This window comes from Anastrepha obliqua, chromosome 6, assembly GCF_027943255.1.
Source record: "Anastrepha obliqua isolate idAnaObli1 chromosome 6, idAnaObli1_1.0, whole genome shotgun sequence".
Taxonomy (NCBI): domain Eukaryota; kingdom Metazoa; phylum Arthropoda; class Insecta; order Diptera; family Tephritidae; genus Anastrepha; species Anastrepha obliqua.
Window position 1 is genome coordinate 24242174 of NC_072897.1, and position 72089 is coordinate 24314262.

Here is a 72089-nt window from a genome sequence, read left to right on the forward strand (position 1 = left end):
ACAAAGCATTGAAAGCCGAAAAGTGTGGGACTACCCTTTCGACTCACCTACTAAAACCCACCCTAGCTCCGTTTCCCTCTCACCGCGGGACAACCCATCAAAGACAACCATGTCTTCGCGGGAGGGGGAGTGGCCTGCGGTCTATTGCCTCTTCATGAAGATCTGTACTGTTGTTCAGCGCGACGCAGTTTGGAGATTACTATTTTTGCTATATTACATACAGCGGACCAATGTTTTTCTGCCTTTTCGAGCCGAAATTGGTTTCCCCACCCTAGTGCTTAATTCCTCCCTTTCGATCACAAATCGCGGACAGACAAACAAAATATGTTCTGCGTCTTCTACAGCTGGTGCACAATGAGAACAGTACGGGTCGTCTTCGTGCTTAAACCTATATAGATAGTATTTAAAACACCCATGTCCCGTCAGTATTTGGGTCAGATAATAATCTAACTGTCCATGTTTACGGTTAACCCATGTGGCTATTAAGGGAATCAGACGGTACGTCCAGCGTCCGTTCAGGGACGAACTCCAATTTCCCTGCCATGAACGCAAGCTACACACTCTTGCTTCCTTGCGTATTGTCTGCCGTTCTGAAGTAGCTTTAATTTGGTAAACTTAAGCGTACTCTTTTGCCATTAAATTTATTGGGAGTAGTCCTGCAATAACCATAATGGCTTCTTCGGATACCGCTAGTGAGCACTGCCTCCATCTTGCGCAGCCATTCTTTTACCATGCCGACAGCCTGGTTGCAGGCTTATTCCGATAACCTCAGCCTCCATTGAGTCGACCCTGTATCTCGCGTCGTATGTATTTGGCAGCTTTGGCTCGCCGTGTTTCTTTATTTCGCAAATTATCGCGAGAGGGTCACTCCGGGTATAATGCTGGCTAACGAACAATTTCGTGGAGTGAACAAGGCTGGGACTCACGAAGGTAAGGTCTATTATCGATCCCTTTCCCGCCTTTTGAAATGTCTGCTGGTTCCCTGTGTTCATAAGAACTATGTCTAACATGGCGAAAGTTTCCAGAAGGGCTTGACCTCTTTTACTTGTTCGTGGGCATCCCCAGTTCACAGCCCATGCATTAAAATCGCCACCTACGACCACAGGTCTATGGTCTTTAATATCTTAGGTGAAATTCTCTAGGATGCTGGTAGCTTCAGGCAGAGTTAAACAAGGTGGTAGGTGGCAGCTATAGACGTATGTATCACCAATTGCCGCTCGTACAAATCCGCGAACTGCCTTCACACTCATAAGTCGGGAGCTATTTCTCCCATAGTTCCAAATTGACGACTTGCCAGTAATATCAGAGGCCCAGCCATTGCCTTCTTGGTATTTATAGGGTTCATGGGTTTTGTGCTCCCGTATAGACTGCACGAGTAGGTCTTGAGCGCTTTCACAGTGATTAAGGTTTAATTGCAAGATCTTCATTTCTGTCGTATTTCTTTCACAGCTGTATTCTGGGCACTTGCTGCTGGTCATCGCATGTCTTGTGTAGCTTACATTTTTTTCCTGCATATTATGCAGTTTGCCGCTTGTGCACAGTTTTTGGCCTTATGTTCTTTGTTGCCGCATTTAAAGCAGACGCTAGTGTAGTCAGCTGGGCTTTTGCAACTTCCTGCTACATGGCCATATTCTATACATTTGTAGCATCTTTTTTGTTTTATTTTTTTTCTTAGCGGTCTCCGGCGTTACTCTTAGCGTCGCTGTTTTCGTTCCTCCGTAGGCTTCTCGAAGACCCAGAATCACTGAGACAGGTACGTCAAGTTCCTTGAACTATTTTGCTATCACCTCGTGTATTTCTTCTTTAGTGGTGATTTCATCAAGGTCTCGAATGTCAACTTGACGCAGCTCCGTTAGATCCCTGGCTTCTACCGCTTCTCCCAAAGTCGCCTTAATAGCTTCATGTATTTTCAGGGTTTTGCCAGCACCAACAGTAACTCTCCTTTGGCAGTTTTTTCGACTCCTTGTATGTCGTTGTTCAGTTCCTTTAGGTTTGGTTCTGACTTAACCCGCTTCAGAATTTCAGCATATGATATGCTGCCAACGCTTTTTATAACAATCGCGTCCTTTCGCCGTGGCCTCTGCTGTATTCGATTTCCTCTTCCTTCTCATTCCGGGTTTTCTTAGATTTAACCGTCTCCTATTTTTCGGCTGCTACATGCTCTGTCATTTTAACCGCCGTATTTCTTAAGACTTCGACGCGGTTACTCTTATTTTTTTAACAGGACTTTTCCTTGTAGCGGTGTTGACGATTGCCCTTTTTGGCGTAGATTCTATACGCTTAATAAGAGGTGAAGTTTGGGTACATCCGTCTTTGACAGTAGATGGTGCTCCATGCGCCCCTCTTAACGCCAGGTTCTTCGGAGTAAGAATAGATCTCTCCAGTTTTTTGTGTAGATCCGTTATATTCGTGACCAAGTTCCGCATTGGCTGGTTTATGTTTCTCTTCGGAAGCACCATCATTTCAGCCAGTTCTTTGAACTTATCGCCGATGGCTTGGTATATTTCTTCGGCCGTCATCGCCTTCGTGAAGCCGAAGTGCCAACCTTGAGCTCCTTTGGAACGTGTTTTTGAGTAATTCACCGCTGCCGTTATTGCCATCTGCAACAGTTGTTGGTGAAATTACTTCGTGCACCTGTGGTGCTATTTTTGTTGTAACTTCGATCTCTTCCGTGGTTTGTTTTTTATTTTAATTTCTATTCATTTCTGGTTTGTGGGCCCCAACTCATAAGTCGTTATCCATATCCTGGTGCGTAGTCACTAGTAAATGATTCCATGGTTATCTTTGCAAGCAGGGAGGTCATGCAAGGGTTGACAAAAGCTCCTTATGAGAGCTAAAGTTCAGAGCTGAATCAGTTTTAATTAGGAATGTTACATCTAGACCTACGCCGACACTAAATGGCGACAGTGTATGGAGCGTTCTTAGAGACTTGCCATCATTTTAACGGGACGGGGGCAACTGGATTATTAGCCTGAATGCCGTTTCAGCTAGATATCACTCCGCTTACTAAGGAAACAGAATAATACAGTCGTCAGCTCATGGCATGTCCTAACGTATTCCAGTATTCCATAATTAAGACCTTACTGGGCTCGGTCTTGGTTAACAGCCGCCCCTAACATTAAGGACATACGCTGACCAGAAAGCCACCCAATATGAGTCAGTCGCTTTTGGATTTTTGTACTTTAACTATGCCTTTGCATGATGAGGGGGAGACTTATTTTATTAAAGAGGGTGTCGATTCGCCTTTGTGACAGAAACCTCTTCGGATTAGCTAGCTTTTAGACCGCTTCCTCCGTTCCTGCCACTCATTGTCGGGGGCTGCTTATTTGTTACAACTTATTCGCAACTAACTTGCTACTACAGGCCGTCCGCAACCTGCCGACCCCCACGGTAGCTTAGAGCCCAGCTTAGTCGCCCGATCCCAGGGTAGCGCGACCTGCGTGATGGTGTGTTTTTTTTTTTTTTTTTTGTTCTATCCGAAGGGGGAATCTTACATAGATACCGTCAAAACAGACGGCATGCACGATTCATACTGATCGCTAAGGGTGCACCTCATTCGGGACCACTCACAGTCAGTATTACTACTAAACTGGACTTGCGAAACAGTACACCTACGTACTAAACCCTAACTCCGACCTCTGTAGCTTTAGTTTGCCCTGCGGTACCGCCGTTTAAGCATTGCATCGCAGGGCCAAGCTAGCCATTATGGCTCTTCATTTGTATTTCTCTCTCCATCTACCCTTCATTACTTCTTTGTCTTCTTTCCTTACTGCGTTCCCATTCCTTTTCCCGCAGTTCCTGTAACGCATTTGCGGACCATTCTTTCATCTTGGCCCACACCAATTTCGACTGCAGCATGTGATCTACAATGTTGCCCGGGGTTATTTTTTCTTTTATGATTTCTTTAATGCATATTCTTTCAGATGCGTATCTCGGGCAGGAGAAGAAGACATGTTCCACGTTCTCACTACCGTTGCCGCAGAACGAGCAGTCAGCTGCGTCCTCGTGGCCGAGTCTTTGGAGATACTCTCTATAGCATCCATGTCCCGTCAGGAACTGTGTGAGATAGTAATCTGTTTCACCATGTCCTCTCTCAACCCAAGCCTGTACGCTTCTGATAAGTTTATGCGTCCATCTCCCTTTTGTCGCTAGGTCCCAGCGATTTTGCCGCTCACTTATGCTCCCCCGTCTTTCTTCTATACGCTCTTCCGCCGTTAATCGCCTGTTTAGGCTTTTGGCTTTGTCGTACACTCTACCCAGTTCAGAGGCCATTATATCTGGTGGCATGATACCCGATATGACACATACTGCTTCAAACGACACTGTCCTGAAAGCACAGGCAACTCTGAGGGAAATAAGTCTAAAAACTATTTCCGCCTTCTTCGCGTATGTTTTCTGTATCAGGGCTTTTTCCCCATATGGGTGCTGCATACATGAGTGTAGACTGGGTAACTTTAGCCAGGAGCGCTCTTCTACTCTGAGTAGGACCACCGATGTTGGCCATAATCCTTGACAGTGCCGCCGTCACCATGGCTGCCTTTCCGCATGCTTTTTTAATGTGCTCCTTGAAGCTTAGTCGAGCATCGATCATAACACCCAAATATCGTAGTGCCGCCTGTGTTGTGACGTTGAACCCATTAATGTCTAGTGTGGTCGTTTCTAACTTTTTTCTACTCGTAATGAGAACTGCTTCTGTTTTTTGCCCTGCTAGCTGTAGTTTAACCGCCGTTAGCCATTGTTTGACCTTCGTTGTGGCCTCGCTGCAGATACTCTGAATCTGAGGGATTGTTTTGGCGACTATGGTCAATGCAATGTCGTTTGCGTATCCTATTATTTGCACTTCCCTCGGCATTGGGAGTTGCAGTACCCCATCATATAATACATTCCATAGGATCGGGCCCAGTACAGAACCCTGCGGTACTCCGCCCGTCACTGCATATCTCTTTGGACCTTCTTCTGTATTATACAGAAGTACTCTTTCCGACAGATAACTGTTTATAGCCCGTACTAAGTATGCTGGCGTTTTTTTCTCTTCAAGAGCCTTTATAATATGAAGTATGCCGAGTTGAAGGCGTTCTTGACATCCATAGAGACAACTGCACAGTATTCTTTATCACCATGCATCCACCTGTCACCCTCAATAGCCTTACTTGCAATGTTTGTCACCCTCCTGCCGGCATCGATGGTTGAACGACCTTTTCGGAAACCAAACTGATGTTCGGATAGTTCAGCCGGAACTTTCTCCAGGTGCTGTTCCAGGCGTGTGCAGATTAGTTTCTCCAAGATTTTACCCATAGTATCTATCATGCAGAGTGGCCGATAAGAACTTGGGACACCCGCTGGCTTATTTGGTTTCTGAAGTAGGACTAGTTGTTGTTTCTTCCATACTTTCGGAAACATGCCTTCATTTATACACTTGGTGAAGTGTTCTGCAAATGGCTTTGCGTTGCGCCTGATAGCGATCTTCAGCGCCTTGTTCGGAATGCCGTCAGGTCCTGGAGCCTTAGCATTGCCGAAACTTTCCGTTGCCAAAATCACCTCTGCTTCACTGATTGTGGCACTATTTCCTGCTGCGTGGAACTGGGTCTTTCTTGGTTGCATGTCTTGCCTTGGAAAGGGTGTCTGTACAATCTTTTCTAAAAGAATGGGACAAGTTGGCGCCTGTCCTCTACCTCCTTTGACCTTGGCCATAACGAGTTTGTAGCCATCACCCCACGGGTTTTCGTCCACATTCTGGCACAGTTCTTTAAAGCTGGCTGCCTTGCTGCTTTTAATGGCTTTCTTTAATCGTTTCCGCTTCTTTTTATAGTTCTCACGGAGCCTGTAGTGTTCTGCCAGCCCATAACTCCTTTGGGAAAGGCGCCTTGCTTTTTTGCATTCGCTTCTTAGGGTGCCTATCTCCTCATTCCACCAGTATACAGGCTTTCTGGGAACGCTCTGTCTTTTCCTACACATAGCGGCATCGCAAGCTCTGCTAACATATTTTACTAGCAGCTCCGCCTGTAGTTCCACATCGTTGGTGCTAGTTGGGTTCTTTTATAGCATGATTTGGCACATTTCTTCATCAAGCGTCTCCACCCTCCAATCTTTATTCTGTTTTCTCTGTACGGTTTCTTTTCCATGCGAAAAGTCCACCTTAATGGCAAGGTGGTCACTGCCTGTGTAAAAGTCACTCACCTGCCAGCTTGCTCATCGTACTAGGGCCCTGCTGGCGTAAGTGATGTCGATTATTGATGCACGACCATTCACTTCGAAGGTGTTTTTCCCCCCAGTGTTTAGCAGAACCACATCAAGCAGTGAGAATGCCTTAATCAAGGCATCTCCCCTTTTATTGGTATATCTGCTACCCCATTCCAATGCCCACGCATTGAAATCATCCGCAATCACGTTTGGTGTGGTGCCACGGGCGTTTTGCACAAGTTCATCCAGTAGGTTTTCGAATTCTGCTTGCGTCAGTTTCGGTTTCGCGTAGCAACTGTAGAAATAGATGCCACATATTTTTGCTCGGGTATAGTAATCACTGTCGGTGTGCGGTTTGTCCTGCAGGGTATAATGCCCACGCATTGAAATCATCCGCAATCACGTTTGGTGTGGTGCCACGGGCGTTTTGCACAAGTTCATCCAGTAGGTTTTCGAATTCTGCTTGCGTCAGTTTCGGTTTCGCGTAGCAACTGTAGAAATAGATGCCACATATTTTTGCTCGGGTATAGTAATCACTGTCGGTGTGCGGTTTGTCCTGCAGGGTATTTCCTCCACAGGCCCAAATAGCAGCTTTACTTTTCCTGTCCGAAACCCACGTTCCGACGTTTAGGTTTTTATGCTGGTCGCTGACTAGCACAACATCCACCTTATTTTCGTATACCCTTTGTTTAAGGAGCTCTTGTGCAGCCTCGCAATGGTTTAGATTTATCTGCTCAATCCTCATTTTTTCGTTTTAATATACGCCGCTTGATACAGGGGACATTTTCTGCTTCCAATCTGATGGCTTGTATCTTCTCTTCCATTTCTTTTACAAGCTCCACAGAAGGGCTTTTTCTCGCATACTTTCGCTTGGTAACCCTTTTCTCCACATTTGTGACAGTTCTGGCTTCTGTCGTCTTCGTTTGTACACGCCCTCGCTGTGTCCATACTCCAGGCGTCTGTAGCATCTCCTCAAGTCAGGTTTTTCTCTTATTCGGCATACCGCCCAGCCGATTTTTAGTTTTTGCTTCTCAAGCAGTCGCCTTGCGTCCAGTGCTGGTAGGCTTATCACCGCTGTTTGCGTGCCTGCATACGCCGTTCTAACGCTTTTTATTGCGTTTTCACTAAATAGGGTAAGCTCGTTAACTTGCGTTCGTATTGCCTCACCTATGTCCTCTTTGGTTGTGATTTCATCTAAATCACGGATCTCCACCAACATCTCGTGGGTTAGGACCTTGATTTGCGCCTGGTCACCTAGCACCTTGCCAATCTTCTTCTGGTATACTCCTGTATTGGCCATCTGCTCTTTTTTCAATTGAAGCAGGATTTCGCCTTTGGCCGTCTTTCTTATGCGCGTAACGTTATCGCCGAGTTCTTGCAGGGCATCATCTTTTTTAACCACCCTGAGAATGTCACTGTACGTCACTGTTCCGGCACGCGCAATGACAATCGCATCCGGCCTCGGGGGTGGTTTATTTGTCACTTTCTTCTTGGCTGGTTTGCGCTTGACACTTATCCAGCCATTTTCCACAACCCCGTGTGTCCTCTTGGCATTACTCTCTCCTTTGGCTTTTTTGTCTGCACTTGCTGACACTTTGTGTTCTTCTTCGTGTGTAGTCTTGCTTTTTTTGGGTGGCGTTTTTCTGCCTGGCTGATTATCGTCGCGTGCTCTTTTCGGTGTTCCTTCAGCCATTACACCTCCAAGAACGTTTCGCTTGGCTTCCTTGCTTTTCGCTTCTTCCTGAGCTCTCGAGTGTAGCTTAGTGATCTTTTCGAGGAGTTCCCTTATATGGTTGTTAATCGAGCGTTGCGGTAGACGCATTGCTTCTGTCGACTTCCCAATCGTCTCACCAAGAAGCGTTAAGGTATCATTACTCGATTGCGCTGCTTTCTCATTGCTTTCTTGCAGCGCAGGTGGCGACGATTTTGCTCTCTCAGGCCTTTTTACACTGATTGTCTTGATAGGACTTCGTCCCAGCTTTGGTGCACGCTTAAAGGGATCAGCCCCCGTTATTACACGGCGTTTGGGGGTCTTGTACTCCTCAGTTAGGTCCACTAGTAGATCTTTCGATCCACTTGCACCTGGTACCTTTCTGTTAGCCTCTTCCAGGCTTTCATTTCCGCTGCCCATAATGGCACCATAAATGTTACTGCTGTTGTTTGTTGTGTTTCTCGTATATTTTCCATTCTTTTTTTGTTTACCAGCGCATCGTGTGTAGGGGGGCGGGCCGAAATAAACAGGAACGGGTATACCCTTGGGGACGGTGTCCCTACCCCAGTTCCCTGGAGGTCTGTTCTTCGCTTTACCGGTCCCGGGAAACACGGACGGACCGGAGCTCATCCGGGGCAACGCATACTACTACCTCTGCGTCCAATACAGACTCCCTGACTAGGGTCCGAAGGGGCTGGTCACTGATACATCCCGCAGCTAACACCTCGGCAGAGCAAGCTCCACTCCCTTCACTTCAACAACAGAGATGGTTCTTGAAGTGATGAGAGTTAGCAGCCGCACCTAACATGGTGAACAGACGCTGACCAGCAAGCCGTCCACTATGGAAACCGCCGCGCCTGGTTTTTTTTTTTTTGCTCCCCATGGCCTTCGGGGCCTGACTTTGGGCCTCTGTCACCGGAAGCCTCATCGGAGGTGCTGTCATTTAGCCGCATCCTCCGTTTCTGACCGCTCATTGTCGGGGATTGCTTATTTGTTTAAACTTATTTCGCAACTAACCTGCTACTACAGGCCTTCCGGCTATCCGCAACCTGCCGACCCCCACGGTAGCTTAGAGACCAGCTTAGTCGTTCAGCCCGGTGGAATGAACAACGACCTGCGTGATGGTGTGTGTGTGGGTTTTGTCACTGTACGTAAAACGTCTGCTTTCGAATGGAAAAACAGAAGTGATTTTCGTCATGCCCTGTAATGTATGAGCAGCCTGGAAAATGAGCGTCGAGTGAAAGTTCTAAAGACTCTTTACTGGTTGTGGTGAAAGTACATTCACTTTTCCGTAGCAGTTCCCAATTTTGAGAACTTCTCGCTAAAATCTTACGAAGTCTGGAGGTCTCAGTTGCCCTCTCAACCTTTTCACAAAAGAATTTCCAAGATTGTCTTTGGGCATTCCTGATTTCCTTCCTATAGATTCTCAGAGCATCTTTATAGCCTTTCCAATTTTCTGCGAGACGTGTTTTCTTTGCCTCATTTAAAGCGCGTATGTTTGTTTTTTGAAGCTTGCTTAGTTCAACTGTGGTACCACAGATGAACATGTTCCTTGGGTAACCCCGATACAATCTGCACACTTTTCATAGTCTGTTTTCCTAATATTTCTACCAGGCCTAGGTTTCGGTAGATTTTTACTAAACTCATACGAGATATATATATGATGTTCTTCCAAAACTTTCCAATTCCTAATTCTATTAATAACGGAGTCAAAATCAAAAGTAGCGTCTAACACTCACTGTCCATTACTAATGACAAAAATAGGTTTATTACCTTTATTGCAAGTCTGTAGTTTAGTTCCTATCAGATAAACAAAGAGACACTCACATCTAGCGTTTATCAGTGTTGCCCCATATCTCGTGATGCGCATTTACATCCGCACCAATAATTAGCTTGTGCCAAGCTTCTGCACTTGCACTACCAGATCTTTGAATATTAATCTCGGTAGCTCCTCATGGTCATGTGCGGGGTAACAGGAAGATAGCCACATGCGTTCATTTCCCGACTCCATGCTAATGGTTAGTTGATCGGTGGCACTGTAATTAGAGAACATGAAAGCATATATCACTTTTCTTATTAGTACGCACGCTCTAGGATTACCTTTGTTGCGAGCATTCATCAGTTTCTATTTTTGAGTCCTTAGTCCGCACACAAGTCCATGTAATACCCCTGGTTTTTGAATCAGGACAATATGATGTCCACCTTTGACCGGACTGGCGGACGCAACCATTGAGTGGTGAAGGTTAATTTGAAGAAGCCGTAACATCATGGTTACTGCGCCTCCTCTCCACCACCGTTTTGTAAGGATCATCTGAATCTGACGCCAGTAGCTCTTCCTCATGAGTGAGAGTAGTATCAAGTACTCTATCTAACAAGGAAGAGATACTGCCGTCAGCAGATGCTTTTCGCAGCGCTGTAGCAGAGTTAGGACCGGAGCCAGATTCCGCCGTGGGGCCCATCTCAGCTCGAACCGGGGCGTTTAAATTAGACGTTTTATCCTTATTATAGACCCTCAGTGTAATGAACGAAAACCCCTAGCTTACTTCACCGTCAGATCGCGCCAATGCGTCCACAGAGTCCTTGCAGACTACGAAAGTAGCGCTTCGGTACTCGCTCTTGGGATCGTCCAGCTTTGTGACCTTCCAAGACGATGTAGGAAGCTCCGGACTACATACTCGAAGCATTTCAAGGATTCTTTGAGGGTCTGATGGCTGCGCGGGTAACCAGGCCCTAGCTCTTGGTAAACTGGGGATGTCATCCCTTAAAATTACTTCGAGTTTAGACCCAGGCTATACTGCGCCGATCCTTCAAAGGGCTATTTTGTAAAGATCAGTTAATCTCTAACCACAGAGGCGATAAGTTTCACGTGGCTCTGATGCCATCCACTATCGCGACAGAAAGGAGCTGGACCAGGATTCTCCTTCAGAATTTGGAAGAAAACGCTTGAGAGCCTGGCTTCCACTTTCTTCCAATTGTCAGGCGAAAAAGTGCCGTCAGGGTTGCTTTAATCAACCACTGCCCATAACTGTTGCCCTCTGACAGCTCCGCTGCATGTAGCTGGAGAAGTCTTGGTGTTTTGAGGCTTCTTCAACGTGCTGGGGCTGCCGGGTGAGTCGGTTCAGAACAACGAGGGGACTCCTCTGTTACCCTTGTCGCCTAGCTAAAAGAGTGCTTCTGTTTAACAGACCACTCCCCCTCTGGAATCGTTTTTAAGCGCTCCAGCCTGAAGCCAGCACAGGAAGATGGCATATGCAAATTTAAATATGTGAATCTATGTAGATATGCGCATATATACATATATGCTGTGTGTATGTATATGCACTTGCTACAACAAAAAATATTACAATAAAACTTCCCAAGAAATCCAGCGCACATTCATGGGCACAGCATTGTACATATGTACAGTAACCTTAAAATATTTACAGTAACCTGCAAATACTTCAAATACATAAAATAATTATTTCGAAATTTACTTCTTGTATTGAAATGTCCGACACAGAACGTTTTTATGAGCTACTTATGTAGTTTTCTGCAAGTTACTGTAGGCTCATGCGCTTGACGCACAGCAGCTGCGGTTGCATTTAGTAAGATTTAGAGAAAATTGGCGGCTCGTTTTATGAATGAAAGTACTTTGCTCGTCGAAATATGAGCTCGAACATATCAATGAATTTTTTGGTGATGAGTTTTTGTTGTACAGTACAATGTTGAAACTGTTTGGCTCCGCCGCGACTATTTCAGACTGTTCAGCATTATGGCAAATAGAATGATGGCCGCTACGGCTGCACCTATTAATGCATTTTGTTCTTGTAGTCACTAGGCATAGAATTTTAGCCTTGGGCGACATACGCATTTAGAGGAATAAAGTGAGTGCCCTGTGTCTACGGTTGCATGTACCTACATGCATATGTGTATATTAGTAAGCATTGTTTTGCTGGAAGTTCAGAACACAAATATGTACATAGGCTAGGACATTAAGCGTGCATACGCACTTACAAATATTTACATGCATATGCAAAAGAGAATTGTTTTAGCATTTGTTAGGCAGGAATTTGACCATTAGGACATTTACTCCCTAATTATAGCATGAAATATGATAAGGCGATGCTCGTGAGGTAGGTCATGGTTACTTAAGTGCATACATATGCGTGCAACATTATATTTATTAAAGATTTGTATTTATTATAAATTTGTTTGAAAATATAAATTCCATAAAATTTGGTTTATCAAAGGAACGTGGAAATGCACAAGCCAGTTCCTTGCAAAATGCCGTCGGCATTCGTCAATTTGATTTCATACAGAACCCAAAAACTGAGCAGATTCTATCTGTTTGTACATAATTCACTGTAATTAGCTCTGTTAAGAAGTTCCCCGCTGTCGAGTTGACGAGGTGAAAAAGTCTTGGCGGTTTCACTTCATATTTGGCAGTTCACAATATTCGTAGCTCGTGAGACTTCTCTACACATTAAAGCTCTGTGCTCAATTAACGAACGCAAATAATATGTTTAGCCGAAGTAACACTCGCATATATGCCAATACATACGCAAAAGACTTGTTTCTTCATTTAACTCAACCAAACGGTCTGTGAACAACCAGAGCAAAACAGAACAAAAAAAACGGCTGCTGGCCGAGCGCGAGCGAGTTCGGTAAAGAACCGTTGCAATCGATTCCTCTCTGATTTTTTTTCTCAAAGTTTGGTTAAAATACACTTATTTGCAGACAACGACAAACGGCCAACAGTTAGTTGTGACCTCTGCTCAATAGGTATGAGTTATCGGACCAATTCGGTGAAGAGATTCCGAACAACAATAGAAGAAGAGGGGAGAAAAGAGGTATGAAACCTAGCCCCAATACGCTTAATATATAATATTTACTGAAGGCTCGAAAATGATGGACGGAGTAGGTGCAGTGACTTATTGCGCAGAGTTAGACATCAAGCGGCCAGTTAAGCTCCCTGACCACTGCAGTATTTTTCAAGCGGAAGTCTTTGCGGCAGGAAAGGCTGCAGAAATAGCACTAGCCAGGACATTGAGTAACTCTAACATAAATATATAATTACGTTGACAGTCAAACGGAAATAAAGGCAATAAACTCATATGAAATTTGATCTAAAGACATTTTTAGGACCAGGGAAGCCATAGAGAGACTAGCCGCAGACTGACGGTGACACATCCATTGGGTACCCGGACATAAGGGCATTGCAGGAGACGAAATTGTAGATGAGATTGCAAAGAGCTCACATACAGATTCGTATTAGCCCTGTCTAGGAAGGATACCGGAACTACCGACACACGCATATAAGAAGGGAATTACAAACAATGATAGCCCCAGATTTTTTAATGCACTAGAAGAGAGGGAAACTCTAAAACAACTTCTATATTCTTGCCCTGCATTAGCTACCTGTAGAACCCGAATGAAATGTTTAGGAGCTCTACAATATCAGAAATTAGAATTTCTCTCGGGGTTAGAGCTTCAGAACTTACTCAGATTCGCAGGCTTATTACAAGAAGCCTACTACAACGAACTGTAAAAATCAAACTCCATCTGGTACCACCAAGGACCAATAAGTCTACATGGTTTGATTGAAAAGTAATGGGCCTTATTTTTTTTAAGTAGTTATATTATTTTGGCTTATAAAACTAATATTCTTCAGAATAGGACCCTTGAGCGTCAATACACCGCTGGTAGCGGTCCTTCGACTGCAGGAAACATTTTTTAAACTCATCCGCCGGAATCGCGTTTAATTCCGCAGTCGAAACGCCTCCTCTTCGGCTTTCTTTTCAGGCGCGGGAACAAGAAGAAGTCCGGAGGGGACAGGTCTGAGCTATAGGGAGGGTGGGGAAGCACCGGAACCCCCATATTGGTCAATGCAGAGATGCAGAAGAAGGCGGTGTGCGCCGGCGCATTGTCGTGATGAAGGGTCTAATTGTTGACGAGGTCGGGCCGAACTCGGGCGACGTGGTTTTTAAGCCGAAGGAGCACTTCTTTGCAAAATGCCGCGTTGATGTTTTTCCAAAGAATTTGACGTTTTTTTATTAGTTTCTTTAAAAGCTGTAAATATATATGAATCAGTACAAAAAAGAAGTCAATAAATAAAGAGGGCTATCTTTTGTTATTGAAATCGAATTTATTTTCAATGTTGAAACTCATTATTGACATACTGTACATGTGTATGTAAATATGTCACCTAAATCCGCAACAGAATGTCGGCAGTCGTAGCGAATGTTGAATGTTTTAGCTGTTGTGAGTCACGTGCCCAAAATCATACAATAATGACGCAAAAAAAAGCTGCCTTTAGATTGACACAAGGCTACGTGTTTGTCATTTTGTACTCTTAAAAATTTCAAATCCATATCCTTAATTAAGGTATATCTTCAGGTATACGTAAATGGATACATTGATTTAATTTTAATCTACTGTCAGAGAACAAAAAATAATGCCTTCAAAATGTTCTCTAGTATCGAAATGTCCGGGGCAGAACTTTTTTATAAGTTTTCTACATCTTACTGTACGCTCCTGCGCGCACTTGGCGCTTTTGACGTACAGTAGCTGAGGCTATTGGGCATTTAGAAGACATACATATTTACATTCATATATGGGTCCAAACATACATATATACGGAGCAGCGACCATTCGACATGACAAAAATTCACAATTCACCAAATACTGGGGAATATTTCGAAACCTCCAAAATGAGTGAAAGTAGCACAGTTCTCTATTTATGCAGTCGTTTGAGGCGTTTGACAAACAACTGTTTTGAACATTAGTACTGCGGCTAGTGAATACGGCTACGATGTAATCGATAACTCTTCCTACATTTTCTAAAATATTTGCATACCTCGAAATCATAACTGTCAACAGTGTCGTGGGTGCCGATACTCGAGTGCGCCGACTGTTTGTTTGATGACAGGAGGTACTTCGTTTTGTCCTCGTTCACCACCAGACCCATTCGCTTTGCCTCTTTGATAAAACAGCGTGTCTGCGAAAATTCGACGCCCCATTCTTTTTTGCGTGATTGCAAAGCATGTCCCCGAGTATCAGCAGTCATGGAACTCATTAAACAAACTTTGGCCGAAAATAAAGTTAAACACATATCATATCTGGTACATATTCAAGGACAAATGACTGGGGAGTCCTACGTCAATATGCTAAGCACATTCCTAGAGCCCTCGGCACGAAGAATGGGTCTTGGACACAATTTCATCTATCAACAAGACAACGACCCCAAAGATACCAGTCGCGTAGCAAAGGAATACTTTAGACAAAACTTAATAGAAAAAATCGGTCGATCAAGTTGCCGCTCAAAGAAAGCAGAATTTTTTCAGAAACTGCTAGAGACCTGGAATAAAATACTTGAAGAGCTTCTTAAGAGATCAGTTCACAGTATGCCACGCCGCCTTTTGGCTGTAATTAACGCAAAAGTATTGAGTAATTTGCATAACGTTATTACTTTTACTATTACTAGTAGGGTACAAGCAGAGAATGTTAATGCAATGAGAAGGTGCAAATGTTACTGTGAGCTTTTTTTAGTACAATTGAGATCTGAAAGATTTGTAATAAGGTCATTTAGCACACCGAGTTTATAGACACCTCACTGACTTTTGCCCACACAAAAATTAGAAACACCACACATCTTTCACCTCAACACACAACACATTTCTCACCTCGACATTAAACCAATTAAATTTGTACTATTTTCGTATTTTTGAAATAATAAGCGAATACGTAAAATTTATTACATAATTTTTTTTTTCAATTACATTAAAAAAAAAAACGATTTTAAAAAATAAAATTTATAAAAAAAAGTTTGCACCGGGAATTGAACTCGAGTCTAACATGTGGCGAGGAAAAATAGGCGGTGCATTTATTTCTTCGACTCCTTATTTTTTGACCATTTTGTTACTTTTGAAATGATAAGCGGATACATAAAATTTATTAAAAATTTTTTACGATTACATTAAAAAAAAACACATTTAAAAAAAAAAAAAAAAATTGGCGCCGAGAATTGATGCCGAGTCACATGGGGAGGATAAATACGCAGTGCGTTTATTTCTGCGCCTGCGTTGTGAACCAAGGTTTTGTGCATGCGCGCGACGCGAATTAATTTTAATAAAGTTCTGAAAGTAATTCATGAAGTTTTTCATTACATACATTCATAAATGAACGTATACTCTATATGTACATAAATGATAGTATATGACAATATACATACATAATATGTATGTACATGTCAATAGGAGGTATTTGCATTAAGAAAAAAAAAACGGTTTAAGATAAATCAACATTTATTTTATATTGTATGTCAATTTATAGTTTATGTATTCGACAGCATTTACATACATATGTAGGTATGTACATTTGTATATGAAAAACAATAATGCACAAGCGCAAGAACATCATCTTCCTTTCATACATATGTACATATGCATGTATGCCCAAATAACCTTGACTTATGTATGTACACAAGTCACAGCACATCACATTCTTACAAGACAAATACACATACGCACTAGCGAGTTTCTTCCTAACAAGTGCAAAAACAATTCTGCTCTATGTATGTATTATGTCCTAGCATATATACATACATATATACCTACTTGCCTTCTAAACTTCCTACAAAATAATTGTATTCATATGTTACTACATCCATGCACGTTCATACATTCATGCATATGTACATATATGCGCGAGCACAGCGCTCCCTTCTTGCTTCCGTGTACTTTTGTCTTTCACCAGTCGATATTCCTAATATTGTACTTACAAAAACACGATATGTACTTTGATAGACGCAAAAGCAACAGCAAGCGCAACGCCATGGCCGCTTTGCCACCGCACATTCTAAAATGTTCTAGAACACAACAAAAACACATACCTCACATGCGTATGTCGCCCAAAGCTAAAATCTAAGCCTAGCGACTACAAAAACAAAATACATTCGTAGACGCAGTCGCAGCGGCCATGATTCTATCAGCGACGGCGCTGAACAATTTAGAACAAAACAAAAAGTTCATTCATAAGTTAGAGCTCATATTTCAATTTCATTCATAAAACGAGCCGCCCATATGCCAATTTTCGAGACCATTCGAAAATAGTCAATATTGGAATATTTCGCGTGGAATTATTTGCCAATATTTGATAAATCTTAAATTTTTGTCATGTCGAGTGGCCGCGGCTCCGTATGTATGTATGCACCCTTATATGTATGTAAATATGTCTTCTAACTGTGCGACAGTCGCGAGTTAATGCGACTTCCAGCGAATCATAAATTGCTGTCCGCAAAGCCGCATTTATGTACCTTATGATCAGTACCGGGAATGTTTAAATTAAACAAAACAGAGTTAAATTTAAGGAAAATTTATATTATCTCCTTCAAAATATGACCCGTCTGAAGGAACACACATGTGCCAACGCTTAACCCAGTCCTCCAAACACTCCCGGCAGGCCGATTTGTATTCTCTTTGATCAGTGCGATGGCGCGTTATCACCATGCAAAATCTGAGAATTGTTTGCTCACATTTCCGGCGGTTTGCAACACACAGCATCTCTCTAAGGTTTCAAAACGATTAAATAATATTCTCTATTGACTGTCTGGCCCGATGGAAGGTACTCATTGTGGACTATGCCTTGGCAATCGAAGGAAACAGTCAACATCACCTTCCCGGTTCTTTTTGCTCATAGGGTATACATATCCCATCTTTTCACTGACGGACAAGAAGACGGTCGCAGTTGTTGTTTTTTATATGCATACATTTTGCGTTCGTTGAAGGTTTGCATATATTTGTATACATATGCGTGTATGCGCGTTTGGCTTTCTGGATGCATCCATGGATATTAGAATATTTTCTCATCAATATGTGTATGTAAGTAGTTCAGATTTGACTGAAGAGATTAAATATAGGAATGCATATTCATATGATTGACTTTATGGCTGTTTTACATATAAATCAATTCAAATGAATAATGTTATATAGAAAATAAATTTCTAAATAATTGGTATTAGAAAAACCTGAATACACTATTTTAAATCAATTTCAATTAAACCAAATATAAAAAATGAAATAAAAATATCGAACAAAAAACTGTGCATAGGATTTGAACCTGAGTCAAATATGAGACGATGTACTGCATATACAACACGTCTTTCACGATTGTGCTAATCTACAATTATTAATGATATTTTCTAAATCACTCATTTATTCGATTCGCAGTTTTATATGCACATATTCTACGTTAGTTGAAAGTTTGTATGCGTAATTATATGAATATGCATGTGTGCATGCGCGTTTGGCTTTCTGGACGGATATTAGAATGATATTTTCTCATCAATATAATTTGGATTTGATGAAATAGATTATAGATATATGTACATATTTTCTGTTTTGATTGATTTATATAAAAGTCAGGTCATATCCAGTATGAACTATTTTATACCGAAAAGAAATTTCCATTTATAAAATACAAAAAAAAAACAGTATTTTAAAGAAATTTTAATTAAAATAAACTCAAAAATTTTACCAAACTTTCCTGGTTTCAATTGTAAAAACAAAAAATGTGTAAGAAAAAAAAAATGTCTTCTGGACTCGAACCTGAATTATATACGTGCCAAAAAACAAAACGAATAATTCCGCCGACTTTAGCTTCTGCACCACAAACTAACTACCGCGCGGCCTTCTTAATCGCAAATTTATTCGCTTCGATTTCCTTAGTAGTGTGCCGAAAAATCTTATGAACGTCCTCAGTAGTATGGTAAACGCAGAAAATATCTGAATTCTTGGCCTAGCGTGGTAAGTAAATATAGAAACCCTCCACTCGCGTCACTCGCGTGGTAAATATCTGCAATTCCGACCTCTTCAGCAAAGTTGAATTTGAAATGACCTTATTATGAATCTATAAATTAGAACTCGAAAAAAGCTCTTTTAACATTTGCTCCTTCTCATTGCATTAACATTCTCTGGTACAAGGGTACGCAAATTTTGTCGCTACAAGTTTCTGGGCATTTATAAAAAAAAATATGAAAATAATATCTTGTTTTGGAATTGAAATATTTTGATTTGTGTTTTTATAATGTTATTATATTATAAATAAATTAAAAAGTTCATCGAAATTTGAATGATATAATAGAAAAATATATTTGTGTTGGAATTTTCCCTTAGGTAGGGTATGCATAGTTATGTCGGCCACTGTATATATGACTTTATGAAAGATCACGTCAAACTGCGAAAGTAAGCCTGAATTAATTATCTTGATTTTTTTAAACTAAGAACAAACAAAACAACAAACAAAACAAGCATTCTGAAATGTGAAGCCAATGTTTATAGTTAAGATCCTATGAGTACACCTACATTTCAGGGGACACCGTGCTACCTTTATCCAACGAGCATAGCACAACTGAATACAGCACACTACCCTACCTGCTTGCGGAAATTTTGTTGCGGACCATTCCATCCTTGATCAAAATGGGTATAGCTTGATATGACTGAATCTGTAATACAGAGGCACAATGTATTGTAGGTATATGGGCCACTTGAAACTCCTCCATAAAGACATATTTACTTATTTATGTATGTAAATATATATAGAAATAAATAATCCCAAACAAACACACATACGTAAGCAAGTTGCATCTCAATTTACTTACTAAATAATTCGTTCATATTGTTTTCTTACTAGAGATAACGAAACAAATAAAAACTAGTAAGAAATATTTAGGAAAATAAAGTTTCAGCATTGAGTAAGTAATGAAATATAGTCACAATCACTAAATTTTTGGCATACGGGCATATTGACGCGGTCGGTCGAGTGAAAAGAAGAGAAAGGGCGAGCCGTTGTAACAAGTTCTAGATTGACACCCAGTACATGCGAATAGGTCGATTTGTCTTTGCCTAAGCACTGAGTAAGCGTACTGTAAACGTATGCACATCTATATATTCATGCATACATTTGTATGTACGCACTAATGTATCATATTTGATGCCAGAAAAAATTTTGATTTGCCTGTATTTGAATTTTGTAGGATTTTTATACAAAATATTTTATTTAAATATTTATATCGCATGAAAGTAGATAATTGTACAATATACCTACCATACATTACCATTAAACGTTCCATGCTCCAACTAGGAGTTAGAGGATCTTATATTATATATCAAGCGATCAAAGATTTGACTTACATACGTATATACATACATGTGCATAAATATTTGAATTTATCTATGAAGGTTACAAAAAGTATGCCCATTATTTACTTATATTTTCTTAACCAAATTTACCGCCTCTCAGTCGATATTCCAAACATACCTAGGCGCAGAAGCAAACCTTCATAGGCGCAGAAGCAGTATTCTAAAATGTTCTTTAATACAACAAAAACTATTTCATTCAAAAACGCAAGCGTATATTTTTCAAAGCAAAACTCGATCATTCATAAAACGAGCCCACCACAGAATGGCGACAGTGTTGCGAATGGTGATTGTTTTAACTGTTCTGTGTCAAGTGCGCAGAGAAGCACTAATGATCACTAATGATGTAAACAAAAGCCGCCGTTAGCTTAAAACAAGTTTACGTCCAAATTTTGTGCTATTAAAAATTCTAAATGCATTCCTTTTTGTTCTCTTATAGAAGATAAATACTTAACAAAGAAATATTTTTATGTATGGGATTATCCAACTAACAAAAACTGTACGAAATTAGTAATATATCCCTGAAGTTAGAAATTTACTTCGAAACCAGATTGCTTTTTGTTTTTTCGCTGTAGTGTATGTATGTATGTTTACATACACATTTTGCTTATTATAACAAATTCGAGCACATTGGCTGTGTCACACATTTATTAAACACATAGGACTAACTCTAGGTTTGATGAACAAAAGAATTTATGCTAAAAAGCAATGAGCGAGGAAACAGTTATTAACGTCATAGTTATGAACAGTAATGCAGAGAGCGTTAATGTATAGAGAAGTCTCACGAGCTACGAATAGTGCGAATTGTCAAAAATTAAGTCTGACCGCGAAGACTTTTTCACCTCGTTCAACTTGACAGCGGGGAACTTCTTACCCGAGTTGATTACAGTGAATTATGTACAAGTACATTGGCTCTGCTCAGTTTTTGGTTTCTGTATGAAATCATATTGATGAATGCCGACCGCATTTTGCAAGGGATTAACTTGTGTATTTCTATGTTCCCTTGATAAACGAAAATTTATTCAATTTATATTTTCAAACAAATACAATGCAAATAAAGATTTGAAATTGTGCGCCAACATTTAAAATCAAAGTAACTTTAATGTTTGTTGATTCATTTTAAAAGAAGAATTGAAACAAAATACATTATAAAACGTCCTCACATTTTGTTGTGTGGGTTTTACTAAATTGAAAACTTTATACAAATTTGATGAAAATTTCTACTAATTTTTCGAGTATACATGTATTATGTTAGTTATGTTTGTGCAAAAGTTCAATTGCATTCTTATAGAGTTACAAATAAAAGAAAACTTCAGAGAAACGTATTTGCATATATGGGACAACTAAGTTTTATTGCATCTTTAATAAATATAGTGTTGCACGCATATATATGCACCGACGCAACATGACCTACCAATGTTTTGGTATATTATTGTAATATTTAGGTATATACATATAAAAATATTAGAAGTGTATTGCGGATGTATGTGTGATGGTGATAGAAAATAATATTGTGTAAATGCCGACGGCATTCATCCACATCCTACTGCAGGAGGTATACAAGCATGGTTTGCAGAGAACGTTAATGTATAGAGAAGTCTCACGAGCTACGAATAGTGTGAATTGTCAAAAATTAAGTCTGACCGCAAAGACTTTTTCACCTCGCTCAACTCGACAGCGGGGAACTTCTTAACAGAGTTGATTACAGTGAATTATGTACAAGTACATTGGCTCTGCTCAGTTTTTGGTTTCTGTATGAAATCAAATTGACGAATGCCGACCGCATTTTGCAAGGGATTTGCTTGTGTATTTCTATGTTCCCTTGATTAACGAAAATTTATTCAACTTATATTTTCAAACAAATACAATGCAAATAAAGATTTGAAATTGTGCGCCAACATTTAAAATCAAAGTAACTTTAATGTTTGTTGATTCATTTTAAAAGAAGAATTGAAACAAAATACATTATAAAACGACCTCACATTTTGTTGTGTGCGCTTTAGTAAATTTAAAATTTCATACAAATTTGATGAAAATTGTTACTAATTTTCCTAGTCGAAATTAGTTTTAGACAAGAACTCAAAGAGCATATTTGTATATTGATGAATATACATACATATATGTATATCAATATATATATATATATATATACATATATTATGTTAGTTATATTTGTGCAAAAGTTCAATTGCATCTTCAATTCTTATGGTGTTACATATGCATGCGCACACGCATTGCAGCAACAATGACCTATCTCACGACGCATCGCCTTATCATATTTATGTACATTTGAATATGCATTCATTTGTTCCTTTGCCAAACGATTTTTTTTCAATTTACATTTATTACAGGGAATAATATACATACATATGTATGCATTTTATAGATAGTATAAAACTTTGAAATTTAAAATAAATAAAATAAAACTTTAAAGAAACGTATTTGTATGGGACAACTAAGTTCTATTGCATCTTTAATAAATATAGTGTTGCACGCATATGTATGCACTGAAGCAACCATGACCTACCTCACGAGCATCGCATCATATATCGTGTAATAATTAGGGATATCCGATCGATATGCCTAACATATGCTAAAACAATTCTCTTCTGCATATGCATCTCTACATACATATTTGCATGTGCGTATATGCACATTTGATGAATTAGCCTATGTACGTACATATATGTGTTTTGACATATACATATATAATTGATCAAATCAAAAAAAATCTTTATAGAAAACGCTTCATTACCAGGCAAACAGGAAGATGGCATATGCAAATATAAATATGTGAATTGAATTCAAGCAAAACAATGCTTATTAACCCTTTGCACTCGAGGGCTCCGGAGCGGAGCCATTTAAAATTTGTCTTCAAAGTCGAGGGCTCCGCTACGGAGACGATGGAAATAATTTTCAGTTTTTAACATGAGAACAAAAACAAATCATAAAAATTAGTTATAGGATATTTCGCTGTTGGTGACAAATAACGGTGGTGTCTCAAAGGGAAAGAATGTGCAACGAGATGGCAGATCGAAAGAAATGAAGCCTTTCACCTCTTTTTTCCAATCCCCTTACATCGCCTTCACGTGGTGACACTGTTAACCTAGTGCAGAGATCAAGTAGCTATCTTTTTACAAGAAAGAACAAACCTTGGTGGATGCTCTAGGAACGGAAGACGTAAGGTGAGCACCCCCGAAAGGGGACTGGCCTTTAGGCTGACAACCTAATGTCAGTATAAAAAGAAACTTGTCTCGACACATCAACAACAGCCTCGGATAAGAAATGGGCATCAATACCGACCCCTGCAACGTTTAAAGGACTATGATTTGACACTTGGAACATGGAATGTATTGACTATGCTGCAACCTGGAAAAATGGCGGAAATTGCAGACGAACTAATGAAATATCGGACAAATATTTGTGCACTACAAGAAATAAGGTGGAAAGGTGATGGTGAAGTGAGAAAGAAAGCTTACTCGATTTTTTTTAGTGGTTCTGAAACTCAAGGCTTACGCGGAGCAGGATTCTATGTAGACAGTAAAACCAGAAAAAGCATATTGAATTTTTCTCCCGTGAACGATCGTATATGTTATTTAAGACTGCAAGGTAAATTTCAAAATATAACTATTGTAAGTATATATGCACCTACAAACGATAGCACTGATGCTATAAAAGATAAATTCTATGACGACCTTAGTGACGTAACTAACAATATTTGCAAACCCGACATTTTATTGATTGTAGGCGATTATAATGCAAAAGTAGGAAAGGAAGAAGGCATCATCGATAAAGTTGCGGGAAAATTCTCTATACACAACCACACAAATGACAATGGTATGCGAATGTGTAGCTTTGCGAGTGCCCACGGGTTAGTTGTCAGTAGTACAGCCTTCAAGCACAAACGAATTCATCTTCAAACTTGGAAAATGCCGGGCCGCAATATGGCTAATCAGATCGATCATATAATGGTCTATTAATTAGTTCGTGCGGTTTTACAACAGATGGCGTAACTTGATTATTATTCCATCGATCCACATTTCCAAACATTCATTGGAGAGCTACTGTCGTAAGGCGCAAACGTCAGTATAAGTTTTTTATTTGAAGCGTAAACAACAATATTTTTACCACACTTGAAAATGTCGAATTTCGTGCCAAATAATGTGTTTTTGCGGGGAATTCTTCTTCATTATTTTAATATGAAGAAAAAAGCAGCCGAAAGTCATCGTATCTTGGTGGAAGTTTATGGTGAGCATGCTCTAGCTGAGCGAACGTGCCAGAAGTGGTTTGCACGCTTTAAAAGTGGTGATTTTGGCTTGGAAGACGAAGAACGCGAGGGTGCGCCGCCAAAGTTCATGGATACCGAATTGGAGGAATTGCTCGATCAAGATCCGGCTCAAACGCAAGAAGAGGTTGCAAAAACTTTGGGAGTTGATCAATCAACCATTTCCAAACGTTTAAAAGCCATGGGAATGATCCGAAAGGTAGGCCATTGGGTGCCGTATGAATTGAAGCCAAGAGACGTTGAACGCCGTTTTATGGCATGCGAACAACTGCTTCAACGGCACAAAAGAAAGGGTTTTTTGCATCGAATTGTGACTGGCGATGAAAAGTGGGTCCATTACGACAATCCAAAACGTCGGGCAACGTATGGATACCCTGGCCATGCTTCAACATCGACGTCGGCGCAGATTATTCATGGCCTGAAGGTTATGCTGTGTATCTGGTGGGACCAGCTGGGTGTTGTGTATTATGAGCTACTGAAACCGAATGAAACGATTACGGGGGATGTCTACCGACGACAATTGATGCGTTTGAGCCGAGCACTGCGAGAAAAACGGCCGCAATACGCCGATAGACACGACAAAGTTATTTTGCAACATGACAATGCTCGGCCACATGTTGCACAAGTGGTCAAAACATACTTAGAAACGCTCAAATGGGATGTCCTACCCCACCCGCCGTATAGTCCAGACCTTGCGCCATCCGATTACTATCTCTTCCGATCGATGCAACATGGCCTGGCTGACCAGCACTTCCGTAATTACGATGAAGTCAAAAAATGGATCGATTCGTGGATTGCGGCAAAACCGACCGAATTTTTCACAAAGGGAATCCGTGAATTGCCAGAAAGATGGGAAAAAGTAGTAGTAAGCGATGGACAATACTTTGAATATTAAATTTGTAACCATTTTACGTCAATAAAGTTTCAAATTTCGAAAAAAAACCGCACGAACTTATTCATAGTCCTATTACTTGCTGACAAAAGACATGCTACATCAGTCATAGATGTGAGATCATATAGAGGCGCTTGCTGCGACACAGATCACTATCTCGTGGTAGCTAAGTTACGACAACGAATTCCAATAGTAAATGACAACAAAGGCTATAAAAAATTAAAGTGGAATACAGATGAACTTATAAATAATGAAGATATGAAAGCAAAGTACAAATATGCGATTGAAAACATTTTATTTAATGAAAATAGCACAAATAATGACTCAACTGAACTAGATATTGAAGATCAATGGAATAAACTGAAAGCTACAATCATAAAATCCGCAAAGAATACTATTGGAGAGAAGAGATCAGTAATGAACGAATGGTATGATGAGGAATGCAGAGCAGCTAATTATGCGAAAAAGGAAGCTAGAATAAAATATATGGAAAGAAACACACGTACAAATAGATTATATTATGTAAACAAAAGAAAAGAAGCTAAGAAAATAATGCGAAAAAAGAAAAAAACCTACATGAAGCGGCAAATTGAACAAATTGAAAGCGATTTTAGAAACAAAAATGTCAGAGCTATGTATCAGAACATCAAAAAACAGACTAAAACATTTCAACCTCGAACAAATATATGCAAAGCAAAGGATGGTTCCATAATCAGCGAAAAACAACAAGTAATAGATAGATGGAAAGAATATTTCAACGAACTACTTAACAAAGAAAACTACGATAATACAAGTAAGGAGGAACAAGTAGTACATACGGCCGAAATCTATGTTGAAGAACCTAGCTTTGACGAAGTACTATTGGCTATAAGAAAACTTAAAAACCATAAAAGCTGTGGTGAAGATGGAATACCCGCAGAACTTCTGAAATATGGTGGACATGAACTACATAAACAAATATTTACCTTAGTAAGCCAAATATGGCATTCAAATGAAATACCCACTGGATGGGCATCAAGCATAATAGTACCTATACACAAAAAAGGGCATAAAACTGAATGCCAAAATTACAGAGGCATATCTTTACTTAATACAGGTTATAAAGTATTTACAAACATTCTATTTGAAAGGCTGAATATTTATGCTGAGAACATCCTAGACGATTACCAATGTGGTTTTAGAAACAACCGCTCAACGATTGATCAAGGTTTTACTGTCCATCAGATATTCGAAAAGTTTTACGAATATAAAATTGATATATTTTGCCTCTTTGTTGACTTCAAACAGGCATTTGATAGTATAAATAGAAAACGGATAAAATACTGCTTTCAGAAAATTGGAATACCTCTGAAGTTAATTAATTTGATTCTCTGTACATTGTCGAACACAACAAGTAAAGTACTGGTGCAAGGAAGCCTGTCAGACCCATTCGAAATCATATCCGGAGTAAAACAAGGAGACGCATTGTCATGTTTAGTATTCAATTTAATGCTACACACGACTGTTAAAGAAATAAACACGAATGGAACATTATTTAATAATGATTTTCAGATATGTGCCTACGCAGATGATATTCTTATTATGGCTAAAGATAGAAACACTCTTATACGCGTCTTTAAATGTATTGATAAAGATGCAAAAGCTCTGGGACTACACGTAAATACCGAGAAAACCAAATACATGATTCGGTCAGTCAACAACACGACACGCGATGACCTAAGTATTAACAACTTTGCTTTCGAAAATATCACTGAATTTAAATACTTGGGTTTTAAACTATCAGCAGATAAAGATTCGGCGATAGCTATTAACGACAGAATCCAAGCTGCAAATAACGCCTACTACGTTAACATAAAACTATTTAAATCAAAAGATTTGTCCAGAGCACAGAAAATAAGAATGTACAAAGTACTGATACGACCCGTCCTTACATATGGTGCAGAAATATGGACGCTGAAAACAAATGACATTCATCAGCTGATGTGCTTCGAAAGACGTATCATAAGGAAAATATATAGTCCGGTTGCAACAATAGATGGCAGCTACCGCATTCGCTACAATAATGAAATCGAAGAAATCGTTCAAGGACAAAATATAATACGTTTTATCAAAGCCCAACGAATTAGATGGATTGGGCACGTACTGCGCATGCCGAAAGAGCGAAATGCTAGGAAAGCTTTTATTTTAACACCAATTGGAGGAAGAAAAAGAGGACGCCCACGAAAGCGATGGTTAGATGACGTCGAATCAGATCTTAAGCAAATGAACGTACACAACTGGAGAGATGTAGGCATGGATAGAATAAAGTGGAGAAAAATTGTTGATGAAGCTATGGTCCACCACGGACTGTGCGGCTAAGAAGAAGAAGAAGACAAATAACGGTCGCGGCTCGCAGATTGTTATGCTCTCGATAACAGCACATATCCATAAACAATTAAAAAAATAATAACATACAACGATGACTTTTCTTTCAATGCGTATATCATGAACTTACATGTGAATATGATCTTTTCACTCAAATGGCTTCGAGTTGCTGGTAATATGACTCAAAAAAAACTTCGAGTGCAAAGGGCACTAACTTTATTCCTTTAATTCCGAATGTCGTTCAAAGCTAAAATTCTATGCCTAGCGACTACAAGTACAAAATGCAGTCATAGGCGCAGGCGTAGCGGCCATCATGAGTTGCCATGGTGCTGAACACCATAGTCGCGGCGGCGCCAAACAGTTTCAACAAAACTCATCATCAAAAAATTCATTGATAAATTCGAGCTCATACTTCTACGAGCAAAGTACTTTCATTCATAAAACGAGCCGCCATATGCCAATTTTCTCGACAATTCGAAAGTAGTCAATATTGGATTATTTCGCGTAGAATTATTTGCCAATATTTGGTAAATCTTGAATTTTTGTCAAGTCGAGTGCCCGCGACTTCGTACATATGTATGAATCAATATATGTATGTTTGTTTTTCTAAATGTTCTACAACCGCAGCTGCTGTGCGTCAAGTGCGCGCATGAGCATACAGTAAGTTGCAGAAAGTTACATACATAAGTAGCTTATAAAAAAGTTCTGTGTCGGACATTTCAATACTAGAAGTAAATTTCGAAACAATTATTTTATGTTCTCTGATAGTAGGTAAATAGTTAATTAGTATATTACTTTACGTATGTAGTTCTGGAATTGATAAAAAGTGCACAAAGTTTTACCGTTTTATTTTGAGCTGTGGCTAGTGAGCATGCATGCACACAGCGTATATACATGCGCATATGTATATAAATTCACAAATTTACATTTGCATATGCCATCTTCCTGTGTGCCTGGTAATGAAGCGTTTTCTATAGAGGATTTTGATTCAGCTGAAGGGAATTCAACAAAGTTTTACAGACACCAGACAGACAGACATAACATATATATGTATATAATTTTGGATGGTTTGGAAAAAATTCAAATAACAGGTGGCGCTAAAGTAATCCTCCTATCTGAAAATGCTATAAATTTTGCGATTGGCCCCTAATGTCAGTTCTGTTTTGACATGTGTGTAGTAAACACATGCGAAACACACGTTAATAAACAATGTTACGCTACACTGCTCCAGAACACGGAATATTGCTGACTATTTATTTGACCAATAATCGGTCGGTGACTTTGGCACAGCGTGAATTTCGTGGCAGATTTCCTCGCCGTCCAACGCCTACTGGTGAAACACTGCGACGTTTAGCCGCTCGCCTCGAAGAGGCTGGCACAACACGAGATGCTGCCACGCGTGGGAGACCCCGGAGTAGCCGTTCTGCAGAGAATATTGCTGCTGTAGCCGAGGATGTCATGGAAGCGCCGTCGACATCGACCAGACGACGCGCCACGCAAATGGGTATCAGTCGACGGTCTTTACAGCAAATTTTGGTATAATATTTGAAGATGTTTCCGTACAAAGTCCAGACGGTGCATCAGCTGTTAGCTGCTGATCGCCAATCGCGTCTAACATACGCTCAAGCCATCCTTAATCACCACCAAGAGGAAGATGATTTTTCATCAAAAATAATCATGAGTGATGAGGCCCATTTCCATCTTAGCGGGTACGTAAATAAGCAAAATTTACGCTTCCGGGGCACTGAAAACCCACGAAGAGCCATTACACCCGCTCAAAGTCACTGTATGGTGTGCTGTTTTCGCTGGACGAGTCATCGGACCTTTTTTCTTCGAAGACGTCGCGGGCCAAACGGTTACTGTGAATGGTTACCGCTACAGAGCAATGATCGGCGAGTTCTTTTTGCCGCAACTTGATGAATAGGGATTGGAAAACATGTGGTTCCAACAGGACAGTGCAACGGCACACACTGCACGTGCCGCAACCGATATGCTGAAGGATGCATTTCCCGGGTGCCTAATCTCCCGTTTTGGCGATTTGCACTGGCCAGCAAGATCGCCTGATTTGACAGCTCTTAAAGACAATATCCGTCAAGAATGTGAGGACCTATCGCCGGAAGTTTTGGCCAAATTGATGGAAAATGCCATAAAAAGGGCTCAAATGGCAATCAACTGTGGCGGCGGCCATTTATATGACATCATATTCTCGACTTGATGTAAAAAAAAATTAAAAGACCAAATAAAAATAATCCACAAGAAGAATCAAAGTTTTCCATTTTTTTTTTAAATTACAGCCAAAAAACATCGCAAGGTTACTTTTGCGCCACCTTGTACATAGGTCATATTAAAAAGCTACCTTAACATTCTTCTTCCTAAAAATCCTAATACCTAACATTCTGTGCTTCTAATCACCAACAAATTCTTATCGACTGCTGCTAAATTGACATAATTCAGCCCCTTACTGTTAACTTTTGGTGAAAAATGTGTCTGTGGTGATTACGTTCCGGTCATTGAGACTTCTCTATACATTAGCGTTCTCTGTGGTTTGTATACAAGTTTTGATATTCAAAATAAATAAAAGAAAAATTTTAACAAACCCAAGATATCCTCTATATTCACGTAGGTCATAGAAAAAAGTTGAAACAAATTTAAATGGATAAAAAAAAAAATTGGTAAATGATATATGTGAATAGATGTAGAAAAATTAAATGTGAAAAATATCCCATTTTACCTATAATACATTAAGCGATCCTATATTTGTGTATATCAAATATCATAATTTTTTTTATTCATGAATTGGAAACATTTAATTTCATGTATTACGAAAAAAAATTAATTTTGTTTGAAAAAGCATAATAAAAAACAATCATTGATTAATCCCTGACCATCATAATTTTTGAATCAAATTTATAATAGTATTGATCCACAATATATAAGTTTCCAGTTGTTTCATAAACTTTTGTATTATGATACAAATATATAATATCATGATACATAATACAGCATGATATATTATAATACAGGTAAAATGGTGTGATTAATTTTACCTGCACCTATTCTCTTATGTATCTATTTTAATACATTGTGCAAACCGTCTCCACATATGCTATCCATGGGTATATGTTTCAACTTTTTTCTCTGACTATAAATACTAAAAAAAGGTACGACAAAATATTTATTTAGATTATCCTTAAGAAAATGAATGTACATGTATGTACAATATATTACAATACTATAAATAATAGGTATTTACATTTCCCGAAATGAAAAAAAAAAATATATAAAATTGTGAAAGCACGAATTACGAAATTGTTCTCATATTATAACAATTTCTCACACTGCTTCGATATTTTTTTTTTTTTTTTTTTTTTTTCCCCATTTATTTTATACATCTGTCCTTTGACATTAAGTATGTTGTTTAACAATTTGGTCAGGATTTATATACATCGCTTAATGGCCAGTGTCAAAAAGCGATAAAATTAAAATAAACGAAATAATAGCAATTAAATAATATACAATAATACAATACAAGTTTCACTTTACATGATTACATTTTACAACTATTTGTAATTATTATTTTTTTTTTTTTTTTTTTTTGTACATATTTATGGTTTTTCTAGCATTTATCATACTAGGTCGCTTGGTCGGGTTCTCTTTAAACGCCTTTTCCCGTTTCTTTCCCTTTCAAGAAGTTTGTTGATTTCTGCATTACTGTGTGTGTGTATTTTTTCAAAGTGCCTTGTTGTTATCTTTTTGATTTCTTCGTCTACTCTTGCTATATTAAAAGTCCTGTGGATGTCATCATTTTTCGTGTACCTGTCAGACATGGTCAAAATTCGAAGAATCTTTGATTGCTGTCGTTGGATTTTTTCTATATGAGTTTTTTTAGCCGTTCCCCACACCTGTAGTCCATATAGCCAGATTGGTTTAATCATGGCTTTGTACAATAATAGCTTGTTTTGTATAGTAAGTCTGGATTTTGTGCTGACTAACCAATGAAGTTGTCGAAGTTTTTCTTTTATTTGTTTAACCTTTTGCTTTATGTGGTGATTCCAATTTAGTTTCGAGTCCAAATGTATTCCGAGATATTTAGTAGTGGATTTAATTGAAATTGCTTTGCAATTCATTTTTATTGGAACTGCAGTAAATTTTGTTTTGGTAGTAAATATAACCTGCACGGTTTTGTCTTCATTTATTTTTAGGCACCAATTATCAAACCATTCCTTAACTGCGTTTGTATATCGCTGCAGTTTTTCAGTAGCGATAATTAAGCTTTTGTCTGATGCTAATAGTACTGTATCGTCTGCGAACGTAGCAATTGATGAATTAGTTTCGTCAGGAGGTGGTATGTCTGCGGTGAATAAAACATATAGTAGAGGGCCAAGAACGCTTCCTTGCGGAACTCCAGCAGTTATTTGATGAATATCTGAACATTGATTGTCATATTTAATATAGAAGCTTCGGTCGGTTAGATAGCTTTTTATGATGAGATAGTAGTCAAAAGGTAGCATTCTTTTTATTTTGTGGAGTAAGTCTTCATGCCACACTTTGTCAAACGCTTTAGCTACGTCCAAAAATACTGCGGCACAGTATCGATTGTTTTCAAGGTCTGATTGGATTGTACTTGTAATTCTATGGATCTGTTGAATAGTCGAATGTTTTTTTCTAAATCCAAATTGATGATCCGGTATTATACGTTTTTGGTCTAGAAGTTGGCTTATCCGATCATGCAGTAATTTTTCACCAATTTTAGATATTGTCGGTAATAAGCTTATTGGTCTATATGATGACACGGTAGTTGGATCTTTACCCGGTTTTGGCAGAGCAATAATCTCTGCCACTTTCCAGAGCTTCGGAAAGTATTGTAAGCGAAACATTGCATTGAAAACGTTTCGCAAGTATACATATGCCTTGGTTGGTAGCTCCGCTAATGCTTTTCCTGTTATCATGTCATATCCGGGAGCTTTTTTATGTTTTATTCCTTTTTTGATGCAAGCTATTATTTCGTGTGTATTCGTCCTTGTTATTTTTGTAAAATCATAGTGGAAGTTGTTTTGGTTGTTGATTTTCTTTTCTTCGTCATTTGATAGAACTTTTTCGAAGTAATTTGCCAATGTTTTCGCTTTTTCCTCTTTTGTAACAGCCCATGAATTGTCATCTTTTTTTAGTGGTGGTTGATGTTTTATTTGAGTTTTTAATTTTTTAGTACATTTCCATAAAGAGTAGTTTGTATCTTGATAGGGAGTCAGATTCTTCAAATAGTTTTCGATTTCTTTGTTATTTCTCTTATTTAAGGTATCCTTAAGAATTTTTGTAGCTAAGTTTAGTTTTCTCTTGTCGTCAGGTGATCTAGTTTTTTGCCATCTTTTTCTTAACTTTCTTTTTTCTATAATTTGCTTTTTAATAGTAATGTCAGTTGTTGGTGTATTTGTTCTATTTGCTTGCTTTGGTGCCGATCTGATCCCTGCTTCTAGTACTACGTCATTAAAATGGATAATGGCATGTTCAATGTCAAGTTGCGTTTTTAATATCACATTTGGTATAAGTTGATCGTCAATATGGTGGCGGAATTTTTCCCAGTTGGTTCTGTCATTAAGTATGCGAAAAGATGTATCTATAGATTTTATATGACTTACATATTCAAGTAATATCGGCGAGTGGTCAGAAGAAAGTTCATAGCACGACTGAATTGTCAATTGGTTATGGCTTATGTTTTTGGTTATGCAGAAATCGATCAAGTCTGGAATTTTCTTTACGTCAGTTGGCCAATAGGTAGGTTCTCCGGTACTTATAAATCTGCAATTGTTTTTGTTAATTGCGTTAATAAGAATACGCCCCTTTTTGTTGGTGAGTCTTGAGCCCCAATCAATGTGTTTTGCATTGAGATCTCCAGCTGCAATAAATCTATTGTTAAGCGTCTTTATGTATTTGTCATATTGATCCGAGTTTATTATGTGTCTAGGTGGACAGTATATGGAGGAGATAGATACTGGTCCATTTTTGTCATAGATTTGTACTGTCTTGCTAATAATTATAGCAGTCCCTCCGTGGGCTCTTCCATCGGGGTGGTTTGTCACATACACTTTGTATTTAGGAAATTTCAGAAGACTTTTATCAGTGAAGTGTGTTTCTGCAATCAATGCTATGTCAATATCTTTTTCAACTAAAAATTGTTTCAGTTCTAAATAGTGCTGTGTTAGTCCATTTGCATTCCAAATTAGAATTTTAATTTTTTCACTTTTGTCCATTCATATTCTTTAAAAGCATTGTAATTATATTCATCATATTCGCCATTTGGTTGACTAGGGATTTTACCATGTCTTTAAGCTCTTCAATATCGTTGTTTTTTTCAGATCTTTTAATCAGTTCCTGCTCTGCTTTATGTTCCCTTGAAGAAGATGCTACATCAGCATAGCTTACTCCGGGAATTATGTTTGTTACGGCTGTTGTTATTGGTGTATTATTTTTATTTGCATTTAATGTTGGTTCTTTATTACGTAGAGGTGGAAATCTTTGCACTTTAAGTGCTTTATAAATTTCGCATCCTTTGTAGTTGGCGGTATGCTTACCTCCACATAAAGCGCATTTAACTTCCTTTATTTGGTTTTTGCATTCCATTGTAAGATGTCTACCAGCGCATTTCACGCAAACTGGATCCCTTGTACAATAATTTTTTGTGTGCCCATATTTCTGGCATTTCGTGCACTGTGAAATGGTTCGCTTATGATGAGGTGCTTCAAAAATGACTATGCAGTTCATTAGCTTGTTTATATTGTAAATGTCTTTGTTGTTATCACTTACTTGTAGTTCGATGAAAAATAATGGTAGTGGTTTTTTTGTTGATCTTTGTATTATATTAGTAATGTTAAGTACTTTGTGGCCTTTTTCGTTTAGTTCTTTTTTAATTTCTTCTTGGTCTGTAGAGTGGTGCATATTTCGTAAGACTACTTTAAATCCTCTTTCACTTTTTGGCCTAAATGTATACAGCTTTGTACCTTTTTCTTTTAGCATGTGGTGTAATCTGTTATATATTTCTAAATTTTCTGCTTGAACGCGAACTTCATTATTTGCTAAAATTTTTAGAGTAAAGCTGTTATTTGCTATTTCATTTAAAGCACTCTTTAATGTTTTTATACATTCTACACCTTGGACATATATTGGCGGTGGCTTATTATTTTTTTCTTTTTCGTCTTTGTTTAAATTTTGTGACAGTGAATCTTTAAATTGCCCACTGTTTGCAGTTTGAGTAATTTCTTCTCCATCATACACATCTAAAGCTGCGAATTTGTTTGCAGAAGAAGTTCCACTCAGCCAGTAGTTTGGCAGTTTACTTTGATTGAGGGTTGATGTTGCTTTTATTTTTTTGTTACTAGCAGTCAATGTTGAGACCTTTGTGGGTGAGTTTCGTGCTCTTTTAACCACAGGTTGATTTTTTAGTGCAGCCGATTGTGTAGACGCTGACAATTGGGTCGCTAGCAGTAGTTGTGTTGATGCAGTTGTTGTTGTTGTAGAATTTAAGGAGACGATTGAACAAGTTGTAGATGTATTTGTAGTCGTAGTTGTAGGCATACCTGTTGTGCTCACGCACGATGCAGAGAATACGGGACTGTTGATATGAGAACTTATGCTCTCTGCGCTCCATGGCGATAATGTAGAGCGCATATTGTTGTTGCAGCTAATGGGAGCTGACTGTGTTGTCCCGTTTGCGTTTGATCCGCTCTGTGCTAAATTCGTGCGCGGCATTGAGAAGGAGTTTTTGGTATGTAGCGGCATTTTTTGCGGAGTAAGAGCTTTCGTCTCACTTTTGGATTCTGTTCTCTCCCAAGGGGGAGAACGTAACACACTCATATTTATTTTTATTTATCTTGCCAGCTGCTTTGCTTGGTTTTAGTTTTTTTTTTTTTTTTTTTTTTTTTTTAATTAAAATGTTTGTTTGCTTATCGAGTTTGATAATGCACTTTGCACTTTCTATGCAGTTTGCTATGAGTCCTATCTCTTGTTAGCAATAATGCACTTTGAGTTTGTTGAGAAAACTTTTATTAACACGGATCGACAGTAAAACACGTCCGATACGCACAGTATAAAAATCACGCTTCGATATTGACATCGATTAATTCATTGCGACTTACCTGATTTTTAAAACACTACTCTCAATCCATCATGATTAAGAAAAAATTGTAGTGCTTTAAAAATCTAGGCTCGGGTGCTACCTGAAAGAGAAGAAAAAATAAAAAAAGGAACCTTTGAAATAGACTAAAAAATAAAAAAACCTGAAATGGAAAATACCTGTGAAATATATACATATATAAAAAAAATCAATAAAAAAACTGGACAACCCTGAAATAAAATAATAGGTATCATCATATGCAAAAGATAGCTAATACGATTATTAATTACCTATGTGAACGGTGCACCTCTTTTCGTGTGGCCCTGGCTTACAACCTACTATAGTTTTTTTAATATATTTTGTTCTTTTCTCAATCCGACACTATTGACCTCATTTCGTAAGAGCCACTTTGTATTTTTGAACAGAAGGACAGTTAAAAGAAAATCTAATAGTTTTACGCGATGATCTCTATACTCGCCAGATCCTACAAACCAGTCGGGAAATATTTTTTGCGTTTTTTCTTTCAGTTCTGCTTTTGTTTTCGTCATGGCGTGGGTTTACTTTTCACATTTAAGCTGGCACAACACTTTTTGGTAAATACTGTAACCAGTGAAGTAACGCTGCACTTGTACCTCAGCTTCATCACTTTTTTCAGCAAAATTGACGTCTTCCACATAAATCTCTTCTAAAACGAGATCCTCATTTTGCTGGTCTCCTACTTCTGTCTCAAGATGCCGATCCTCGGGGCGTACATTCCAATCTAAATTTATATCGTCATCGTCTGTACAGTTTGAACCTTTTTTCTCAAATCTCTGGCGTAAAATTTTCATTGAGATTAATAAAAACAGGTTCCTTCCTGGTTGTTAAAAAAAAAAAAAAACACTTGCTGAGTTTACCATTGATAACTGATAATTTTATTTCTTAAACTTTCTTATTTATAATGAATATTTGATTATTTGACAGTATTTAATTTGATTTACAATTCTTGGAAAATTGCTTAATTTTGTTTACAACAAAATTATGATTATTTGACAATATTCAAATCGCTTAACAAAGTTAAGATTACTTTACAATATTCAATAGTTCATTGGTTCATTGGTAATTGTTTATAAAGCAGTAAAGTTAAAAAAAAGGAAGTTGAAAAAAATATGTATGTATGTATGTTTGTTCATATTCTTCTTCTTATGAACAAACATTTCTTAACAAAATTATGATTACTTTACAATATTCAATAGTTCATTGGTTTTAACACGTTGAGTGCCATGTGAGTCCAGGTTCGTCTCACAGTGCGAAGAGACTTTCAGGCCTCGTGGTGACACTTGGTCTCGCGGTATAATGTGTGAGATTTCGGTTTGTGCTGATGCAGCTGCTTCATAGAGGCTATTAGTAGTAATGTATTCACGCCATACTAGAGCCATTGCATTGTTTATGCTGCTTGGCCTATAGGTATGAGACCAATGTGGCATCATATGGCCTATTCAAAAATTCAAATATTCTATTGTATTATGTAAAAAAAAATCGTGGCCGGACGAACCCCATTTTTTTGTTGTATGGTGGCACTCAACGTGTTAATAATTGTTTATAAAGCAGTAAAGTTTAAATAAAGGAAATTGAAAAAAATACTTATGTAAGTTTGTTTGTTCATATTCTTATGAACAAACATTTTATATTTCGAATACAGTGGAGGCTATAACTCCCCCACCGCTAGATTGAGGCTCCGACGAAATTATGATTTTCTTTTTTGTTTTGATCGTGTATGTTATGATTATTATTACAATTAGTATTATGACAAGAATAATGCTAATATTTACATTTTTTGATGTGAAACATCTATAGGTTCACTTGTAAACCGAATCGTTGGCGTGGCGACGGGTCGCCACGCTATACTAAGGTATACATATATATATTTTATGTGTAGTAGTATGAGAAGTGCTAAGCCAATTTCAAAGGAACAACTCACAAATGATGTGGGTTAAAGTGTGTTAGTATGTGTGCCATATTAGAGAGACAAATGTAGAGTTGCTAAAAGTGGCACGTTGGATGCTCGTGAGTGCTTGGTAAACGTTGGTGCGTTATGTGTTTTTGAATGTGTTCGGTAATTTGCTATGTAGATAATAGGAATTCGATTACAGAGAATTCATGGGAAACTGGAAGGCTGGCTAGAGTGGGCACTTTTGAGGCGCGCTCTCTGTGCGAAGAAATGACGAAGGTCAGTGTTTGAGTTGAAAAATATCAAAAGGTCACAGAAAGCAGAGCCACAGCAGAAAGAAGTTTCATTACTCAATTATTTAAACCAAGTGGGACTATTTTGCAATGCCAAATTTATTGCTTTATTAATTCGAAATGAAAAGTGCAAACTTAATATATTTAATAGCAAATTCGAGATATGCCAGCTCGTAATGAGCAAAACTTGAAATTGAATAAATAGTTTAAGCCTATGGAGGAAGGCATATTTTAAAGACACATTTTGATTATCATACAAAGTGACACAAAATTAATCATGCTATCGGATTATTTATATTTTTTACAAATAGTGCAGTACGTCAATCATAATTGAAATTTGTGAAGTGTAGAGCTGCTGTATAAAAACAGACAAGCAATGGCGGGCGTAAAGGTCAAAAGTCATCAGTCAATACAATTTCTTCATTTATTATTTTGTTAATTTTATTTAATAATTTTCAAATTCAAATCTGGATGATTAATTTTGCGCCACCTGAAAATTAAAAAATTTCATCACTCAAAGTCATTTTTTATTTAATTTTTTTTTAATTTTATTTAATAATTTTCAAATTCAAACCTGGGTGATTAATTTTGCGCCACCTGAAAATTCAAAAAATTTCATCACTCAAAGTAATTCTTTTTATTTAATTTTTTTTTTATTTTTTTTTAATAATTTTCAAGTACAAAACTGGATGATTAATTTTGCGCCACCTGAAAGTTCAAAAAATTTCAGCACTCAAAGCACACTTCAAAAAGAATTTCAATTGCAAATCAACAACAATCCAAGAGAATCTACTACCAAATATGAACAACAATAGATGTTGTATTTGGAGATATCTCGGTCATATTTCATCCAATACTTTTCTAACGTACTTTAGTTATCATCGACCAATCGTCACAGTAATACTGGCAGAGGAAACATCGAATATAACTATTACTGAAGTCACAGATGAAAATATTTAAATTGTGGCTTGATATTAATATCGAATTTTGATATCACATGTAAATAAATGTTTATTAAATAAAGTTACCATAATCTGTAAGAAATTCGTAATACTTCATTTTTTCATTAGGCTATATTTAATTCCTGTAATAATATTATCTTTTATGCATGTTACACTAGTTTACACCAAAAATGGTCTTCGACCAAAAGGTCATTTATTAGAGGTCATTAGAGGTCACTAAAACCAAAAATGAATTTTATTTTGTTTTATTTTTTAAAGAACGGTTTCCGAGATATTCCCAAAAAACCTGTTTTTTGGGCAATGGTGCAGTTATTACCTGCAATGTCGAAAACAGTGCGCGCCATTTCTTTGAAGTGCATAAATTTCGAAAGGCAGACATACAACCTGCATGACAATATATAATTCGTGTCAATGGAAGCTACGCAAAACAGCTGTTGAAAGTAAAAAAAAAGCATTTTGGACGTTTTTTACTAAATTATCAAAGTTTATTAACCTTTTTCTGGAACAAAAAATTTTTTTATATCGACATAAGATAGGTTTTCTGAAAGACAATTTTTTCACCTACATTTTAAGCCTAAGTTTGTCTGAATCGACGAAAAATTATAGAAGTTATGAACCACAAAGTCAACACGTGTGATCTTGCAGCTTTTGACTTGGCTATGTTTGAGGTCGAAAATACGCTTTTACTCTCGCACTTCTTCTTTTATGTTGCACGGAATCTTCACGAAGTTGCATCCAGCAGTAGTCGCTCATCATTCCTTGATCCCAAAAGCCCTCATAACGCTTTTCAATCGTAGCAATATCTTGATGAAATCGCTCGCCTTGTTCATCACTTTACGCCCCAAATTCGGAGGAAAAAAATACAAATGACTGAGAAGTAGGTGCATTTTTAACGATATGCGAGCACCTGTTAACAAAAACAAAGTTAATTGTAAATTTTACAATAATTTTCCAATCAATTTACATAATATACGTGATAAATATATTTTGGAGTATGTACGTTTTACAATACTAACCAATAGTTTTAAAGTATTTCATCATTGTATGAATCAATTGACGGTCGTTGTTGCTCCTGTTGTTTCCCAAGAATCCATGAACAACTTTTTGGAAAGCTTTCCAAGTTTTAGCTTCGGAACTGTCAAGGCATTGTTGAAATTCTGTGTCCGTAAACAATTTCTTTATCTGTGGACCGACGAATATACCCGCTTTGATTTTCTCTGTTGACAATCTTGGGAACTTGGTTTTCAAGTATTTAAGGGCTGTGTTTTCCGGTTTTTTTGCCAAAGCTTTCACAAAATTCTTCATTAGCCCAAGTTTTATATGCAAAGGGGGGGAAAAAACTTTTTTTTCTCAACAAGTGCTTTTTTGGTAACGTTGTTTTTTCCCACGACATGCTCCACACGTTTCGCCCAAACTTGTTGAGTGAAATGTTTGTCATCCGCTCTGCTATCCCAAAGACACAAAACACAACTGTATTTGGTATAGCCACCCTGCAGACTAGTCAGTCACAGCATATTTTCCAGTTATACGAACTGTAGTCAATTAATGGAAGTAGATCTTTCATTGTCTCCTTCTGACTCGATGTGCTTGGGGAACTGCTGACATTCGAAATCGAATCTGTTATTCCTTGATAACTGAGGGACTCTGCTTTTGGTGTTGGTGGTTCACGTTTTGGATATTGGGTAGAATGCGGTGCGGTGTTTGTCACTGATGTTTCGTCGGGATACGTAGCTTTGCTATATTTTCCTCCTCGAAGTTTAGTCAGGCAAAAGCAACAATCACTCACATGATCAATAGGATTCCTCCACTCAAATTGCTTACCAAAAGATAAGTATGACCGTGAGCCTTTGGTAAATTCGTTCAAACGTGCAAAACATGTAGCGCAGACAGAGTTCGGAGTCCACGTTTTCTCCATATTTTTTTCTCGTAAACCAAAATATTGCTCGTAAGCTGCTAATATATGCGTGGTCAGCTTTTTTCGAGCACTTTCTTTGAAAATATATAAACCACAAATAAAACAGAACTTATCTGGTGCGTGCTTGCACATTTCAGTGTATTTTCTTATAACACAGATGGAAACAAAGAAAAACAAAGTAAGTTCTGCTCTAGTGTAAGGGGCAATCTCAACTGCCCGACCGCCTGACGGACTTACGAAAGGGAGCCTGTATAATTTCATCATCTCATTATTCTATTGCTTTCTTTCTTTCACTTATGTATTCCGCGCCTTACGACCAGACCTTACTCGGCAACAGAGTCCGTCTCTTTTCCTCTGTCGTCGTGCACAAATTTATACTTGCAGAAATATGGCGCCACCGAAAAATATGTATGTATATACAGACGTACAATGGTCATACCTACAAGGTCATACCTCTTATTTAGCTGGAATTGGTACAATGGGCAAATAAACCTATTATGCGACATATATATATATTATATATTTATAATATATCTATTTGTATGAAATAAATATTGTTTTTAATTATAGTCAGCCCAAGAACAGTTAATTTGCGTGACCCAATACGCAGGCTGGCATGATTTACTTTTGTTCGAAACCGTATTGTATACCCCTAGAACACACACCCGGGTACAAATGTATCCACTTCAACTTTGAAGTGTTGTAACTATTGAACCGCTATACCTCTATACCGCTGACTTCGGATCTAGGAAGATTATTTAGTTCTGAGTTCAAATTCATTTGAATTCAAATTTGAACCAGATCGGATCATTGGTTCAGGAGCTACAGCCTTCCAAACACATTATATACGTAAACACACACCCGGGATACGTTTGTACCCCAATAGTAAAAATCCTCATAATAATAAAAAAAAACATTTTTTATATTATTTTTTTATTTGAAAAATTAAAAGTATTCATTTCACACATTATATTATTGACTTTTATTATAAAAATTATAAAAATGCATCTTATATGTAAGGAAAATCATGGCAAATAGAGCAATTTGTTGATGTGACCGAATGTTCAAGACACATTGGCTTCTTACATTTGGCGCACAGCTTTCTGGTTTTTCTACGGCGTTTTTTCTCTTGTGCGTAACATAAATAGCAAGATCCGGACACAGGTTTTGACGTACACGCTGCGACAGATGTTGATGCTGCTGTTGACACCATTGATTCCAGCGGTCGGTTGAAATATGCTTCAATAGCAATTTTAGTCGAAAAATTTCGCGTCACTTGACGATTTATGGCTCTGGCTTCAATAATGGGCATACACAATGCTTCAACCAAGCTGCGCAGGATCTGCTTACGCTTGTTGTTTGTTCTCCAAGGCAACATAGTGTTATTCAAATCATAGACAATGTAGGCTGCAAGAGCTGTAATGTCCAACATGTTGAAGAACATCGCTAGTGGCCATCGTTTTATTTGTCTTTGTCTTGGATATTCCGCAAACATTTGGTCCATTCGATCAACACCACCTTTGGTACGATTATAATATTCAATTATTTCAGGTTTCCCACTGTCAGCTATTTCAGCATCATTATGCATGGTCGAAAGCAAAATTACTGCTTTATTTTTTTTGAGAACATAAGAGCACATTGTCACATTATTTTTGAAGCCAAATGTCGTTGAACCAATTGTCCTGTTTTTGTTCTGCTTCATTTCTTGAGGAATATATGATTTGTTTTTGCGCAAAGTTTCAACGATCGTGAGTTTCCAGGTGAGAAGCAGTTCTGCAACTGGCAAGGTCGTAAAAAAATTGTCCATTGTAATGTTTCGGTCACTTCCTTGGTATTTGGCAGCCAAATCCTTCAACACTCGTTCGCCTTGGTTCGTTTCCCTACCAGTTTCTGCTTGGCCAGTATATATTTGTCCATGCAGTGGATATGCATTTGTGGCATCGCAAATCCACCAAACCTTGACACCATATTTAGCAGGTTTTGACGGTGTGTACTGCGTAAACCGTGTGCGTCCATGGTAAGGAAATAATTGTTCATCAATCGTCAAGCATAAGCTGGGCTTGTAATGTGCAGCAAGATTATTGTTCATCATTGTCCACAACTCACTGATCGGTGCTGCTTTATCAGCTAGTAAGCGTGTTGCACGAGTGTTTTTATCGTCAAATCTTAGGAACCGCAATATCGAACAGAAACGGTTGACTCCCATTGTGGCGCGCTATTAAGGATAGTTTTTGACGCTCCATAAATCTCGAACATGTTCTCCATTGCTATGGTTCGCACCAGTCATAATAAGTATGCCAAAAAATACATACAGCTCTGTTATTGACACAGGCGTCCATGACTTAGGAGTTGTGTTTGGATGCGCATTGTTGTAAGCATTATAAGTTTCTTTTGCTAACTTATTTGTGGGGCGCATAATTATATCAGCCATTTCAACGTTCATGAAACATTTGAATGTTTGCTCTATTGACAACATTTCAGTGCATCTAGCTGGTCCAGAACGTCCTCTTATAATATTTTGTCAGGTATATTTGAGTACCTGGCGACTTACATTTCGTTCTTTCATCCACTCAGTACCATCACGTGCAACAAATTTTTCGCCACTAGCAGGTAATTCATTATTTTCTTCTTCTTCTTCATCGTCTTCTTCATCATCCTCATAGTCCGCATAATCAGGTAATACTTCTGCGGCACTTTGCGAAACTTCAGCATCGTCATCAGCAACTTCAATTTCAATGTCATTGAATTGAATTTCTTCTTCATCTTCTGAGTCAAAGTCATAGGGAGCGTCGTCGTCACAAATTTCATCAAATAAAGATTGTATATATGATTCTCGCTGTTCCTCAGTTAGCCTGCATAATAAAAAAAATTAGTATGTGTTTACATTGTTGCTTATTTTACATTTTTTACCTTCTATAAGCTGCACTTGATAAATATTCGTTTCTTCTTCAAGTCATTTCGTATCCAGTTATTTATAGTTTCAGTTATATTTATTTTCACTTATATTTTCACTTCTTACACTTTTGAGCACCAAAACAATAATGAAAATATCAACAGGCAGCATTTATAACAACACCTCGTGTGAAAACAACCCTTGCAGCTGCATATAAAATACAAAAACCAGTTATACCAGTGTATTTGCTACCTACGTACCCATACCTTGCGCGACCTTTTTGCACATATCTTTTGAACCAGGTAGAATATTTGAATGAAATAAAAACCAAAATGTGTATTCGTTGTTACTCTACAAGTATATTATTATAAATTATATTATTTTGTTTTGCATTTATCAGGACAACAACAAAAACAAAAATCCACTGTTGCATGTCCTGACTTTATTTGCCCATATCGCTGGAACCAGTAGGAATATTCGAATGAAACAAAAGACAAAATACTTGTTATATATTAAAATATACATTTAAAAAAAAATCATAGAAATCGGTTGAATAAGCATTAAAAAAACCGCAAAATAAGGTCCCGGGTACAAACGTATCCCGGGTGTGTTTACGTGGTATTTTCTGGGTGTGTGTTCTAGGGATACATCAAAAGTACGAGTATATACGACAGACGATGAAATTGTCTTCATTCACATAATATGTTATAACTTCTACAATTTTTCGTATATTCAGACAAACTTAGGCTTAAAATGTAGGTGAGAAAATTGTCTTTCAGAAAACTTATCTTATGTCGATATAAAAAAAAAATTTTGTTCCAGAAAAAAGTTAATAAACTTTGATAATTTAGTAAAAAACGTCAGAAATGCCTTTTTTTAAACTTTCAACAGCTGTTTTGCGTAGCTTCCATTGACACGAATTATATATTGTCATGTAGGTTGTATGTCTGCCTTTCGAAATTTATGCACTTCAAAGAAATGGCGCGCACTGTTATCGACATTGCAGGTAATAACTGCACCATTGCCAAAAAAAAAGGTTTTTTGGGAATATCTCGGAAACCGTTCTTTAAAAAAAAAAATAAAATTAATTTTTGGTTTTAGCGACCTCAAATTAGTTTAAAAAACGCTTTTTGGTCGAGGACCATTTTTGAAAGTGAAAAATTGTAAACTAGTGTTATTTGTACACACATGATGTTTCACATCTGGAAGGTGTCACATGACGGCTACCATTTTTGTTTTACTTGTTTCATACAGTACATTTTCAAAATTTTGTTCATTTTTAATTTGCTTCAAAAAAAGAGTTTCGAGTTTTATATCATTTAACGTTACATTTTCGTTTTCTTTAATTTTTGTTATGATGTTTGGTAACGTAATTTGATCATACACTTTTGTATTGACATTTGAATAATTTTTATCTAAAGTTTGAATAAAACAGTTCTCAAATTTTATCATAAAGTTTCGTATTTGTTTTATTTTAAATTTGTTACAATTGTGAGACACTTCTGCGTTGAAATTCTTAAATATTAGGATACCAGGTAAAATTTCTTTTACGATTGTTTGGTTTAATGGCATCATGTAGCAATATGCTTCTTTGAAATTGAATATATTTTGTTAGCATGCATTATTAATTTTTTTCCAAATTCTTTTCAAGGTTATCTTTGATATTAATATCAAAGATGTTGCTCTTCGTGTTCGTGGAAATCTACACTGACTTTAGTATTTGTGTAACTGTTAAAGTCGTTGTTTAGGTCTAATTCAATATGTGTAAGTAGTGGTCACGGGGTAATCTCTGTCTTCGTATTTTTTCTTTTGTTTAACGTGAGTTTTGTAATATTTTAGTCCGCTTTTTGTATTCTCTATATTGTCAATTTTCCTTGCATTTATTTTTCTATATTTTCTGTAATTTTTACCACCTCTTATTTCTTTTAGATAGTTTTTCCCGTTTTCTAACTCAATGTCTTTTCTGTCTTTGTTTAATGTTTGTATATATTTTTCCTTCTTTGCTATTAGCATATTATGGATGTCATTATATTTATCTGCATGTATTTTTCCGTTCAGAAAATCGATAGGCCTGTAGAACTATGTATTGTATTATTATAAAATCCTACTATCCTACTAATTTTTTCTTCTACTGTTTCGATCTTAGTTTGGTGTTAGGTGACCTTTCTCTATCTGCATTTGAAGTATGGTTACTATTAGATGTGTAGCGTATTTCGATATTTTCGTCTTTTAAGAATTGCTGCACGGGTATTGCTTTGAATCCAAGTTCAAGACTAACATTGGGTGTTTATATGTGTAGTCATGAATAGTAATTTTAGCGTCTTTCTTAAGACACTGTGTCATTGGCTTTGATAAACGGGAATAGTCTTGAATGAATTTTCAATAATATCCGGTTAATCCGAGGAATTGTTTGATTTGTTTCTGGGTATTAGGAATTGGGAAATTCAGAACACACTCAATTTTTAAAGGGTTTGGTTTTACACCTTCCTGGGTAACTATATGTCCTAAAAACTCAGTTTCTCTCCTTTGCAAAATTCAGACTTATCCAATTGTATTTTAAAGTTAGCATCTTGTAAGCATTTAAAAATGGTTTTAACTGACTGCACATGTTCCTGTAATGAAGTGGAAAGAATAATAATATCGTCGAGATATTGTATACTAGACAAATTTTCCCAACGTATTCTCTTAGTATATTGATCATTAGTCGTTGGAAGGTTGCAGGTCCAGTTTTCAATCCGAAAGGCATTCTTAGAAATTCGTAATGTCCTCCTCCGACTCAAATGCAGTTTTATGAATGTCTTCTTCACTGACTTATATTTGATAGAATCCTTTTGCAAGATCCAAAGTCGTGAAATACATACTTTTGACTAGTTTATCCAAAATTTCCTCTATATTCGGTATTGGATATCGATCATCTAGTGGTACTTCGTTTGTTTCTGTGTTTTATAGCATGTGTAAAAGTTAGATAAGAATTAGGCTGATAAAATATTATATATATTTATATTCTTTTACGATTTTATATATTTCCGTTTTTTCTTCTAAATTCGTATGAGAAGTCCGAATTTGTTCAATTGTACAGTCATTGTTGTGTTCTGTCATATTAATACAATTACTACGGTTTTCACCATAAAATACGGGAAATTTTCTATTATTTATTATATTATTAATGTATTATTTCTTAAATTTACAATAGCTATATATCGTATTTTTCGTGGGATTGACATTCTATTAAATGTATTTTATTTTTGGGGTCTCCTAATTCTTCAAATAATGGAACTTGATAAATTATATAATATTAGTGGAAACTGTATTTTGTAATGTTTTTAAAGTTAATATATTTGATTTAATTTTCCATTTTGGATTACATATTCCGGAGTTAACAAATGAATGCGTGGCACCTGTATCGATTATAAATCTAAGGTGATTTTTGACTATTATATATGGTAGTTCTCCGTAGAGGCTGGTAAAGGAAAATTTAGAGGATTGTTTGTTGAGGTATTTGGGAGATTATTATTATCGTGTATCATATTGACATCCATGGGTTCAGGCAAATTTCTATTTTGAGAGTTATTTTTGTTTGAGAAATTGTTACCATATGGTTGTGCTGATGGTTGTGTCTATTAGCAAAACTATTTCTATTTTGGAAATTGTTTATATTTTGGAAATTGTTTCCATTTTGGAGATTATTTCTGTTACGTGGGTGGTCTATATTTTAAAAGTTTAAGTTGTTTCTATTTTGGAAATTATTTCTGTTTTGTGAATAGTCTAAACCTTGAAAATATAAATTGTTTCTGTTTTAGAAGTTGTTTATATTTTGAAAGTTGTTTCTACTTAGAAAATTGTTCCTGTTTTAAGAATTGTGAAAATTGTTTCTTCCTCGGGGATTATTCTTGTTTTGAACATTGTTTAGGATCGGCTGAAGTTGGTATCTGCGCATTTTCACTCCCCATGTGGGCGTATCCTGCTTGGAACAATATGTCCATGGCTTCTTCAAGGTCTGTGGGATTTCTGCAGAACAAAATGGTTTCAGCCACACTAACAATTCTGGGTATATCTACTCCTGAGGTGATTTTCCGCCAGATCATATAGCAGGCTGATGCTAAAATTATAAGGACAATTCCGTCCGTTGCCCAAGAGAGGTGAAAATTCCAGGAAAGCTTCTTAAGTTGATTTATGTTGTCCAGACTAAGTCCATGAATGTAGGATAAGCTAACCTTTAAGCCATCATTTGTGACATTTGACAAAACAGATGGTAGTACTTGTGAAGTTCTAGCAATCGTGCTCGAAAATGTTTGATTGCCCATATGCACCGTCTCGTTATTAATGCGAATGAGGAAGGTGCCGTTTAGCGTTGCCGTTTGGTTTTTGCCCCACACTATTCCTTGAAAATTAGTCAAGAATATTGTATTTTCCTCGAGGAGTTCTATAGTAGTGCCCTTATCGGGCTCGAACTGGCAACGGGCATTGCCTCCTTTGATCAACCTTGGCAAACAACTATTCTCTGGTAGTTTTTCTATTGAACTTCTGTCACAGATGGTGGAATTGTTAATGGAGAAACAGTTTGTCGTCACGCCATAAGTTTCATCTCGGTTGATAAGGACTTTTCTGTACTCAAGAACTACGCGCCTGCCATCCAATGCTGTAGGTCTAGCTAACAGAAGCCGGTATTGTTCAGGTTTGACTTTTGGCACCGAAAGTACATAGAGAAGAAGGGTGCCGTTGGAGTAAAAGGATGGGCTTGCGTATTCTGCGGCTTCAACCAGGTTCTGATATGGTAAGGCATTCTCTTCGAAAAGTATTCTTTCTATTTCCTCTCTATCCAATAGGTTTGTATCAACAATTCCGGATTTCGCCATCTGAGCTGCACGTACGATTTCTGATACTTGCTCCTTTAGAAGTAGAACCTTATTGAATATAATTGCGCCCCAACCTTCTGCATTAATATTTCTGCCAAGGGCGTTCGTGTATTCTACCATGTCGTTTGTCATCTGGATTACTTCTTGCGTCGCATTAAATAACTTTTTGTTTATGACGTATTGGTTATTGTCATTCGTCATCAATTCGTTTTGGTTTTTAACGATATAATCCCAATCTGCGGCATCAGGGGATCCCGCAATCCATTTCCATGCGGATCCAATCCAATTGATGGATCGTGTTTTTCTAGTTTTTTCACCTGTCAATTCAATGAGGCGCAGACGTGTTTGGTTTAATTGGAAGTCGATGAGTGATTTGGTTGCTTCTTTTCCGATCCTCTTCTTGGACAGACTTGTTAATTCTGCCAACACGGTGTCGAAGTATTTTAGGTCAATAGCTTGGATTAATTTAAAATGGCCGCTGATGACATAGCCGCTACCGTGCTCCACCGTAACAATTGGGGATTCATATTGAAAAATGCTGAATCCGATTGAGGCGGGGATTAGCATTAACCTATCTTGCAATGAAATTTCAAGTTTAAAGATATTCTTATAATAATTTGTTCTAAAACTATTGTAGTGCATTAAACTTCTAGGCAATTTTAATATGTTCTATTTTTCTTTTAGATTTTAGTTTTACTTTCAAATTAACATTAACCTATCTTGCAATGAAATTTAAAGTTTAAAGATATTCTTAATAACTTCTTCTAAAACTATTGTAGTGTTTTAAACTTCTAGGCAATTTTAAAATGTTCTATTTTTCTTTTAAATTTTAGTTTTACTTTAAAATTTTGTGTATTAATTCTTATTTTAATATTCCAAAAAAAATTATAATTTTTTCTTCTTTAAAGTGCCATTCTTTTTCTTAAATGCTGTCTATAAATTTCATCATTCCCATGAGGAGTCGAACCCCGATATTCAAGGAATATCCACCAATTTTATGGGTTGAGAAAGTTATTTGTATTGCATTTATTTTTTACTTCAACGTGGCAAAAGATATTAGTAATTTTGTTTTTTTTGAGTGCCATTCTTTTTTTTTTTTAAGGCTTTCTATTCATTTCATCATTCCCATGAGGAGTCGAACCCCGATATTCAAAGAATATCCACCAATTTTATGGGTTGAGAGAGTTATTTTTATTGTATTTATTTTTTATTTCAACGTGGCAAAAAATATTTGTATTTTTTTTTTTTTTTTTTTTTTTTTTTTTTTAAAGTGCCATTCGTTTTCTTAAATGCTCTCTATTAATTTCATCGTTCCCATGAGGAGTCGAACCCCGATATTCGAAGAATATCCACCAATTTTATGGGTTGAGAGAGTTATTCTTATTGTATTTATTTTTTATTTCAACGTGCCAAAAAATATTTGTATTTTTAATTTTTATGTGCCTTTGAAAGTGCCATTTTTATATATTGTATATATATATGTATATATTTTTTTTTTTTTTTTTTTTTTTTTTTTATATATTTTTCACTCATTCACTCTTCCTCATGAGGAGTCGAACCCCGATATTCAAAGAATATCCACCAATTTTATGGATTGGAAGAGAGCTGTTTTTCTTTGTACTGTGCCTCCCCCCGTAAAAAGAATGAAGAATTCTTATCCTTTGGTCTTTAATTGGCATTTGTGAATCTTTCGCCCCTCGCTTGTTTGTATAGTAACTCTATTATCCTTACTCACGGTTGCTTTTTTATTCAAGGGTTTTTGTTTCCCTTTTATCTGTTTATCCCTTATGTACACCTTATCCCCTACTCCATATTTCTTGGGTGGTTTTCTGTTTCTGTTCAGTCTGAGATTTCGCTGCTCTTGGTTTTTCTTAATTTGTGCTCGTATCTCTCTGTGAATCCTTTTCCTAAAGTCAGTAAAGCCCTGATAATTAATTCTAGCAGACCGATTGAAGAATATGTCACTAGGTTTTCGCTTAGTGACAGAATGAATTGTGGTGTTATACCGATCTACTGCAATATACAGCAATTCCTTTGGGTTAACATTTTTTAATTCCTGTCGCAGACAGCGGTATATTTCGAGGATCGTTGAGTGCAGCTTTTCTACTTGCCCGTTTACTTCACTTCTCTGAATAGGCGTCTGGTAAACGGTTATACCTAGCCCCTTGATATAATTGGTCACCACCGGACTCATGAATCCTCTTTCGTTGTCGGTTACCACCATCCTTGGAGCTGTGAAGTAATGAAGTAATTTCGCAAATTTGGTACGAAGAGTGATAGCCGAACGGTCTTTGATATGGAAAAACTTAGCGAATTTACTGAATTTGTCTATGCATGAAAGGAATTTCTCGCCCTGTAACTCAAAGATATCTACGTGAATTATTTCGCAAGGAAACTTCGGCACTGGAGTCTCTTTTAACGGTGGGACTGGTGGATGCCTGTCGTATTTATTTAATGAGCAGATTTGACACCTAGTAACGTGTGCTCGTAGTAAGCTCGCCATTTTTGGGAAGTAATAATTTTCCAGGATTTGTTCCCTCATTTCCTTGGCATTCCTATGAGCTCTACTATGTTCCCCTTCTATGATGCTTACCACTCTATCGTCGTTTGCTACATCCTCAACTATTCTTTGTGTTAGCCTTATTTTGTAATATAAAAAATTTCGTAAGTATAGGTCTTGGAGCAATTGTATTCGAGACTCTGGAATTTTTATTCCATTGATTACCGATGGATTTAAGCGTTCTTTCAGCACTTCGGTGAGTGTATTGCTGTTCAAATTTGGAAGAGTTACGTAGTGCCTGGTATACCCTGGATAGGGATTTTCTGTGCATATCAAATCACCTCCTTCCCTGAGAATTATTTGATTCCTAAATACATTGATTGGAGCTTCTACATGAGGGATGAGGTCTGATGCATCCTGATCTGCACTATGGATGGTGCCTGCTTCGCTTGCTGTAACGGTGGAAGAATCGCCAACACTATCGATTCTAAGGCTATCATTTCCCTCGCTAGCAGTTTCAGTTGTAGAATCGTCCTGAGGGTAATTTGTAGCAGTCGTGTGGTTGATTTGTCCTCGTATTCTTGACAAGGCGTCAGCCACGTAATTTGATTTACCCGGAGTGTAAATCAATTCGTGGTTATATTCCTCTATGCGAGATTTCCACCGTTTTAGTTTCGCGTTATGGTTCCTATTCCCAAGAGCGAAGGTAAGGGGCTGATGGTCTGTAAAGATTCGAATCTTCATAGCCCCATACAGGTATGAGCGCAAGTTATCCAGCGCCCATACAATAGCCAACATTTCTTTTTCGTTGGTGGCGTAATTTTCCTCGCATTTATTAAGGGATCGGGAAATGTAGGCAATTGGCCTATCCTTGCCGTGTTCCCCTTGAGAGAGGACGGCTCCTATGGCATATTCTGACGCGTCTGTCGTTAAATTGAATGGTTTCTCGAAATCGGGAAATGCAAGAACTTCAGACGAGGTGAGGAGTTCCTTCAGACTATTAAAAGCTCTTAAAGCCGGATTATCTAGTGTTATTAAAACTTTGCTTGACTGATTCGCTTTTACCTGTGCATTTTCTCCACGGGTTAGGTTGGTAAGTGGCTTAGCTAGTTTGGCATAGTCTTTAATGAATTTGCGGTAATATGAAGTCATACCTAAGAAACTCTTTAATTCCTTCAAGGATTCTGGAGGTGGTAGGTCGATAATTGCTTTGACTTTGGATTGATCCGGGCGAATTCCCTCAGAAGTGATAATGTAACCTAGAAACTCGACCTCGGTTTTTACGAAATTCGTTTTTTCCAAATTTACTCGTAAATTAGATTCATTTAATCTCTCAAATACCTTGGCGACATTTTTGACATGCTCCTTAAGGTCTTTCCCAAATACGACGATGTCGTCAATATAAACGTAACATATCTTTCCAATAAATTCTTTTAGTACGTCGTCGATCATACGTTGAAAAATTGCTGGGGCATTTTTCAGCCCAAAGGGAAGTCGCAAAAACTCGTATTTCCCGTTCATGGTCGAGAAAGCTGTTTTTTGTATATCGGATTCCTTCATCAGGATTTGATGAAAACCCGATGTTAAATCAATTGTGGTGAAGAACTTCGCATTTCCTAAATTCGCCAATGTTGCGTTAATGTCCGGAATTGGATAGGCATCTGAGATTGTCACTGCATTTAGTCTCTTAAAGTCCACTACCATCCTATATTGCTTTTCACCATTGGGTTTTGGTTTTTTAGGGACAACCCATATTGGGGGATCATAGGGGCTTTTGGAAGGGCGGATAATGCCTTCCGCCAGTAATTCGGCTACTTGTTTTTCCACTTCACTTCTCATGTTGATAGGATAAGGGTAACTCTTTGTGTAAATGGGGTCATTAGTTGAGGTGTTTATCTCGGCCTTAACTGAAGTCTTTGCACTAATATTGTCGCTTAAGGGCTCAAATAGTTCAGAGTATTTTTCAAGCAAGGAGTTTACTAATTCGATTGCGTTTTCCGGTATGTCCGTTGTCCGCAATAGGTGGAGACTGTTTACTACCTTATTCCTAAGCGTTATTTTTATCCCCGGCCTAATAGTTAAAATATGATTTTTCCTGTCTATGACTGCGCCAAGTTGTTTTAGGGTATCGTCCCCAATAATGCCATCGAATGACTCGAGGCCTGGGAGTACATAGAAGGTCAGTATGTCCTCGTTTCCCACACACTTAAATAATTTCGCTCTTACTGCTTTATTTATTGTCAGTGGTCCTGCTACTGTTTGGACATTAAAAGGCGATTCGATTAGTTTGGTGTTGGTTTGCAGATTTTCTTTTATACAGTTCATGTTGGAGCCTGTGTCTATTAAGAAGTTAAGTTGCTTATTATTCGTGGCCACATACGTAAAATATGGCACACTTGACAGGATTTCCGTCTTCTCACCTATATGAAATAAGCAGGAAGACCCTCTGTTAAAAAATTTTCCTCGGTCTCATCGTGTTGTTCGAGTTTTTCCTCACATTGAGCCCCTTCAAGGCTTGCTTCTAAGTTGAAAAGCTTCTGTTGTTTGGGCAGTCCCCCGGCTGACGAAGATGGTCCCCTTTTATCAGCATTCCATTTCCTCGGGCGGTTCATATAATTGGCCTGTCGTGTCTGAACCGTGCCATCCACTTCCATTTTAACTACCGGATTTTCTGAGTTATTGACTCCGCCAGCTCTCCATTGCATGTTATTATTATTCACCTGGAAATGACCCGAGCCAAATGGTTTGTTTGCCCAATTGTTATAAAAACGTGTCCTGGGTGGAATTGGGGGTCGCTGATTTAAAGCGGACATGGTATTCCTTGGAACCACTACCTTATTAAAGGTGTTAGCGTGGATAAGGGTATTCCTCATTGTCAAATTTTGTATATCGAGGCAGGCTGAGTATGCCTCTGGCAACGATCGCGGCTTTTGTATAATTAGCATCTTCGAGAGTTCAGGATTCAGGCCACAAATAAATACGTCCAACGCCCGATTCCTATAAGTTCCTTTTAGGACATTTACTGTTTCCTCAGAGTACTCGTCCGTTTTAATTTTATTGACTATGAGTGACAACTGATGGTTAACAGTTGCATAAAACTCGTCAAGTTTCGAACCCTTTTGCGTCAATTGGTTTGATTGATGTTCGAGGGTTCGGATATCCCTCTTGTCAGCGTAATGAAGTGACAGCACTCTTTTTACCTCCAACCAATCGTTATTGAAAATATTGTGTGACACCAGGGCGGCATCGGCCCTACCCCTAATTTTTTGCCTTATATGCTGCACTATTGACCTATACAATGGTTTTCCTTTAATTGTCTCATAATCTCTAAGAATTGACTCTACATTGTTGAGCCAGGAAATGTATTGTGAGGGGTTCCCCTCAAAAACTTGAATTTCCTTTACACAGTCGGGGAGTCTGCCTATTTCTCTAAGCTCTTCCTACGTCATCGGAGCCCTAGCAATAACCGTGGGCCTTACTTCTTCGGCAGGACTCAATTGGGTAAAGTCAAATATCTTCTCTGCCAGTTTTTGCTCTATGAGCGAGATCGACCGCCCCAATTCGCCATTTGAGCCCTCCAATGCTCCTAATCGATTATGGAAATTTTTTAGTTGATCGAGGATAGCGTTAACCGCCCCATTTAATTCAGTAATTGACTTCTTCAGGTCCTCCATTTTTTAATTCTTTACCTAAACCTTAAGGCACAGTACAATAGAAAAAAGAATTATAAATTTGAGTGTTACCTTGTTTTTCTTTTTATTTTTTTCTGTTTTATCAGCACGGCACGGCACGGAATTGTTTTTTGCTTAATATCGACTTTGCTTCCTTACAGGATTTTTTCCATTCGGATTCTTTCGGTTCTTTCCTCCGTTTGGGTTTTCCCTTTGTTTTCTTCTCTCCTATAGATGAGAATAAACTATTTTTTTAATTGTTTAATATTCTTGTTAATGAATAAAATTTTTTTTTTTTTTTTTTTTTTTGTTTTTAATTTTTTTATTATTTTTTTTTTTTTTTAGGAAAGCAAAGTCTTATGTTTTGTTTTTTGTTTTTTTTTTTTTTTATTTTTTTATTATTAGGTCACGGAAGGGCTATGTTATCCTTTTTAGTCACCCGCAATCAGATTGCGGACAACCTACTAAGGCACAGCTTGCTTCACCCAGCTTGGCCCCATTGCAATCTCCAATGTGGAAGGTGTAGCATGACTACTATTGCGGGCACACAAGACTGTAACCGATCGACATTATAGTCGCAGGAGTCCGTCCTAGTAGGCGTAGGCATACGGCCTCCTGTGGCAATTCTAATGTCACCGAGTGCAGACGAAAAATCGCTGTGGCGCAGTAACAAGTAATACTTTATTTATTTTCTTTTAACCTCGTGAGTAAATTGCCAGGAGGGTCCCCCCGTGGGTGGTGAATCGCTGAGCAATATTACTCCGAGTTGTATATTTATTTATTTGTTTTATTTCATTGACAAATTTAGCAATTTTCCTTTCGTCCTCGTGAGTAAATTGCCAGGAGGGTCCCCCCGTAGGTGGTGAATCGCTGAGCAATATTACTCCGAGTTTTATATTTATTTATTTGTTTTATTTCATTGACAAATTTAGCAATTTTCCTTTCGTCCTCGTGAGTAAATTGCCAGGAGGGTCCCCCCGTAGGTGGTGAATCGCTGAGCAATATACTCCGAGTTTTACATTTATTTATCGCAGTAGTGCAGTTATAAGTAATATTTTCTTTTATTTAATTCACAAATTTTAGCAGTTTCCTTTCATCCTCGTAAGTAAATTGCTAGGAGGGTCCCCCCGTAGGTGGTGAATCGCTGAGCAATATACTTCGAGTTTTACATTTATTTTATAATTATTTTTTTTTTATTCGAAAGAGAAAGAAACCTACTTTCACCAAGCATTCACCCTTCACTGCACCTCACAAAATTATCGTCGCACTCCGCTCCACTTTGCCGGATATTCCCTTATTAAACAGGGAAATCCTTTGTGAAGCCCGCATTGCGGCTGTTATTTTGCACAAGTGCGGCTTCACATTGCGGAAGGGCATTTTCAAGTCTTCGTGATTTTTCGTTTTGCGCCGTGAATCGTCGAGAGTTTTTTTTATTTAACACTTAATTTGATTTAATTTGAATTTATTTCAAATTCAGTTTTAATTTCCATTTAGTTATCTTCTATTATTGTTTAATTCTCACTCGAGTTGTTTGCTTTTATTTTTACCATAGCTTTAATTTTAGTTATATTTACTTCATTTGTTTAATTCTATTCAATTCTAATTTTAAATTTATATTTACTTTTTATTTCATATCATTATATTTTATTTTAGTTTATTTTACTTTAATTTAATTTTTTAATTTATTTTAAATTTAATTTCATTTGAACTTAATTTATTTTGTGCTAATTTACATTAAAAAATTTACTTTAGCTAGGATCCCAATTTTAGTTTCCTGTCTAATTTCAATTTGGTTTTAATTATAATTTGATTTATTTTATTTTATAAGATTTAATTTTATTTTCCATTCATTTTATTTTATTTCATCACATTTTTTTATAACACGGCGCACTCACTTTTTCACTTTCACTTTTTGCCACTTCCTTTACACCACAAGGATTCCTTTGCGGATCCTTTACACTACAAGGATTCCTTTGCGGAGATCCTTGTTAGGTACCCCATCTTTTTGAAAAAAAGAGGGGTCCCTGCTCGGGCGCCAGTTAAGGTGCTCCCTTCAGGGAGCACCAAAAAATTGAAGTTGGGGGCCAACCACTTGGCCCCTTTTCCATACTTACTCCTGTTTTACAGCAAGTGAAAATACGTTGCGGTTTTCTTCAGTCCAGAACTAAGAGTGTCTTGACAATTTATTCTTATGCTTAAGCTAAGCTAATTCTTAATCTAACATATTGCTGACATAGCGGTTCACACGGTGCAGCGGCGGTTATATACTAACGCTGCTGCGCATGTGTCATCTGATACGCATTGCTAGCGAATCGCAGTCAGGTAGCTGCCTTAATTTGCTGACATAGCGGTTCACACGGTGCAGCGGCGGTTATATACTAACGCTGCTGCGCATGTGTCATCTGATACGCATTGCTAGCGTATTGCAGTCAGGTAGCTGCCTTAACTTGTATCTTCTGTTGTTGTTTCTTGTCTCAGCTGAACGATTTCTGGTTGCTGACGGCTTTGTAATTTGATGTTTTTGTCTTAATAGAACTTAGTTCTGTATCTTCTGTTGTTTATTCTCGCCAAAAACAGTCTCTTTATTATTAGTACTGTTTGCAGGATCTGTTTTGTTTATCTATCTTGTATGCAGGAGTTATTATTTTTTAGTCCTGTTTGCAGGATCTGCTTTTTTTATCAATCCTGTATGCAGGAGTTTTTAATTTTAGTGTTGTTTGCAGGATACGTTTTTTTATCTATCCTGTATGCGGGAGTTTTTAATTTTTAGTCCTGTTTGCAGGATCTGTTGTTTTTTTAATCGCTGCACTTCGCGATTAAACGTTAAAACGTATATAACTAACTATATTTTAGTTATATCGCGATCCTACCGACTGCGCCCAAAACAGGTTCCTTCCTGGTTGTTTAAAAAAAAAACACTTGCTGAGTTTACCATTGATAACTGATAACTGAGAATTTTATTTCTTAAACTTTCTTATTTATAATGAATATTTGATTACTTGACAGTATTTAATTTGATTTACAATACAATTCTTGAAAAATTGCTTAATTTTGTTTACAATAAATTTATTGTTATTTGACGATATTCAAATCGCTTAACACAATTATGATTACGTTACAATATTCAATAGTTCATTGGTTTTAATAATTGTTTATAAAGCAGTAAAGTTTAAATAAAGGAAGTTGAAAAAAATACTTATGTATGTATGTTTGTTCATATTCTGATGAACAAACATTTTATATTTCGAATACAGTGGAGGCTATAACTATTAATCGCGCATCTATAAATTGGACGTCGTGAGCTGGTGGATGGGTATTCATACTCTGACTAGCTCGTACGCGATAGAAAAAGTTTTAGTAGGAATACGCGGGACAATGCGTTCGGTCCTTATCTCAATTGCATCTGCGTACTCTCATACATGACACCCCTTAACACCCAGAGGTGGAGTAGACTTTTGGGACCTGGCGGTCGCCTTCGATCTGCGCGGTTTTCCGGTGTTGGCGATGATGAGGCGACAGACTGTAGATTCGTTGATGGCCCTTGCGATTAAGTATTCACGACGTGACCAGAAGCACTTGAATCAACTGTATCAGATGATTGGATTATACTGTCTTCGACGTCTTCGGTTGACAGTATTTCGCAGTCAGAATCTTCTGATACCACCCGACTACGAAGTTGGTCCTGATGTCGTTTGATGACCCTAGAGTCATTCAACCGAACCTCATAAGATATAGGACCAGTCTGATTTTCTACCAGGCCCAGTCGAATGCGGTTCGTTGTTAAGTGCGGGGTGTTGTGTTAGTTGAACAAGTATCTAGCCAGGCTGAGATCGAAGTTTATGTCAGGCTCTGCATTCTTCAAATAATTTTTAGTACTTTGAACCATTCGCTCCACCTTCCCGTTGGTAGAAGGATGGAACGACGCAGAACGGATGCATCGAAATAGATTGTTCTCCATAAAGCTCTTGAACTCCTCAGATGTGGATGCTGTTCCGTTGTCCGACGGCCACTTCAAGCCACTTAGAGTAGGAGTCGATGAGTATGCAGAATAATTTGCCTCGAAAAGGACCTGCGAAATCCACGTGCAGGCGGGACCATGGACGTTTTGCAGATTCCCAGAGGTGCGTTGTTGTTTGAACTCCACTTTTTCACAACGAGTTCGACTTCCGCATCGATGTTCGGCCACCAAACACAACTTCGAATGTCGATGCCAGGATGGGGTGCAAGAAGAGTTTGCAAAATAGACTCTCGAAGAGTAGACGGGATTACAGCGCGGTTTCCCCAAATTAGATCTCCTCTATTTGCACTGTGTTCAGTTCGACGGCAAAAGTATTGATACAGCTTATCGGAGCGGTTGATTTTGCTGGGCAACCCCCTTAACACAAATTTGACCACTTTGGAGAGCTCCGGATCGTTAAAAGTTTGAGAGGCAATCAGCTGTGTGCTGAAAACTGGTTTTGTCGATATTTATGCCATGAGAATGGTAGGCTCAGCTTCAGACTGCACTGGACAATGGCTCAAAAACTCTGCATTGCCCATTCTAAGACAAGCGCGGTGCACCATATTGAAGTTGTACGTGCTGAGAAATATTGGCCGACAAAGTATTGTGTTCGAAATAATGTTGGGGATCAGTTTTGTTGTGGTGAAAATTCCCAAGAGTGGACGGTGATCGGTCTCATCTCATGCTTTCATTGGCGGCCTTTTTAAGTGGCGGGTCCCAAACCCAGCGCACAACCAGCTATCCTGGAATGCTTCGCCTTCTCACGTTAGCTCACTCCCGAACGGGTGTTCTGAAGCTACCCAGAGGATACTTGGGCTAGTCCCGGGAGTTCTGAGTCGCTTGAACCATATGCAGAAGAATCGTCCTGACCACTCCCAAAAGAATGGTGCTCAGTAACTTTCCCCATTTGCGTGGACTTCTACATATGGAACCATTCTCCTATGACGCAGAAGCGTGGACGATGACAACATCCGATGAACCGACGCTTTGATTTTTGAGAGAAATATTCTGCGGAAGATTTTTGGAACGATGAGCTGTATGAACTTTACGACGACATAGACATAGCGGCAAAACTCACGTAAGCGGTTATCGCGCCAATTAAGAAATAGAAGTACGGGGATCGGTGAAAAGCGTAAAATATTTGGCATATAAGTAGTTGTCGAATTTCTTCACTCCAGAGACGAGGGCGACTGCTTCTCCATCTATCTGTGCGTAATTTCGTTCTGCCTTCGACAATGTCCTTGAGTAGAATGCAATGGTTTTCTCCGACCCGTCTGCTAACTTGTAGCTGAGGACTGCTCCGAGTCCGTACGGCGATGCGTCACAAGTGAGGACTGTAATGGATTAGCACATTCTCTTATGCGATCAATCTTTTAAGCCTATTGAAAGCGGTTTCGTGTTGCTCTTTTCAAATCCATCGTGCGCTTTTGTCGAGCAAGCGTAGAAGCGGCTCAGCGTTTGTTGCTTTGTTGGTTAAAAAGGCGTGATAAAAGTTGAGTAAGCCCAGAAACACTTGGAGTTGATTCTTGTCCTTTGGCGATGGTGCTTCATGAGCACACACTAAATTGGCACTTGTCCTTGCCCAAACGTAGTCCGGCCTTGTCGAAGCGTACAAATATTTGTTCCAATCTGTTTGCGAGCTCATCTTCCGACTTACCCATGACGTCGATGCCATCAAAGTACGGCAAGAAGCCAGGAATGATTTGCAAAACATTTTCGATGCAGCTTTCGAATTTACCGGGCGCTGATGAGATGCCGAACTGCAGCCTGGTTGCCTTGAGTGTGGCTGATGCGTTGACACGGTCTGCAGGAGTGGTGAACGCTCTTCAACCACAAGCTGCTGGTATGTCTGTGCCAAATCAATTTTTGCATAGATCGATCCACCTTGAATCGAAGCAAAAAAGCGTGCTAATCTCTGGAATTTGATGACAGTCTGGCTTAATTGCCTTATTCAGCGTTGATTTGTAGTCACCGTATATGCGGATGGAACCATCTCTTTTTACCACGGGCACTATTGGCATTGCCCAATCGGAGTATTCCACAGGCTCCAGAATATCTTGACAACATTAGCGATCGATTTCTTCTTCCACGAGGCCCTTAATGGCGAGGGGTATACGGTGTGGAGGCAGTCTCACGGGCGGTACCGCCGAATCGATTTGTAAAGACACTGGTGGTCTTTGTGCGATCAAGGAATGGCTTTGATGCTGAGACCACTGCTGACGGCAAAGACTCCTTCTATACGTATGCCCAGTGCATCAAATCAGTTACAACCAACAAGGTTAAAGTCACCACTGTGTGTGATGATTAGCGGCAAGTTGTCAATTTTACGGCGGTTGAAATAAATTTACACATCTATGATACCCTTGACTGGGATGTCCCGTCTCTCGACGAGACGGTTTTTTCCGCATTTAACCTGAACGAGCATTTGATGAGTTGGATAAAGACGTTCTGTGTGAGTTGAAATTTGACGCGCTGTGGCAGGTTTTCTGTAGATCGCCGTTGACTCAGCATGCGTTGCGATGTGATCCGCTATATGTACACTGCTTACGAGGATGTGGTCCATCACAACCATTGCATGGCAGCTGCTGTTTACTGTTGACGGCGTTTTTTGTTCGTGTACGAAAACGGTTCGCGTTGACAGGATTAACGATAACCTCTTGCACCGTTAGATCCTTTTCTGCAGTCCACACACAAAACGGCCTCGCGGCGTGCGGTCGAGCGCCGTATCGGAGTTGCAGTCCACTGTCAATGTGCGGAATACTGCAATGTAATTGCTGACAAACTCGTCCGGATGTTGATGACGTATATGAAAACGATAATAGGCCACGATTTCGGATGGACGTGGTGAAAAAGGGTTAGTTAGAATCGTTTATATATCGGCAACATTCATATTACTAACCTGCTTTGGTGACGCCAATGGAACAAATCGAAACGCGCCATATACGTTGGCCATTTATTTGGATGATTTAAATCAAATGGTTCCAAATTTCCAACTCCAGCCATGTTGACTCGTTTGACCTTTTCTACAATAACTCGTACAGTCTTCACAGTGGATGTACTGCTATCAGTTGAGGACTGCGAGTCAGCGCTACTTTTTATTTGTTTGCCGTCCTTTTTACGATCCATGTGCACTTAGCGAAAGCTGAGTTGTCACTTTTGCCTGATCCGATTTTTATGACCTCAAAATATTATTTCCGAACAAGACGACTTAACATAAGGTTAAGTGAATGTCAGTGCATTTTTGTATTTGCAACATTTACTGTTCTTATTGTTGCGCGCCGGTAGGTTTTGTTGCACTTCTTGACTGACCTGCGCGCAATACACGTGTATGTTGTTATTGGTTTTTTGTACAACATCCCATCCTCATCACCAGTATTACGTATAGAACTTATGGTCTTTATTAAAAAGTGAAACTATATTACTCTTACATATGTAATGTGTGAGTAAAATGTCGGAATCCGCGGGACAATGCGTTCGGTCGGTGTCTCAATTGCATCTGCTTACTCTTATACATGACAGCTCCTGAGGTAGATCTGCCACTTCGAAAACCATGCTGCCTGTCAGACAGGCCACCACTGTTCTCTACAGCTTCGCTAAGCCTACGCTTTGTCAATTTCTCAAATAGTTTTCCTGCGCTATCCAGCATACATAGCAGTCTATAAGCGGATGTTGGGTCTCCCTTTCCCATACTGATTAGTACTAGTTTTTGTTTTTTCCATATTTATGGAAAAATTCCTTCTTTTAGGCATGCGTGGTACATGTTCAGCAGAAAAAGAGGGCGTTCAATCCCCAATAGTTTCAATATTTCCACAATCATGCCATCAGGTCCTGGCGCTTTATTGCATTTCATTGCTTTTTCAGCATTTATTAGTTCTTCTTCTGTGAATGGGGTTCCATTGCTTCATATTCGAGCTCTTCCCTTTCAACACAGTGTGCTGGGAAGAGTGTGTCGATTATTTTCCTTACCATTTTGGTTTCCATTTCGGCAGCAGGGGATTTGGCTCCTAGCTTTTTCATAACGATTTTGTAGCCCAACCACCATGGGTTACTTTTTAAATTTTTTCTTAGCTCTTCCCATTTGTCATTTTTGCTTTGGCTTATAACTTCCCCAATTCTTTTCTGCTCTTTTTGTATTCTTCGGATTCCGTTGTCGCCGGGCCCTATCTTCTGGCTCTAGTACACTTTCTACGCTTATGGATGCACATATCTCTAAGTTCTGCGATCTCTTGTGTCCACCAGTATACAGCGTTTCTTTTTTTGTTCTTATCTATTTTAGGCATAGAGTCGTTGCAACCCATCGTAGTGCATCGTATTGTTGTCTTGACTAGGGTTTTTGCTGTACTATTCGTACAGATCGTCGTTTTATTTTCGTCAATAGTTGCAAGGAGCCGCGCTATGTTTAACTTTGTTATGTTCTATTTGCGTGTAATTTTATTTCGATTTTCACGCACCGTTGGTTTTCCATTTCAATGCAAAATGTGATGTACTATATTGGTGGTCACTCCCATTGAAATCTTCCAGGACTCTCCAGTCTTTAGTAAAAGTGACTATGCTTTCCAATGCGAGAGTAATGTCAGGTGTGGTGTCTTTGCAACCTGGCTTTCAATACGTAGTTGTTCCTGTGTTGAGGACCACTAAACCTAGTCCGGCTGCCATATCCAGCATTCGTCTACCTCTTGAGTTCGTTGTCGCCGAGCCCCATTCGTTTGCTTTTGAGTTAAAGTCGCCCGCTATGATTAATCGTTCCTCTAATCTAAGGGCTTTGTCTTCCATGCTTTCCAGTTTCCCGGTAATTTCATCTATATTTTCGTTCGATGTAAGGCAAGAGCTTATCATTGGGAATTGGCTGTTTTGAATGCAGACGAAACCATCGCCTGATCCTTTCGCGGTTACTGCTTGTGCTCGGACATTTGCCCGAGCCTGGCATATGCTTTTTCTCGCTGTGATTGGCATCAGTGCATAGACAGCACTTGGGCTCTTTGGTGCATTCTTTAATTTGTGGTCCCAGCTTCTTCGCATCGGATGCATATACCTTTTCCGTTTCTGTCTGGTCTTTTGCAGTTTGATTGAAGGTGTCCGACACCGAAGAAATGGTAGCATCGCTGTAGAGATGTGCTAGCTCTCATCCTTGCACTAACCCATCCAATTTTGATATTTTTTGGCTTGAGCAGCTTTTCTGCGCTTTCAATAGCGAGAGTAACATATGTCCGTACTTGTTGTCGTTGATTAGGTTTTGTGATCCTAACCTCGATATTTTCGTTAGTACCGGCTAGCATTTTTCTCACAGCAACATCTATGTACTTCCTTCTTTTCCGTGACGGCATCCAATTCTCTGATTTCTACAGTTGAAGTTGGTCTGAGGGTTGTAATGGAACGGACCGCTTTTACTGTTTCCTCTAATTGTTTTAAAAAATCAGGGTTAACTGTTTTCCCTTTTCTAATTCAAGTAAAAGTGCCTTAGTTTAGGATATTTTTATGCTTTTCACCGTTGTGGTTTCGTCTGGCATGGTCTTTCGTGGATGTGTTCTACAAGATACGCCCTTTGCCGGTTTTCTCAGCTCGAATCTTACCTCTTCTGCAGATTTTCATGACGTCGAATGGTTCATCTAGCTCTGAGACTCTGGTCTTTATTTCCGGGGATGTATTCCTATTTTTCAATAGAACTGCCTTCATCTTCCTAAGCACTCCCAAGCATTTCTCTCCGACTTCCTCTTCCTCAGCTTGCATTTTGAGAATAAACTCTTGTCGTGGAGATGCTGTTTTCCCCCTTTCGGTGTTCGCGTCCTTTGCAGTTACAGGGGTTTGTGTCGACGCGTTGGGCGCACTTGCAATGTTTTCAACCCTTTTTAACGTTACTCTTACGTCTAATTCTTGAGGCGTCATTTCAACTCCTTCATTGACCGTCTTTGATTTCTCTATGGTTGACAATGATCCGCGCGTAAGAGGCGTATTCGCTTTTGTGGTGGCGAGCGAAGCAATTATGGTTTCCTTACGAAAAGACTCTGCTCTAGATCTCCATCATTAACGGTCTTCTGCTGTTTGTCTTATTTTTGTCATTTTTCCCTAATTTTATCCATACTTTTTCATTTATTTAATCAGCGCATCGTTTGCAAGGGGATGGGCCGAAATAATCAAGAATGAGTTTAGCCTCGGCTTCTACCGAGTTCCCTGAGGCTTATCCTATGATTTACTGATCCCGGAAAACACGGACGGACCGGCGCTTACCCGGGGCGACGAAAGCTACTACGCTTTCGCCCAATGAATAACAATAATGGTTAATGATATACACCGGAGCTAACACATCGGCAGAACGAACTCACATCACCCCTTCAAGTTCGCAGGGGAAAGCTATAGCAACCTATCCAGGGACCCCCAGTGCACCGTGTTGCATACCGGTCACGCTTTTTATGTAAACAGTCGCGCCTAACATGGTGAACAGACTCTGACCAACACACCGCCAATATGGATTTTGTGACCTAACTTTCTAGCTAACTCCTACAACTCCTGAGGGAGATGCCCTGTGAGTAGGTTGGTAGACTGCTTGGTGCTGTAATTGGTATTAGTTTATACGAAACTGTTGTACCAACTTCATCTTTATTTTTCTCTATTCCTCTAGTTGCGCTTTCAGCCTCAGTGTTATTTTCCGCTGTCCGATTTGCTTATCGCGAATGATTTGCAGTTCTTTGGCTACTATGCAGCCTCTGTTGCTAGCAGGGTGTGCTTTTCCACAGTTGCAGCGTTTTGCCAGCTGCTCCTTTCGTTTTGTGCAGTCGATTGTTTTGTGCTTCTGCGCACATTTGACGCAGCGTGGCTGCTCGCCGCAATAGTTTTGAGTGTGTCCGTAGGACTGACATTACTTGCATTGAGGAATTAATGATGTTTGTTTAACCGCTTCAATTTTGGCAACCGTATGTTTTGTTTTTACTTCAAATATCTTTTTAATATCTTCAGTTCAGGGGGTGGGGTTTTATTTTGCTGTACTCTGTTCGTTTTACTAGTGGATACAATTTGTGCTTTTAGTTTAGCGTTTTCTATTTTTAGGTGTTCAGTTTTTAATTTAGCGGAAATTTGTTGCATATTTTTTAGTTGATTCCATAAGTTTTTTTCTTCTTTCCCTATATTTTATTGTTTTTTAATAGATTTCCACCTCTAGATGGTGGTGTGTTAATAGTAGCTCGATATTTTAACAAATTTCTACCACACGGTGGAGGTGTTCTTTGCAGATTAATTTTTTATTTAAATGGCAGCTCTATTCGATGTGGCGTCGATAATACAGGTGATATTAAGTGTGTAAGTATTAGTGCATAGGTGGCCCGCCGCACAGTATTTAATTGTGATAAACAAGAACAGCTGAAGGCCGCTCTCCTCTTTTTGCCGCAATAGTTTCAGTTTTTTTTACTTATCTAATTATTTGTCTACTTAAATTTAATTTTAAATCTTCTAAATTTTCCAAATATAAAGTGCATATTGACTAAACATTTTAGTTTAACGATTAGCGGCTTTTGTCCCTGTTGTTATGAACAGCGCTGCACAGTTCATAGAAGAAGAAGTCGCACTCCTCTTTCAGTGTAAGTTTCTAATTTTCCGGCTATTCACATATGTTTTTGCACTTTTTATCAGTTGGAGAACTACATGCGTAAAGTAACATACTAGTTAATTGTTTACCTACCATCAGAGAATATAAAATAATTGTTTGGGAGTTTTCTTTAGTGTCGAAATGTTCGGGACAGAACTTTTTTATAAGCTACAGCAGCTGCGGCTGTTCAGAATTTAGAAGGCATATTTACATATATATATGGGTACAAACATGTGTATGAAGCCGCGGCCACTCGACTTGACAAATATTTCTAGAAGAATATATCTGTATTACATTATTGACTATTTTCGAATGGTCGTCAGTGATTTCTTCGATATTAGATATGGTAGAATTTATAGAAACTTATGAATGAATATCTTTTGTTGTATTTTACAATATTTTAGACTGTTTAGCGCCATGGCAACTAGAATAATGGCCACTCGGCTGCGCCAATAAATGTATTTTGTTCTTGTAAGTCACCTTTATTAGGGTGCCAGCACTCACCGACGTTATCGTAGTCCTTTTTCTGTTGCCCGGATACACAAAATTAGGCAACACTTGTGCCGGAAGAGAACAGCTGCCTTCCTTTGGTTACATATTTACACAATACATCGGTTTGTATACCTTTGTGTTTCGTGGTATCGACACAATGTTACCATTGATATTTTTGCATACATAATTTTACACACATCCACGTCATCAGTTACAATTTTTCATTGTTTAATAAACCAAAGCCAAAAACCAACAAATGCAAGCGGTTCATTTATCTAATATTAATATTCTACACTGTTTTTAAGCTATTTCAATAAAAATTAAAATTTTTCTAAGTTTATTTTGTAAATGATTTCGAAATGTACTGTTTGGCAACACTGTGTGGTGAGAGAGCAATCAGCTGACAAGTTTCTACTGAACAATGCAAATTTTTTTCATTTACCTACGTCAACGATCTTCAATACTACGGAACGGAACGGTAGTGATTTGGAATGTACGTTTACGTACATGGATACTTTTAAATAATTTTGATAAAATTTCACATTCATACATTTCATTTTTGGAACAACATCAAGACGCATGCCACCAATAAGAGGAGGAGCTCGACCAAACACCCAAAAAGGGTGTATGCACCAATTATAGGTATATACATAAACATATATATATAATTGGAAGGAAGAAGGAAGACGGTGCTTCCTTGACTATTAGTTTATTTGTTATCAAAATATATTTCATTGTATAATAAATTTAAGAAGAAAGACAGTGCTTCTTTTACTGCTACTCCAATCTTAAAGCAATTTTTGACAGTAGCTTCATTTGTTTTCTTCTTTTGTGGGAGAAAGTTCTGAGTTATGTGTTGGTTTTCAATCAAACGGAAGATAACAACGGTGACAAACATCCGAACGCTGCTTGGGAAATGCAGGATAATTTTTGCTAGTAAAATAAGTAGGTATAAGTATATGTTTGTGTTGAATTCTAATTTTTCCCCGCATTTCTATATACTCAAGTTAGTTTTAAGTTAATTATTTATATGTGAAGTATTTTTAATCTAATCGTTTTTATTCAAGTACAACAATTTGTAAATATATATTAATATATTATATTTAAAAAAAAGTATTTATTATTTAACCAGTTTGCATTCTTCATTGAATATTTAAGAAACTGTTGACGAACGTTTTCCGCTTTACATGTTAGCGGGTTGTAGAATATATTCGAACCATAAGATGTTAAAGTAGTAAATGTCAAACTGTTGCCGAAAACAATTTTGCCCGCGTGACCGCGAATAAGACATAAAAAGAGACTTTCCAGTGTCTCCCTTCCAGATGTCTCCGTGTGTAAATCGGCACTAAGTCATTAAAAAGATGGTGCCATCAAAAACATTTATTTGGCGCCAGTCTTGTTTATGTCTGTCTGCTAAACTTAATTGAATTCCCGTCAACCAAATCAAAATCCTTTATAGAAAACGCTTCATTAGCAGGCACACAGGAAGATGGCATATGCAAATTCAAATATGTGAATTTATAGACATATGCGCATATATATATGCTGTGTGTATGTATGTGCACCTGCCACAGCAAAAGAATATTACGATAAAACTTTTCAAGAAATCCAGCGCACATTAATGGGCACAGCAGCTGCGGTTGCCGAGCATTTAGAAGACATATTTACATACATATATGGGTGCATACATATGTATGGACCCGAGGCCACTCGACTTGAAAAAAATTCATGATTCACCAAATATTGGCAAGTATTTCTATAAGAAATATTCCAGTATTGACTATTTTGATTTGATATGTTCAATCTTAGATGTAATTTTTTGTCATCGTTGAGAAAAGTGGCATATTGTGGCTCGTTTTATGAATTAAAGTACATACTTTGCTCTTAGAACTATGAGCTCGAAATTATCAATGAATTTTTTGACGATGAGTTGAAACTGTTCAGCACCACGGCGACCATTTTACACTGTTCAACGCCATGGCAAATAGAATCATCACGGTTGCGCGTATTAATGCATTTTGTTCTTGGTGTCGCTAGGCGTAGAATTTTAGCTTTGGAAGCCATACGCATTTAGAGGAATAAAGTGAGTGCCCTGTGTGTGCGGTTATATGTATTATACATGCATATGCAAGCATTGGTTTGCTAGAAGTGCAAAATACAAATATGTCTACGCGTATGCAAAAGAAAATTGTTTTACCATTCGGGTATTTACTCCTTTATTATTGGATGAAATATGATAAGGCGATGCTCGTGAGGTAGGTCATGGTTGCTTCAGTGCATACATATGCGTGCAACACTATATTTATTAATGATGCAATTGAACTTAGTTGTCCCATATATGCAAATATTATTTTAAATTTCAAAGTTTTATACTATCTATAAAATGCATACATATATTATTCGCTGTAATAGAATGTAAATTGAAAAATATTTCGTTTGCTAAAGGAATAAATATTCAAATGCCGTCGGCAATTTGATTTCATTCAGAAAGCAAAATCTGAGCAGAGCCAATGTACGTATACAGAATTCATTGTAATCATCTACATTAACGTTCTCTGAGCCTTCTCTATAAAAATACGTTCTCTGGAATAAAGTCACGAAAAAGGGCAGATACACATTGCCCCGAATAAATGACACTATCGATACTTTTCCGATGTGAGATGGCTTTCCAAGCTTGAATTAAAAAATTGATTACTGGTAGAGCCCACTATTGATATTACCGATGTTTTCACACTATCGTTAATATCGATTAACTTAATCTCACTATCGATGGTTTTCGATAGTACAGACGTTTTTTAATCTTTTTTTCTTTCATTTTGCGAGTAACTGACAGTCTGGGCAAGCTCAAAAATTCACAATCAAATTTTCTTATAATTATGCACCAGTATTTTTCAAGATCCGGTACAAAAATGGACACATCCCCCTTTTTGGAAGATTCGATAAGTTTAATTTATAACAAAATGACATGTAAGTAATAAATGTGTTTTCAGATAGCAAGTGATGACATTAATGGTCCAACGTGAAGCACCATTAAAGTCATTAAAATTAGAAATCTTCCGATTATGGCGTCGTACGTCAATCTCGTCTGACATTTGTGAACTAGATAGCTGCAGGAAACAATGGAGCGCGTATAGGTCAAAATAAAAGTTTCCATCACACAAAATTTCTTTTTTGTTTTTTATTTGGTAAAAAAGTTATTCAAAAACCAAATTATATGATTAATTTTACGCTGCCCTGTATGAAGCGATGCGTGCGTAAATACTTATTTACATATGGATACCGCTACGTCTGTTCCTTAGTCGTAGCGAATTTTTAGTCGGACTGGCTGTAACTTAACGAACAGACGAACACGGTTAAAAGCGAAATACATTAATACGGGCACAGTCTGTAACAGCTGCTTAAGCATAAATTGTACGATATTTTTAGTGTATAAATTGTCTTGGATTATTTTTCTATTTTTTTCTTTGTTCTTCCTAAATATATTAAATAATTTAGATCATAATATTTTCTCAAACTTTCGACAAAAATATATATTTAGACGAGAATGAAAAAAGATTAAAAGGCATATTTAACTAACGGCTTTCGTGTTCCGTGTTTTAATACACATTGAGGTGTCATGGGATCAAATAGAGTTGCACGAAGATTACATACCAAAATGAATACCATCGAAACTATCTATAGTTTATCGATGATCCTTAAAAAACTGTTTAACTCTAATTACTGGCAAGCGGAAATTGTGGATTGCGTTAGTGACAAGACAGCCTTCAGCATAGAAGATGGGTTGTAACACATCTCTGTGATGCCATTCGGATTATGCAACGCTACAGCAACCTTTGAGAGCCCGATGGCGCACGGGCTGTGGGGACTCCACTGGAAAACGTGTTTAGTCTATCTGGGTGACATCATGACTATTTTAGCGAGCATCTCAAAAAGTTGGAAGAAGCTCTTCAACGCATTGCTTAAGACCGGAGGCGTCAAGACAAACAAGGATAAAATAAGCCAGTTAAAGGTTTCCCACGAGTAACAAGGTGGACTGCTGCCACTGATCATCAATTGACAAGAAAAAGTTATCACATACTATAGCAAATTCCCTGGAAATCCGGAAATGAATTACTGATCTGGAAAAGATCTTGGTAGTCAAAGACATTGGAGGGAGACCATCGCATAGAAAGTCCTGTACCGAAGGCAAATTGTGTACCTGGAATAGCCTGAAAATTATTGATGGAGGAGGTTAGAAACTCCATTAGCCAGCAATCCCCCTGGTGAGGCATATCAAATTAACTCCGGGCAACAGATCGACTCAACAGTTGAGCACATCAACAAGCTGCGAAAACAACATGTCCTAAGAGGACGAGAAGAAGGAAACCGAAATCTTCATAGTAGTCCACTGATATAGCAAACCATAGAAGGTAATGACGAACTAAGTATATCGAAGCGAGGAGAACTAACTCGAGGGATGGAAACAAAGAATGCCAACGTAGAGCTAAGATATGACATAAGGGCAGCAAAAACAGCGTCTCAGAGAGACTTCTATCAAAAGATAGATAGTGTTTCAGAGACCAGTAGACTTCGGAAAGTTTTATCAACGAGCCCCAGCAAACCTAGCTACCTCATAAAAGAGGATGGCAATTGGACAACTAGCAGTGAAGAAACCTAGAATTACTAATGCAGACAGACTTTCAGGATTGTCTCTGCAACGAAGACAATAGAACTCACGCTATATTCCACGACGGGAATTCCCCAATAGATTTATAGTAGAGAATAATATATATATATGCTTTATGTGACGCATGAATTAACAAGTTTTAATTTGTTTCCCGTGTTTGCTACTAAAGTCACGCTACTGTCCTTTCCTACAATTTCTTTTTTATACATTTTACATTATTTTTTTTTATTGCTTTTATTTCTTTTTCTATCCTTTCCTGTTCTGTTGAACAAAATGAACGAAGATTTTTCAGCTCCTAATTTTTCTTTATTAGCTCCGTAGTTTCTTTGTGAACTCTAATTTGTAAATCAATCAGACTTTGGTAATTTATTCTTTCAGTCCCAATGAAATAATATCGCTGGATTCTTTTTTTACAGAGTGAATTAATGTGGTATACCTAACAATCGACACCGATATAAACCAGTTGCTTTGGCTTAGCATTCTCCATTCTCGATAATCGTTGGAAGGAGTTTTCAAGCTGACCATTCACTTCACTTCTTTGAATCGGTTACTATTGTTTTGAGAGAAATAGTGAATAAGTTTTGCTAGCTTAGCACGAAAACTGACAGCTGATTGATTTTGTA